Source organism: Vigna unguiculata, chromosome 10 (assembly GCF_037176805.1).
Source record: "Vigna unguiculata cultivar grain cowpea cultivar isolate G323 ecotype 2 chromosome 10, ASM3717680v1, whole genome shotgun sequence".
NCBI lineage: Eukaryota > Viridiplantae > Streptophyta > Magnoliopsida > Fabales > Fabaceae > Vigna > Vigna unguiculata.
In genome coordinates, this window is record NC_140801.1 from 50692583 (window position 1) to 50763731 (window position 71149).

At 31.1% G+C, this 71149-nt stretch overlaps 8 protein-coding genes across 10 annotated transcripts; 2 read left to right on the forward strand and 6 right to left on the reverse strand.

The window, feature by feature from the left end:
• Positions 1-3324: 3324 nt before the first annotated feature.
• LOC114166652 (Leucine-rich repeat protein kinase family protein) lies at positions 3325-6160 on the forward strand. The gene is made up of 2 exons (XM_028051411.2): positions 3325-4957; positions 5062-6160. The coding sequence occupies exons 1-2, from the start codon at positions 3460-3462 to the stop codon at positions 5772-5774; spliced, it is 2211 nt and encodes a 736-aa protein (XP_027907212.2). The 5' UTR covers positions 3325-3459; the 3' UTR covers positions 5775-6160.
• Positions 6161-12117: 5957 nt separating this feature from the next.
• EXO70D1 (exocyst subunit exo70 family protein D1) lies at positions 12118-14595 on the forward strand. The gene has a single exon (XM_028051475.2). The coding sequence runs from the start codon at positions 12310-12312 to the stop codon at positions 14122-14124; it is 1815 nt and encodes a 604-aa protein (XP_027907276.2). The 5' UTR covers positions 12118-12309; the 3' UTR covers positions 14125-14595.
• Positions 14596-16407: 1812 nt separating this feature from the next.
• Positions 16408-19966, reverse strand: LOC114167364 (Lung seven transmembrane receptor family protein). Its single transcript, XM_028052437.2, has 5 exons — positions 19609-19966; positions 18151-19069; positions 17333-17428; positions 16934-17070; positions 16408-16794 (listed from the first exon to the last, which is right to left on the reverse strand). The coding sequence occupies exons 1-5, from the start codon at positions 19803-19805 to the stop codon at positions 16617-16619; spliced, it is 1527 nt and encodes a 508-aa protein (XP_027908238.2). The 5' UTR covers positions 19806-19966; the 3' UTR covers positions 16408-16616.
• A 1816-nt stretch (positions 19967-21782) lies between these two features.
• LOC114165928 (sm-like protein LSM1B) lies at positions 21783-24490 on the reverse strand. Its single transcript, XM_028050553.2, has 5 exons — positions 24099-24490; positions 23216-23284; positions 23020-23135; positions 22870-22932; positions 21783-22056 (listed from the first exon to the last, which is right to left on the reverse strand). The coding sequence occupies exons 1-5, from the start codon at positions 24157-24159 to the stop codon at positions 21979-21981; spliced, it is 387 nt and encodes a 128-aa protein (XP_027906354.1). The 5' UTR covers positions 24160-24490; the 3' UTR covers positions 21783-21978.
• Positions 24491-26568: 2078 nt separating this feature from the next.
• LOC114165080 (sm-like protein LSM1B) lies at positions 26569-29629 on the reverse strand. The gene is made up of 5 exons (XM_028049733.2): positions 29219-29629; positions 28435-28503; positions 28239-28354; positions 28089-28151; positions 26569-26810 (listed from the first exon to the last, which is right to left on the reverse strand). Exons 1-5 carry the CDS (start codon positions 29277-29279, stop codon positions 26733-26735), a joined length of 387 nt encoding a protein of 128 aa, XP_027905534.1. The 5' UTR covers positions 29280-29629; the 3' UTR covers positions 26569-26732.
• Positions 29630-31117: 1488 nt separating this feature from the next.
• Positions 31118-34278, reverse strand: LOC114167648 (protein NEGATIVE GRAVITROPIC RESPONSE OF ROOTS-like). Its single transcript, XM_028052763.2, has 6 exons — positions 33160-34278; positions 32979-33054; positions 32022-32539; positions 31683-31848; positions 31541-31601; positions 31118-31457 (listed from the first exon to the last, which is right to left on the reverse strand). Exons 1-5 carry the CDS (start codon positions 33163-33165, stop codon positions 31582-31584), a joined length of 786 nt encoding a protein of 261 aa, XP_027908564.1. The 5' UTR covers positions 33166-34278; the 3' UTR covers positions 31118-31457; positions 31541-31581.
• Positions 34279-40039: 5761 nt separating this feature from the next.
• Positions 40040-42662, reverse strand: LOC114166433 (Nucleoside diphosphate kinase family protein). Its single transcript, XM_028051168.2, has 6 exons — positions 42510-42662; positions 42357-42434; positions 41354-41578; positions 40974-41081; positions 40689-40798; positions 40040-40326 (listed from the first exon to the last, which is right to left on the reverse strand). The coding sequence occupies exons 2-6, from the start codon at positions 42419-42421 to the stop codon at positions 40298-40300; spliced, it is 537 nt and encodes a 178-aa protein (XP_027906969.1). The 5' UTR covers positions 42422-42434; positions 42510-42662; the 3' UTR covers positions 40040-40297.
• An 851-nt stretch (positions 42663-43513) lies between these two features.
• LOC114166867 (inter alpha-trypsin inhibitor, heavy chain-like protein) lies at positions 43514-52735 on the reverse strand. 3 transcript variants are annotated; one of them, XR_014985338.1, is made up of 13 exons: positions 52144-52735; positions 48973-49125; positions 48682-48894; positions 48512-48601; positions 48225-48341; positions 47732-48001; positions 46913-47072; positions 46089-46166; positions 45572-45672; positions 45276-45446; positions 44673-44760; positions 44072-44185; positions 43514-43961 (listed from the first exon to the last, which is right to left on the reverse strand). XR_014985338.1 is itself a non-coding variant. In XM_028051742.2 (13 exons), the coding sequence occupies exons 1-13, from the start codon at positions 52522-52524 to the stop codon at positions 43626-43628; spliced, it is 2259 nt and encodes a 752-aa protein (XP_027907543.2). In that variant the 5' UTR covers positions 52525-52728; the 3' UTR covers positions 43514-43625. The 3 variants fall into 3 exon arrangements, 2 of the variants coding, with proteins under 2 accessions (XP_027907543.2, XP_085524156.1); XM_028051742.2 differs by having other exon boundaries at positions 44686-44760; positions 52144-52728; XM_085668030.1 differs by lacking the exon at positions 43514-43961 and having other exon boundaries at positions 44066-44185.
• Positions 52736-71149: the final 18414 nt, after the last annotated feature.

Here is a 71149-nt window from a genome sequence, read left to right on the forward strand (position 1 = left end):
TAATTTTTAGTAAAAGTTGAAATTATTATACTTTTTAAATTTTTGCATAGTTCGATCTCCAAATTTTAGAATTGTATGAATTTAATTATTTTATAAATTTTTGTTAAGTTTATTTGATGTTTCAAATACATTTCATGGTAATTTTTGAGTTATTTATATCGTTTGATACATTTTTGTTTCAATGTTAGTTGAGAAATACGTTTTAAATGTCAACAAAATTTGATTAAAATGAGTAAATTCACATATTTTTAAAGATAGAGAACTAAATTCGTCTAAAGTTTTGAAAATAGACTAATTCCAATTTTTACTAAGAAAAAGAAAACATATTTAATCCTATTTTGAATTTATTTGAACAAATCATGTTATCTTTTTTCTTTTCACGTCTTAAATTAATTCGAACAAACTTGTTCTAACTTAATTTACCGGTTTACTTGAAATCTTCTTTTAAGATTGTATTGTTTTTTTAATTAGAATAATACTTTAAAAAAATATAATTTTGAGAAAAGAAAATCTTTAAAATTTTAATCCAATTCAAACGATAATAAAAATAAGTCAATTTTTTTCTACCGAACTTTTATTGTCTTTTGTTATGTTTTTAAAATAAACTACTTTGATATATTATTAATAATTTTAAAACATCAAAATACATTAATATATTTTAAAAACATAATAATAAAGGATAATTAAAAAAATCAAGAAATAATTCAAAAATTATAAAAGCTCAACGCAATGCCTTTTAGTAAATATAATAATATACTTACTTAAATCCTACCCAACCTAACTAGCGAATATCTTGAGTGCAGATAAATAGAAATTTTAAATAACTTAAATATTTATTAATAGGTAAGAGTATCAATAGCACGTGCTTTAATTCTTTTAAAAATTTACGGGGATTTTTTTTTTTTGTTTGACCCTTTTGAGATTTAGTAGTGGTTGAGGAAGAGATTTGCGGAGGAAAAAATAAAGAAAAAGAAGAAGGAACAATAATGTGAGACAGCAATGTCTTAAATTTCCACCAACTTTGAATAGTCTTAGGAAAAAGCCAAACATGCAACAAAATTGACTTTAATTTATACCAATCAATGAGAGCCACCTACTTAAATCCACCCTTGAAATCCTGGTCAACTACAAACGTGTTCATTTAATGACTTTTACTTTTCTTACCATAAACCTAAAACCTAAATAAAAATCTTCATAACAGTATCCCTACTTTCATCCACTCTTAAATTCAACTATTATAAATGAAAAAACAAAACTAAAATCAGAGACTCTATTTAAGATAACCAGTTAAGATTCTAATAAGCATTCATTAGTAGTAATAAAGTAAATAGATATTTAATATCAATAACTTAATTATAAAATAATACATTAGAAGCTATTGTATTAAATTTTTATGAGAGAAGAGTTTACCAATAAAAGATTTAATATATATATATATATATATATAATTACATTTAATAAAAAACATATTTCAATGCATATTTTCAAAATTTAATAAAAACTGACAAGAGAGATCTTATCACTCATTCGTACTTTCATTATGAACTCCATTTCATTTGTTGATATAAATATAATCTTTGGTCTTCAAGTGTCAAAATTTTCTTTAATAAATATATACTAATTTGAAGAAATTAAAATATAAAATTTGGAGAAAATTATTTTTTATTTATATATTAATTTTTCTTTGTATAAAAACTTTTGGGGGTTTTTAATGCATAAAAAATCCCGTTCCGTTCTCAATATAATCATAAAGGCAATCAATAACATAATAAGTTAATTAATTAAGTTTAAATTAGTCTACAACTAAACCATAATCAATCAAACATTAATCTTATTTATTGTGATTATGATGTATTTCAACATAATTTATTTTATATTCAATATATCATATCACATTTATTACATATTTATAACAAATACAAAGATAATTACCAAACTTATGTTAAATTAAGTATGGTCTCTTAGATATTAATACCTGACCTAATAATTTATTCTTTTATAATCATTCAATCCTAAAATTCAAAGATTATGAAGAGTTTACTCAACCAATATCAATGGGATCTAATAATATTGTATAAGAAATAATAAATTATTTTAATAAAACTTAAACTTAAAATTCATTTCTTAAAAATTACGAGAGATGAACACATCATCCCTATTAATTACCAATACAATTCAACAACATGGTATTAGTTTTTATTTCGATCAAACCCTCCCCTTTTTTTTTTCTAATCATACATATATCAATTATCATTACTCAACCAAATTTGTTATTTACACATACAAAAAAAAACAAAAACAAAGAAAAGAGTGATTTTCGTTTGAGCTAAAACTACGTAAAAAAAAATACAATCCACTTGTCAAGATTTACACTTGAGTGAAAATCATATCGAAAAGAGGATCTTATCTCACCCTAATTTTTTTGGAGCAGGAGAATTCATAACTTGAGCAAAATCATGCTGGTGAATAGACTTGCCTCACTTTAATTTTCAATTGAGAAAAACCACCCCTGATTTTCAACATAACACAAAACCAATGCAAAATGTAACCAATTATTTGCTAAATAACGGCTATACACAATAATATTTATATTATCCCATCTTGTGAACCAATTATACTACAGAATTTATTTAAAAAATATAAAATCTGTATCTAATTAATAAATAATTGTAATACAATATTACTTAAAAATATTAAAATTTATAGGAGTAGCAAAGTGCAAAAAACACGGTGGAACTTCATGCTACCCAAGAAGATGCAGAGCAGGAAGAAGCATAAACGCAAGGTGTATGGTGATAAGACAGACATCCGAGGATGACACGGGGACACATTTTGGAGGCCGAGGAAACCATGAACAATGAAAACAAAGTTGTTTAAAGGATAACCTACGTGCGTATGAAGAGCATAAGGCAAAGTACCCCAAAATCCCTCTTTCAGATGAATTCTTGCGTTGTTGGGCATGTCAACATTATCGACTTCCCCATTGATTTTTTCTTGGTTAACTGTTGGAATTTTATTCAGTGATATTGAGCTACAAGAAAGATTTCATTCAGTTGACATGGAATTGCCTCACCTCTGTTAAAATCTGGGTTCTTTGGAACAGAGAAACTTCGGAAAAATTTGTGCAGCAACGTCATGAAGGTGACTTTGAAGCTCTTTTGTGGTAGCTCTGGCATCAAGGTGAACATAGAAAAGACTCATTTTCTTCTAGAAGAATGTAAATTTTCTTCTATTTTTGGTAGTTCCGATTAAATAGCGAAATATGTTGATTTACACCAATAGAAAGATGAAAACATGCGATAGTAGTAACATACTATAATTATCACAGAAGGATATGATTATAATGGTTTTAAACAGCTATTGACTTGTTCAACAAACTCTACAATTTTCCCAAGAGGGCCCTCTCATTGTGAGGTTCTCTTTGCACTCTTCCAAAGGAGACCCCCTCACCATGCATGCATGCAGGGGTCAGAAGAAAAAACAAGGGAAAGACGAAAAATTAGCAGAAGCAATGACCCGAAAAAAATCACAATCACATTCCTTAGTTTCGGATACGCCCTGAGGCGCCAGATTTTGAGCAGAGTAATGGCCATAGCTCCGGCAACAATTCTCCGGCCAACTCTCATGATCATCGTCACTTTGCCCGTCATATATTCCATGACAGAAGCTGAAGCTTTGGTAAGTCTCAAAAGCACTTTCTCCAACGCTCAAATTTTAAACGGTTGGGTGGCTGGTTCTGCACCTTGCAGTGTAGAAGATCAATGGGAAGGTGTTGTTTGCAACAATGGCCTTGTCACGGGGCTTCGCCTTGGAGGAATAGGGTTAGTCGGAGAAATACACGTTGATCCATTGCTTGAACTCAAGGGTCTTCGAACTATTAGCCTTAACAACAACTCTTTCACAGGTTCCATGCCGGAGTTCAACCGAATAGGCTTCCTGAAAGCCTTGTATTTGCAGGGAAACAAGTTTTCTGGGGATATTCCTCAGGAATACTTCCAGAGAATGAGGTCTTTGAAGAAAGTGTGGCTTTCTGATAACCAATTCACGGGGAGCATTCCACATTCATTGACCGAGATTTCTAATCTTATGGAGTTGCACCTTGAAAACAACCAGTTTAGTGGAACCATTCCTGATTTCAAAAACCCGACCCTGGAGCACATTAATCTTTCCAACAACAAATTGGAAGGTGAAGTTCCAGCTAGTTTGTTGAGATTCAGCGAGAGCATGTTTTCTGGGAATTCTGGTCTTTGTGGTGAGAAGATCGGAAAATCATGTGAAAAGCCGGTGGAGGCGCCAAGTCCTGCTCCCATTGATGCACCGCAAGCAGTAAGTGTTGGTGGTGGTGGTGGTGGTGGTGCGCCTGTGCCACATAGTAATACCCCATGGGAGGTTGCAGCCATTATAATAGTGAGTGTAGTGCTTGTTTCAATTGTTGTATTTTTCATTGTGAGAACAAGACAAAAGAAGGAGGAGGCGCGGCTTGATATGCTTGGAAATGATGCTCATGGCGGTGGTGGTTCGGTGGAAGTTCAAGTGGCTACCACATCGGCGAAAAGGGATGTGGATGCAAGTTCATGTACATCAATTAAAAAATCATCGTCCAAAAGAGGATCTGCAGGCTCTCAAAATAAAGGCGTTGGAGAACTTGTGATAGTGAATGACGAGAAGGGTGTGTTTGGGTTGCCAGATTTGATGAGAGCAGCAGCAGAAGTTCTGGGAAATGGAAGCTTTGGATCTTCTTACAAAGCCGTCATGGCTAATGGAGTGTCAGTGGTGGTGAAAAGGACCAGAGAGATGAATGTTCTGGAAAAAGATGCTTTTGATGCAGAGATGAGGAAGCTCTCATCGCTTAAACACTGGAACATATTGACCCCTTTAGCTTACCATTTCAGAAAGGATGAGAAACTAGTGATCTCAGAGTATGTTCCCAAAAGCAGTCTCCTCTTTTCACTGCATGGTAAGGCTTCTTCTCCTTACTGATCATGAACTGATCATGAACTGAAGTCGTCATGATTGATGACAACTTGAGTACGAAATATTTACATATTGTGTTATTTGCAGGTGATAGAGGACCAACGCATACGGAGCTGGATTGGCCTGCACGTATGAAAGTTATAGGTGGAATTGCCGAAGGGATGAACTATCTTCACAAAGAACTTGGTTCTTCAGATCTCCCACATGGCAATCTCAAATCCAGCAACGTTCTTCTGGGACCAGACAACGAAGCACTACTTGCAGATTACGGGTTCAGCCGCATGGTTAACCCTTCAAGTGCAGCACAGACACTATTTGCTTACAAGGCACCAGAGGCAGCAGAACACGGCGAAATTTCACATAGCTGTGATGTTTACTGTCTCGGGATTGTGATACTCGAAATACTCACTGGGAAATTTCCTTCGCAATATCTCAGCACTGGCAAAGGTGGAACCGATGTGGTGCAATGGGTTGAAACAGCAATCACTGAGGGTAGGTTGGCCGAAGTGGTTGATCCTGAAATCGCAGCTTCTAGAAAATCGGTAGGTGAAATGGAGCAACTCCTGCTCATTGGTTCTGCTTGCACCAGAAGCAGCCCTCTGCAACGGTTAGGCATGGAGGAAGCGTTTAGAAGAATAGATAAGGTACGATCCGAGAGTGGGGTTGGCAAAGAATCAAGAACAATAGAGGTGCTGCCAGCTTTCGGAGATGACTATGAAGCTGCAGAGCAATTTGAGAACCAATCACATAGGAGACATGGAACAGATAGTTTCGGAAGTGCGGATAGTATTGAACTTTGATGAACCTCCTAGGTAACAGATTTAGAATGTCTTCATGCATGTGTGTGGAATTGTGGAAGTGTGTTATTTGGTACATACCTTAGAATTTTTGAGTTATAGATCAGGGACATGTATAAATTTTTATGATACTTTTAACTTACTCATGTTTCAGTTATAGGATTCAGCTTTCTGTTCATTTTGTAAAATTTTTTAGTTACTGAGACAGAAATATCCACTCCCTCTCTCACAACTATCTTTGCTTACATTGGCTGATTAAGACTATTGATAGCAATTTTATGTGTCTAGTGTATCGGGATAATGAGAGATCAATGGAGATAAAAAAGTAAGGTTTAGATATGCTTTTTGTATCTTAATTTTCAGTAAAATTTAGAATTAGTTCATTTTCAAAATTTTAGACCAATTTAGTATTTTAGAGTGAATTTAGTTATTTCAATCAAATTTTCTTAAATTTATTTGATGTTTCAAATACATTTCATGGTTGTATTTGAATTGTTTATATCATTTGATATATTTTCGCTTTAATGTTAACTCAAATAATATCATGAAACACGTTTAAATGTAAAATAAACTTAATAAAATTTGATTAAAAAGACTAAATTCACACATATCTAAAGTTAGGAAACTAGATTGGGTTAAAGTGTCAAAGAGGGACTAATTCCAATTTTTATCGAAAGTTAAAGAACCAGAAACATATTTAACCCAAAAAATAATGAAATTTAACGGTAGTTCTTGTGATAATTTTTGTTGTTTCGAGAATTAGCATTAAATTTGATAGTTTAAAAAAATAAAAAATATATAAGAGGTAACAAAGGATATTTCCTTTGTAAGACCATGAGTGGATAAAGGCATAGTTAATGTTACCTGAAAAAGGATTAATGAGAAATTTGGGTCGAAAGAAATTCCACAATTTTTCACTTCCATGTTTTTTTTTACTACACTTGTTGAAATTTTAAAATCGTGACGCTTAAAAAACTAAAATTTATAATATATATAATCCAAAATGTCATTCATGAGGTGTTTCACAAAATTAATAATCCAGAATACCTAAAAAATTATTTTAGATTACAGTACTACATTTTGGAATTATCGTTTCAAAACATGTTCCTTTAAACCGATTTGAAATGCGTAATTTAAATTTCTTTAATGCATTCTAGATACTATTTTTCAGAAGGTATAAGAATTTTTGAAAAGTTATTTTCCCCATTTCGCTAATATGGAGATATGCAAAACGCAGTTTGCAATAGTAGAGAAGTGCAATAAAATGAAGTTTGTGTAAATTTTATGGTCCTCAAATAAAAAAAGCTAGCCTGTGGAAAACGGGCCACCAAAAAGTATCAACCGGCGTGTGTTAGTTCAATAACTTGGGGAACTTCTTCCTGCATCCCCCTATTTTCTTCCCGCACCTCATATTTTAAATTTCCATTTATACCCTCTTGTAATTATAGTACCAGATTGTGTAATTTGTACATAGAATAATGATATTTTAACCAATTTTTTTTACCCACTTTTAATTTACCACTCTAATCACTCCTACTCTAATCACTCCTAGATCATCATATCATACCACACACAAATTAAAAATAAATGATTGAAGGATGATTGAAATAGTGAGTTAAAAATTAGTCAAAGAAAATGAATAAAAATATCATTATTTCTGTAAATGTTTCAGATTATATAATTCGTAATGCATATTTACATTCTAGAAATTCGTAATATAAATTTGTTTTACGAATTGTATAATCTGGAATGTGAATTTACATTATAAAATGTATAATCTAAAATGTAATTTTGCATTATAAATTGCACAATCCAAAATGCACAAAAATTATGATATTCAAAATTTAAAATCCACGTCTTTCATTAATTCCTAATTTTATTTTACGCTTCATGTTATTATGATCTTTCATTGTTGATTCCTAATTTTATTTTACCCTTCATTATTGCATATTTGTTTTATTGGGTGAAAATGAAGATGGAGATGGAGAGGTGGGAGAATATAGGGTGGAGGTGGAGGTGGAAGAAGAAGATGGAGTGGTGGCGAAGGAAAGTATGAAGGTGTTGAGGGAAGATAAGGAAATAATCTGAAATACTTGATGAAAAAAAATTCCCATCGTGAAATATATTTTTAAATACTTTATAACCTGTTAGAAGAAAATAAATTTACAAATAAAAACAGAGAAGAGGACAAAAGTTGATATTTAATAATAATAATGTTGCTTAAGTCAACCATATGCTAATGCTCACAGCATACTACAGCTGGAAGTTCATTGAAATGCATAATTAATTTATATAACTGCTAATTAATTATTAATTAATTAACGACTTAATTATGAGTGTGAGCATGCATCTCCTGGCATACAACACTCACTCACTCCTCCATTCTGCAAATTTGGATATTCCTTATTATCTGTCATAGAATTTTTAGGTTTCATAACCATAATTACAATTTCATCATAATCCTATTTCTTAATTCTTTTTTTTTTTCTAAAACTTGCACACTCCCCAAAACCATTTTCACACCTTTCTTTTTTTTCCTCTTTCAATCACACTTTTCTTTTTTCATATTAGATCAATTAGAACACCACCTTAAATCTAAAAGATTTTAAAAATTTAAAAGTAATAAATCTATGAATTATTAATTTACCTTATTTTCTGTTAGACTTTTAATTCATTTTAAATTCTTAAATATTTTTCTTTTTTAACAAATAACATTAATAATAATAAGATTAAATATGTTTTTGGTCCTTCAAGTTTCAGTAGAATTTAGAATTAGTCCCTCATCGAAATTTTTGACTAATTTAGTCTTTTATCTATATAAATTTGTGAATTTAGTCATTTTAATCAAATTTTTTTAAGTTTATTTGAAGTTTCAAACGCGTTTTATGATGATATTTGAGTTAGCATTTAAATGAAAACGAGTCAAATGATGTAAATAATTCAAATACTATTATAAAATACACTCGAAACGTTAAATAAACTTAACAAACTCTAGTTAAAAGGACTGAATCCATATATTTTCAAAGATAAAAGATTAAATTGATAAAAAAATTTGAAAAAATACCAATTTCAATTTTTACTGAACTTAAGGAAAAAAACATATTTATTCCATAATAATAACAACTATTAAAGATATAATTTGTATTTTGTGGGCATACTGACATGTTGTGGTTCTAGAAGTTTCGTCCAAATTAGTAAAATTTGATTAGGAAAAATTTGATTGCAATATCTTGAAATGATTTGGTTGCACCAGCACTCGTGCAACTCTAAATTCTCAACCTTTTTGTCATTTTGTTAGTAAAAAAGAATTTGTTGGAGGATTAGAAGGCCTTGAGGTTTGCAAGATTCCTCAAACAAGTATTTTAAGAAAAAAAGAGTAATTATTTTTTGGTAAAATTGTAAGAAAATCTCTTTGCTCCCTCTGATGGCAATGGTAGTGATTATTAAAATGTGTGAATATTCCTTTTACATGAAAATGCACATGTTCTTAAATTTGAATATGTTATGATTCTAACATGGGGAATAGGGACAACCCTAAGCCCAAGACGTGCTTAGCTAGCTTGCAATCTGCATTTCTGTAATACACACATTCTACAAAACATCACTAATTTATTCAACTAACCCTTTCTTCCACCCAATTCAAATTTAGGATTATAACAATGCTCATTTGAAACAATTTTCAAACATGAATCGGTTCATGTAACAATGTTTTGTTGAAGAATATATAAGTATATGTAAATTTTGTTTATGTTTAATCATACTCAATAATTTTATGTCGTTTAAATAACTTAAATATCCATTATTTTTTTTGTTTAAAATATCTTTTAAAGATAAAATTGTGATAAAATACATATTTTAAAACAGTTTGTGAGGTTTATCATGTTATATAATATAATTTACAAATATCTAATTTGTTGTTTTTTGAAAATTAATATGATTTACGTCATACAATTGGATAAATCAATTTTATAAAATTGATTTAACGTATTTCTATTAAGACGATAACAAAACTATTTAGTATTTATATCATAAATGTTTATCATTTCATTTACTACCAGATTACAGATAAATACCTAATATCATAATGTATTTATCTTGACACGAAAGAATGTGTAAAAAATATCATATTCACTATCTATAAGACAAATTATCATAATACATACATTTCTTACAAATATTTATCCTCTTTCGCACATACATTTTTAATATTTATTTTTCAAAAATTAGTGTATTTTACATTGATTAAAATAAAATTAATTTATTGAACATAAATAGATATAAATTTTATTTTACAAAATAAATATAGTTAAATTAAACTAGTTTTATATAATTAAATTATATTTAAACTCTAATTTTTAATATATGTCAATTATTTGGAGTCTATTTTATTATTTATTAAACTTATTATCTTATGGCTATTGAATTATTTACAAAAATATAGTATCACATTTCTCGATATAAAATAATATAAAAAACTTACAAAATATGTCAAAAATATCATATATTAAAAATATTATTACAATTAAAGATAAATTAATAAATAATTTTTCATCAATTAAAAATAAAATCAATTTTCTTTCTATGAATAAAAACACTTTTTTTATATCGTATGTAATGAGAAGGCACATCCTTCAAAATACAACTTTTCTCATATTTGAGTGTATGACAAAACTGACCTCGGAATAAAACTTTATTTTATTGTATGTATGACATGTATGGCCACATGTATGCGATGGAGATAGAAGTTTTGTCGTATCTTGATAATCATGCAAACATATTTATTATTGTATATATGCAGGCTGTGTTGTTATTAATTAATTAATTTTTTTCTGGTGTTTAAATTATAGAGAAAGAAAAAGGATAAGAAGGTAATGCCGTAACGGAGATTCGTGGGAACAGGACGTGACTCAATTTAATTCCTCTTATAACCCATCGGCTTGCAAATCAATGATTTTGATAAAGACCCTCTTCTATTCTATCATTCATATATATATATATATATATATATATATATATATATATATATATATATATATATATATATATATATATATATATATATATATATATATATATATATATATTACAAATTTTCCGTTACAATTGTTACAAATATGTTTTTATTCCTCTAAATTTTGACTTAAAATTAAAATTTGTCTCTGCATGAAACTTTGATACATTTTGGTTTCTAAACTTTAAAAATGATGACTGAATATAATTCTTTAAACTCGATTACGTTAATTATTTTAGACGTGTTGAACGTGTTTCATGTTAATATTGAAATTGTTTACATTGTTTGACACATTATAAATTCATATTTGCTGAAAAATGCGTTCAACACATAAAAAAAACGTAATTGAATTAAAAGAACTATATTTACTCATTCTTAAAATTTAGGAGTCAAAATATATCAAAAACGAATTCTAATTTTAAATCAAATTTAAGACTAAATCAGTAATTAACCCATCATAAGAAGATTAGTTTCACGTTATAATTATTTTATCTAAATGTATTTAATGATTCGCATGTATTAATTATTTTGTACTTTCCTTTCAAAAGACGGTTTCACAAATAAATTTTTCATATATATATATATATATACCATAGTTCTAGTCTAAAACCAAGAGTTGTGTGGTACTTAAATTTAACAATATTTAATGTTAACTAAATTTAACATTTAAAAATTTTCAGAAAAGGACAGTAGGTATGAATATTGAAAACGAATCGTAATATGAGTTTTGAAACAACATAAATGGATACAATGTCCTATAACCTTGTAAGAAAACTTCGTACAACATTAAATCCTTAAGCTAAAACATATTTGTCTCACAGAAGGTGATGATTGTTGGTTTAAAGATCTTAACTTCAATTTCAATATCCTACTAACATTAACTTATCTCCAACCAATGCAAATGGAAAAAAAGTCTTTGAAGCAATTAATACACTGACTCACCTTGCAACTGTGTGTGTATAAATCGGAAGCAGAAGCTTTTCAAAGCAATTTCAGTTCCACCATTGTTGCGCTCAATGTGTTTTCTGGTGTCAGTCTAGAAAAGGAAAAGGAATAACAAGAGTCAAAAGTGGGAAACTTAGGTGACAGTGAAAAGCATCTGATATAAGAACAGAAAGAAACGCAGAAGGGAAAAATTAGAATCCAAGTTGATTTAGAAAGTGAGAAAATTTAGATGAATGGTGAGTGAAAAAGAAAAGATGATGATGATATTACTGTGTATAAGAAGCATAGCAAAAGGTCAAAAGCAGAAAAGGAGAACACCAAAATTGGCCAGAAGGAACGGCGGCATTTAAAAAGTCAAATGAGTAATGCAATGATATGAGTGTTACACAACACAAGTCTCTTCTCTTCATTTCTTCATTTCATTTTTCCACATATCGCATTTTTCTTTTACCCCAAAAGCCCACTTTTTTCCACACCTCTCTCTTTCTCCATTATTCGGACAAAAGCTATCTCTTTTATTCTCTCTCTTTCTCTCTCTCTTTCTCTGTCTCTGTCTGTCTCCGCCGCTTGATTCCGTTCATCATGGAGAGCCTCCCGCTCGAGACGGCGGAGAAGATCATTCTGCGGTGGGACTCCACGGCGTCGGAGGATGCCAGGGACAAGATGATATTCTCCGGCGACCGGGACGAGGCGGATCTCTACCTGCAGGCGGTGGACGAAATCCAGAGGTCCCTCTCCTCCGTTTCGGTGTCGGAGAAAGTCAACTCGGCCATCCAGATCGCCATGGCCCGCTTAGAAGACGAGTTCCGGAACATCCTCATCTCCCACACCAACCCCTTCGACCCCACCACAGAAGACGAAGCCTCACAAACCCTTGACCCTCCTTCTTCTTCATCCTCTCCCAAACACCCTGACAACGACGAAAGCGACGAAGTTACCCAAACTTCTCTCCTCCGTTTCAACAGCGACGGCGCTGCTTCCTCCGTCACGGGAAGCTACCGCTCAACCAGCAGCATCCGCGAGATCGATCTCATCCCCTCCGACGCCGTCTACGACCTCCGCTGCATCGCCGAACGCATGGTCTCCTCCGGCTACTTGCGCGAGTGCATCCAGGTGTACGGCAGCGTCAGGAAATCCTCCGTCGACGCCAGCTTTCGCAAGCTCGGAATCGAGAAGCTCAGCATCGGCGACGTGCAGCGCCTCCAGTGGGAGCAGCTCGAGAACAAAATCAGACGCTGGATACGAGCCGCGAAAGTCTGCGTCAGGACGCTCTTTGCCAGTGAGAAGAAGCTCTGCGAGCAAATCTTCGATGGAGTTGGAACCTCCATCGATGACGCTTGCTTCATGGAGACTGTCAAGGGCCCGGCGATTCAGCTCTTCAACTTCGCCGAGGCGATTAGTATTAGCCGGAGGTCGCCGGAGAAGTTGTTCAAGATTCTGGATTTGCACGATGCGTTGACGGAGTTGATGCCGGATATTGATGTCGTGTTTGATTCCAAGTCCTCGGAGACGATTAGGGTTCAGGCAGCGGAGATTTTGTCGAGGTTGGGGGAGGCTGCGAGGGGGATTTTGTCGGAGTTTGAGAACGCTGTGCTCAAGGAACCCTCTAGGGTTCCTGTTCCCGGTGGGACGATTCACCCTTTGACTCGGTATGTGATGAACTACATAAGTTTGATCTCCGATTACAAGGTTACTCTGAACGAGCTTATAGTGTCTAAGCCCTCCACGGGGTCTAGGTATTCGGGTGATCCTGGGATACCCGATTTGGATTTGAGTGAGTTTGAGGAGAAGACCCCTTTGGATGTGCACTTGATTTGGATTATTGTGATATTACAATTCAACTTGGATGGGAAGAGTAAGCACTACAAGGACGCGTCTTTGGCTCATTTGTTTGTGATGAACAATGTGCACTACATTGTGCAGAAGGTGAGGGGTAGTCCAGAGTTGAGGGAGATGATCGGGGATGACTATTTGAAGAAGCTCACCGGAAAGTTCAGGCAGGCAGCGACGAGCTACCAGAGAGCAACGTGGGTGAGGGTGTTGTATTGTTTGAGGGATGAGGGGTTGCATGTGAGTGGAGGGTTTTCTTCTGGGGTGTCCAAGAGTGCTCTCAGGGAGAGGTTTAAGGCTTTTAACGCCATGTTTGAAGAGGTTCACAGGACTCAGGCGGTGTGGTTGATACCGGATTCGCAACTAAGGGAGGAGCTGAGGATATCGATATCGGAGAAGCTGATTCCGGCGTATAGGTCGTTTCTTGGAAGGTTCAGGAGCCACATAGAGAGTGGTAGGCATCCGGAGAATTACATAAAGTACTCTGTTGAGGACCTGGAAGATGCTGTTTTGGACTTTTTTGAAGGTGTTCCTGTTTCCCAGCAATTGAGGAGGAGATCTGAATGATGGAATGGACTAGTGAAGTGCAGTGAAGTGAAGTGAAGAAGTGAAATGGAGTTTTGCAACTTAGAAGCTAGGACATATTCTTTTAATTTTTTCCCTGGAGCGTTCAGGTAATTGAGTGCTGGCCAATCTGAGGTTGCTCAAGCTCTCTCTCTCTCGGGTGGGTGCTCCAACAAGATTTACAACCATGATCCACGGTTATCGGGAAAGAAAGATTAGGATTCCCTAATCTGGTGTTGAAGATTGGTGTGGCTTGTGAAAAGCCATGTAGCTACCTCACCACCCTGAATGCTGCTGCCTGTAAGCACGTTATTTGATTTCTCACCACATTCTAGATTTTGTTTCATTTGTTTATATTGGAATTTGTTGTACGTGTGTTTTTCTTTTTTTCTATTTATTCTCTCTAAGGTCGAAAAAGGGCGGTTTCTTTTGTAGCTTCAAATGACTTCTATACAATGTGATAGTTTTGCACTATATGCTCTGTCTTAAATCTTAGTCCTAGGTACACCTCTGTTCTTTCTTATATCTGAGAGATTCTTATGGAAAAACAGAAGAGTATTAGATATATAGCACACACACACACACACCATAACAGAAGAGTATGCTGCTTCAGTAAAGAATAATAAGTGCATCTTTTGTGTTGGCTGGATTCTAGGACGCTTTATTATTTGTAATTGGATAATGATGGACCAGATAGTTACTAATCACCTACTGTTTACAAGTGTGAACAGTTTTATTAAAAGGTTGTGTTAGGTTCATTCTGAAAGAAGGCCAAGTTTCTGTATTTGAATGTTAACCCTGCAAGCACATTCTTATACCTTTTACAGGAAGTAGGCCACAATTTTGTTTTGTTAAGCATTCCATTACAGTTCAGGAATAAGAAGAATCAATGATAGGGTATTTAAGTAAACATTAAATGTTACATTTTTGTTGGAGAAGTTGTAGAATACCAGTTGGCATTCTTGAATGAGTAAAGAATAAAGGATATGATGTGAAGGATAATTTATTGTAGATCTAAGGAGAGAAGGTAGAAGTTGATGCGGTTCCGTGACCACAAGGCTAAAATGGCTGTGATTGGATCACCTAAGTTTTTGTTGCCATCTAATTTTAGCTGGTAGCCATTAACCTACCTTCGTGATCTTCTCATGTTCAATTCAACATCATGAACAGCAAACATTTCAGACCCTGCCAACAAAGCTGGATCCATCACTGTTTTTTATTCCATATTTGCGTAAATATGATGGTGATGCCTGAAAACGAAAGCAACTGGTTGTATTACACAGTTTGGTTGTAGATGGGTTTCTCTATTTCCTATTTAAGAAAATAATGAGGCAAAAAATGCTTTTATGTTTTTTTTTTTTCATACAATGTCCTTTAGAAAAAAAAAATTCACTAGTATTTTGAAGTATTATTTTTGTTCCAATTGTATTCTCAAACTAATTAGTCCCTATCTATTAAAATAATATATTTATTAATAGAGCGAGCCTTTTTTGAAAAGATAAAATTGTTTACAAAATATGCTTATTGCTGTTATTAGTTTAAAGAACTTTAAATTCCAATAAGAATTTGGAATGATATCAAGGAGTGTATATATATAATATTATTTATTAAAAAATTAACTTTAAGTTCAATTTTATCTTATAAAATCAGTTTTTAAAGCAAATTTTGCTTTTATTTATATATAGTAATTTGGTCGTACACATGCATCAATCATTTAAGTAACCAGTGACAAATTTAATCAAATTGGAGTGCATTGAAGTAACGAACCATGGTTTGGCAAATTTAAAAAAATATCCTAAAACAGTTTACATCGCATATGGATTAGCTAGTGATAAATTAATTTTGAAAAGGCAAAGTTAATGTAGAAAATGCCCATCTAAACATGGACTTTGACAGAAACTGTTCTATACTTTTCTTCTTCATTATAGGTCAATAATTGAATTCTTTGAGTCCTAAAAGTAAAATTACTATTAATATTTAAATACAAGTCTGGATTCATCGTAAAAGATAACAAAAAGTTTTGATTATTCAATTCGTGTTGATAGCTTTTCATTGATAAATCGTTTTTATTGACCAGTAACAGCTCAACGCTATCCTTGAACTTTAGTGAAAGAATATACACAGAGAAAAAAATCTCATGGATTCAAAATATCATTCATCAATACGAAATGGTAAAATACTAATATAATGCTATACAGCTGGAAACTTAAAAACTAAAAATTCCATCAAGTGTCCCCACACGTATGCATGCATGCACATGGATAATAATATACATAACATATGGCATAATATGAAAAAGGCTCCTTTGTATCAGTAAAAAGTGACTAAATTATATTCTTGTGCATTGGCATCACAGGAACACACAGGACTCTGTCATGTAATCCAATCTCGTAAGGAAGTAAAAGAGTAAAGGCTGCTACTAATGAGGGAGATAAAAGAATTAAAGAAAGAGTCATTGAGCTAATTTTCAAGAAGGGTACAATGCAAGCACATAATCATTCTCTCTTATCTTCTTCTAAATCATCATTTGAATTCCCGTTACTGCTTTGCACTGGTCTAGCATCTGGCACAACACTTCGAACATCTTTTGAAGAAATAGGTGATGGTTTTATTAGCGTTAAAGTAGTCTCATCCCTATCAAACTCCTCGCTCCCATCATCACGGTAAGCATATCTGTCAACAACAGGAACAACAGTGAGTTACAAATGATGATCATGGACAGAAAGCATACAAGAAAAGACTCATTTGGCTCTAACACAGGCATTAAAGAATATTGATAATGGAAGAACTTAGAGAGAGGTGGATTTTTTACCGTGTTGCACTTTGAGATGGTGCCCAAAGAATGCAGATAATACACAGGAGTGAGTAAGACAGAACTTGCCAGAAGGCTGGGATGATCCATGCATTCCGCCATTGCTCATTGTATACATCATTTGATTTGAAATAAAGCTGAAAAAATAGAAAGTAGAAAAATAATCATGAATTGATGTATCTAAAATTGACTGTGTAATAGATCAGTAAGCATGCAAATAACATCAGTTCTCTAACCATTTCATGCTCTAGTTTTGGTAAAAAAAAAATTACAGTTCATTTTAATTTGTTTACAGCACCAGAATACATTGATTGCATAGAAAACCTTGAGCCAACAATATAGTAACTAGGTATAGTTAACATGCTAAGCAAGTAAAATATGTTTGTGCCTGTGAATTACCTCATAACAAATCCAGCCCACGGATACAATCACAGCTGCTGCCAAAGCATTAGTGAACTTTCTGTAAATATCTAATTTTACCATCATCCTTCTGGCCTGTTTCAGTACATAAGCCATAAGAGTCTTAGATAGTTATACTAAAAGACACGACAAAGTGAATAATCAGTCGTCACATTACATGGTGCAGAAGCATAGCAAAAGTCTAAGATAATCATCCTAATTTGTGCACAAAAGCTTTAAAACAGAATAGGATTCGTGGAATATGATCATCAGGGTCTGATACTTCAATCTTGGAAAGAATATTTCATTAATTTACAATTAGAGAAATAAACTACAATTTGACCATTAATTCTTATTTTTCTACAGATATAACATAGCCACGAAACATCAAAGATGAAAAATACAAAGTACTGGCAAACCCGAGGGAGAATTGAGTAATGTCCTCCCCCATGTTACTTGATTACTTCAACCACATAACTTTATATAGCCCATCTGCCCTTATATCCTGATTTATTAGTTGCAATTGTAACAGTATTTTCTTATGGCAATTCACTCCCGGAGTTTCCTCCTGCTAGTTAATTCTATCAATAATACTGTCATGTCATATTTCTACAAAATTGAGAAAACATCCTACACATAACAGTACTCCTCCTGCCCATTGCTACCCACACAGTGCTTTAAATAAAGATTAAGGAAAATGGCAAGTTTACCAAAGAAAGTGAAAATTTTGCAGCCCTGTAGTCTGTCTCATTTACTAGAAAAGCTGACATGATGTTCAGGGAATAACGAACATAGGAACAATCTTAGAAGATGAATACCTGAAGCTTATTCAAAGTTGCAGAGAGTGAAGTGAAAATCCAAAGAATGAAGAACACATCCAACACTGCAGCCGGAAGAACTAAGAACAATTTTGCCTTTCCAGAAAGATCACTTACTGCACCAACATTCTCTACCAACTCAAGCACTTCAGATGCCAGAAAGAAGGTTCCTCCAAGCATAACCACCTTTGATGTAAGCCCTCCAAGGGAAGGTCTCACAACACCATAGCCCATTGAAACCATTAAAATGACCAAACGTGCCACTGTCCGCTTAACAGTTCCAAAAGTTACTGCCCAAATGGTTGTCCCGGTTGGCCTGATTCCAGACTCACTGAATTCAGCATAGTCGAAGTACCACAGAGCCATCTCAAACATGCCTAGGGTTATCACCAAGGTAATGCAGTTCTGCAGGGGAAATACTTCCCTCCAAAATCTAGCATATTGAGAGAACCAAAAGATCCCAAGCAATACATATGCAAAAGACATAAATTGGTAGAAAATTTTCATAGGCGCCATTCTACCAGGCAGATAACCAGAGGGATTTTTCCATACAGTTTTCCCTTCCACAACCAATTCTTTAAGCCTAGTATCACAATGGATGAAATACAAGTTATACATCCCAGTTTTTGTGATTTGTATAGATTTTAATGGCAGCACGGCCACTTCATCATCAATTTCAAAAGAGACACCAAAAACTTGAGGCCAATCAGGATTCTCTACAGAAGGGCGGTAAATCACTTGCCCTTCAGCACACACACCAAGTTTTGCTAGATCACCGGTGCAGCAGACAGCCCTTTGGCCCCCATAAGCTGAACCACCAATTGTCTCTCTATCTTCAACTTCAAAAAGAACAGCTTGAATCGGCCATGAGCTGAAATTAGAAAACTCCTTGTTTCTCCGAAATGTAATCCTTTCCAATCTGGTTACATTACAACATTTAAAACCAAATCAACAAAACATCGGCATAACTTTTATATAAGCTAAAAACTTTATTTATATCTGTTGTGGCTTGAATTGAGCATAAGCCCTGCTCAATTTAAACACCAGCATAACTAACATGAGTACTAAACACAAAAAGTCCTAAGTATAATCCTTTAGCACTCATCCACAAGAGAAACAGTTTTCCAACTTTTAACCAAGTAGTTGAAATCTATGATGAGTATCCTAACAAGTTCACTTTTCAAATCTGACAAGCAAAATCACACATTTTACTTACACATTGAAGTGAATTAAAAACATATACTACAATAACAAAAAACATATACTACAATAACACCGAAAGCTAAATGCAGCAATTCAACAAGCCCCTAACATTGTCAATTACATTTTTCACACAAATAACACGAAACAATTCTGAATCTGGCGGGTTACACAATAAAACTTAACAACCAAAGAAGACAAAACTTAAAGAGAAGTTCCTTGACAGGACAAAAAAATTGAAGGGAGAAGTGAAATGACCGTATGAAGGAATCAGGATTTGCCGGTGGGTAAGCGTCGGTGAGATTGGGGGCAGAAGCGTAAATTCCTTCGCTACCTCCATGGACTACAAAGGCGTTGCCTTTGGCCGCGAATTTCTCCCCTCTGTAATCGTGAACAGAAGCTTCGGCACTGAGGGACAGCAGAAGCAGAAGCGCCAGAACAGAGACCCCACACATTTCACACAGAGAAAGAGAATCTGGATCTATGGAGGGAAGAGAGAGAAGAAGAAAAAAAATATGTTGGGTTTGTGGAGATTGAGGTTTGAAATGTATACTAAGAGAAAAGGAGTGTGTCTGTGTGTGCTTGAGTTGGAACAAAAAGCTTAGTCATGGCGAGTGAGTTAATTATTAGTTTAACAGAGTGATTCAGATGTAGATCAGTGAAATGCAGTTTAATTGTTTTTTATTTGCTTTTACAATCACCACGAAATATAATAGAATAAATGTAGTTTTAATTAATTGGATGGTACCCATCTTTACTTAGATTTCTCAGTTTTGTATTTTTTCTTTTTAAATGTATTACTTGAGTTTTAATTTTGAAAAAGATATCTCAATTAAGTTCTTTCCAACAAAAAAATTATTAACACAGTTAATAGTATTAATATTTAAAATTACATACAAAATTAAGTATTGATATTTATATCAAAATTTAGTGATTAAAGTCATGAATTAAGTTGATAACTTTAGTAATTTTTGTCTGAAAGTGACTTGATTAAGACATTTTTTCAAAAATTGGGACTAGATTAATATATTTTTTAAAACGAGTACCAAACCTGAACGAAAATAAGTACGATTCGACTAATTAAACTATAAAAGAAATTTTATGTGAGAAATATGAAATCGGTGCCATGTTTACTAATTAAAATTTTCGATGTAAATTAGTCTAAGGCATGTGTTTTAATTTAATTTAATTGAATGAATAATTTATTTTATATATATTACTCTCTCACTGGATTCTCTCCGCAAATTTCTTGTTTTGTAGTTAGTGATGGAAGATAATCACAGAGGTGTCGGTGTCTTTGTATGAATAGTCAAAAAAAGAAAAAAGAAAAAATGGTCTATTCGTACTGGTTTTTAGGTAGTTGTTTTGACTTTAATTTCATTTTACCAGTGATATGGTCACTGTCAGAATTAAAATACATTACTCAAAAAACACAATATTATGGTTATTATTTTTATTGGACTATTGGACAATCTTTACCAACAATAAATCTCGAAGGCTAAACAACAATTTTTTTCTTAAAAAAGTAGGGGATGTTCTTGATCTCTAAAAAGATACAGAATTTATAAGGTAAAAAAATTATTATTATAAAAAGTATAATTATGTGTTGGAAGTTATACACTAAATAAAGATAAAAAAAAAGTTAACAAAAGAGAGTTTTTGTTTAAACGTGATGTTATAATCTTTTATATATTTACACAAAGTTCTTAATGTGAAATTTCCTAATCTCTTCGCTGTAAAAAGAAATTTCAATTATTGCACTAAATAAGCTAATTTTTTTCATAGGTGGAATTTATCCACTTAAATGTTAAATGAACATTTATCTCTTTTTTTATGTGGTATTTTATTGCACTCTTCATATTGGTAAAAACCAAATGAAACTTTAGAACACCAAAATTCCAATGACCAATTAGTTCTTCTGTATATTAAAAAAAAAAGGAAAAGAGAGACAGACAGACAGACTTTCTTTTAAGAAAAATTGTGGAAGGTTTTGTATCATTTCGATTTTCACTAATTTCTACTTTTTTTTTAATTATCAAGAACTTTATGTTTAAAAATTTAGAAGAAAGAGGATGACAAATATCATTATCTTTAGATTATTTAATACTACTCCAGTATGATTTTCATTTTGGTGTTTAAATGTGAAGGATAAATTATTTGAAGATAGTTGCACTGAATCAATATTTTCCAATACTAAAATTATGAAACCTCTTTAAGATGTTTATATAAGAATTTTTAAAAATATTTTAATATATAAAATATTTTCAATGAAAATTGAAAGCAAATTTATTAGAGTGACTAGGAACATTTTAGTGATTTAGGCAATCAGAGCACTTCACAGTGAACCATAGTCACGTTGAATTTTGCAATGCATTGAACTAGTAAAATACTAATTTTGCACAATTTGAAGCCTTTCAACCCAAATCAGAAAGTGGTGAGGAATTGAAATCATGCTCATATTAATTGAGAATTTTTTGAAAGCAAATGAATGATAGTAATGATTCCTGAGGCTAATAATACAGAACAAAAATCAAGAGTATTGAACCCTCCCATGAATAGCAGAGAAAAAGAAAGCAAAATATATGAAGAACAGCCGCTATAATATTTGCGGATGAATGAGGGTTGTGGCTAGTCAAAGTCAAGAAATTCCATTCTTTTCCTCATAGTCCCTTTCAGATCTGAGGCCTCCCTTTCTGCTTTCTGTGCCTACAATGTATAATCAAATTTCCATTCAAAAATACAAAACTGAATTATTTCTTAAATAACTGTAAATTACAGGACTACATCAGCAACTATTTCCCAACCATAACAGAAAACCAATGGACTCAAACATATAGTTTTAGGATTTTAATCCCATTTGGGTACTATGTCGGATTTATAGATAGATCATCAAACTTTTAGAACATCTTTCTGCATAACTATAGTATTGAGATTACTTTTGTTCACAGGGTATTTACTCTACCTATTAGCATACTATAGGCTCGTCAGTTAAAGTGCAAACATGAAGCGGGTAATAAGCAGAACTAAGAAATACTAAAATACATACAATAGTTAAATATGATTTTATGATTAAGGCTGGCTTCAAAATCAAACCCAGGATAAGGTTGATTGGGGCATGGAAGAGTATATCTAAATATACAGAGAAAAAAAAATGACAATGTCGAGGAATTTGTTATTAACTCAATGGGCTAGAATTAGGTAGGTAGGGTTCATAAGTATTTAATATAGGCCCATTCAAATGAGTACTTAGTATTCCACTTCTTCTTGCTCATCATCAAAATAGTTTGCCATTATTTCCCCAGCACACAGTTACTTATCAAATCATTAGAAGATGTTAGAAACAAAATATAACATCTGTTCATTCCTACACACTCTAGTATAATCCTGATGCAATGAAGCTTTGTAAAGAAATGTAGGAAAGCAATGAAACATTGACAGGGTCACAGCATATACTAAGGAGACAGAAACTACACACAAAGAACTTAAAGTAATTGAAGAAAAAATTTTAAGAATATTTACCCTCTTGATTTCTGCTGTAGAAACACGAGTCATGTGTTCGGGAAGTTCCTCCCTCTCCAAGTCCTAAATGTTGAAAGACATGTGATAGTAAATAAGATTGAAAATTATAAAATATTTTTAGATGCAAAAGGAAGCAATTAGTAACCTTACCAGCTCACCGATTAGAACAACATTTTCTCCACGGATTACATAGAGACCCAAAGGGATGTCACAATACAGATCACCAACAATAACCCTCTCACAGGCACCCTCAAGAACTGCATTAGCTGCAATTATTGATGTGAAATTTTACTAAGTCAACCTATTGCCTGTCAAAACTTTACATAATTTAAGGTGAAGTTGGTACCAAATTGATCAAAAGAGCGAAGTATCCCCATGAGTTTTCTACCATCTCTCAGTAATACAAGAAGTTTCTCTACAACAACAATTATTGTCAGACCATACAAATTAGTACACAATACAAAATCAGACTCATCTACAAGGAAAACCAAGATTAATTTACCACATTGCTTTTGAACAATATCTAGCCAAAATACCTTTCAGAAAGCCTAATATGCTAAATATGTCAAAAGCAATGCGACATCAAAACTATTCAATCGCACAAGTTACAATTCAAAAGCAATGTGACATCAAAACTATTCAATTACACAAACTGCAATTCAAAAGCAACACTATTCACATCAATAGGTGATCATAAAATAGCATATTCTCATGCGCTCACTTTTACATGGGCGACTATGGCTTGAAATAGGAGGTATAACAACTATAGAGGACAAACATAGAACCAATTTAATTTGCAGTACCTGAAATTCCTTCTTCCCTAACAACATTTTGGAAGAATGGTTTTTTTTTCTTGCTTTGGTATACATAGCTCGTAACAAACATGCACAATAGGAATCTATCAGTCAAAATCGCGACCCTTCCCTTTCCCCTGCAGCCTCGTAATGTCTAAAACAATAGTCAAGCCCAAAATTGAACCCTCACTTTCCACAAAAATACAAGACAAAGGCGAACACTAAAAAAGAACACCCCCTCCATAAACTACTCGTTTCAAACCAAGTCCACAACTTTTTGCCATTAAAAAATTACCCTTTACACATTACACGATGAAAGCAAGAACCAAAAAGAAAGGCTGGGTATAACTATGTCAAGAGTGCAATCTTTCACATAAATTATTAAATTTGAAGTGTGTATCAACATGAGAAAAAAAGAAAAAAGAGAGTGCTCACTGTCAAGATAGCTCGCAAGTGAAGTAGAAAGGTAAATATCCTCAGGGCCTGCCCAAGACATTTTGCGTTTTCGGTATCTCAAAAATCACCGAATAGCTCCTCACTAACCACAACAATGGCATTGCCAGCGCCAACTCAACTCTTTACACCCCCAATCACTTCAATCTGAATTCACAATTCCAAAGCCTCGAGTTTAATAAGATCGAAATCGCTGAAAGAACGAAACCCCAGAGATCCAATCGCCGAGTAGGAGTGGAAAGGGAGCCTTTTTGAAAGGGAAATGAGAGAAAGAAAAAGGGGGAGCTTAATCTTCTAGGGTTTCGAGACTGTGATTTTGGGATGGATTCGGAAGGGTTTGTTCAATCAAAACAATACTGCGTTTTCGTTAAAATTCATTACTATTGAAATTATGGGAAGAAAAAATATCACTTAAAATGTAATCGAAAATGGGTTTAATAAACAGTTTAGTAGGCATTTATTTACAATAAAATTTATTTTTATTTGTAAAAGATTTTAAATATTTATTTAAAATATATTTTTATTTACCTTTATATTATAAAAGTAAATCTACGCGGAAATAAAACTGTATATTATTTTCTGTGAAACGACTTTCTCTAACTTACCGCATCGTTTGTAGATGTAAGAAACTTTTAATTTAATTTCTACAAATTATCTTTTATGTTCTGTAATTTTATTGAAATAATTTCAATTATTTTACAATAAATATAAATAAGATAAAGTCGCTCTCATCAGAATTATAGGAAATGATTGACAGAAACCAGTTAGTTGATCAGGTGATAAATAATCATGATGCAATAGTCTTCGGAAAATTTTTAAAAGTAAATTTAATTAGTGGTGCTAAAATGGATCACTTCGTCATTGGCCCATTGGCCAATCGAAAATTGGATGAGACGGGCCGGCCCGTTATCAGCGGAAAATCCTGAGTCGTTTCGTCAAGATGACACGCTATCAGATTAAACTTCCCATTTTATTTATTTATTTTTTCAATTTTTTTTATTTTTAAAATATTTTGGGTTAAATATATTTTTGGAATTAGTCCATTTCAAAATTTTGGATCAATCTAGTAATTCATCTTTCGAAATACGTAAATTTAGTTTTCTCATTTAAATTTTGTTGAGTTTATTTGATATTTTAAACGTATTTTATAATAATATTTGATTTAATATTAAAATAAAGATGTGTCGAACAGTAAGAATAATTATGAAGATTTCAAAACAATTTTCAAACGATGGTTTGGATATTTAATGTGATAAGAAAACCCATACCTTTTTCCACAGTGTAAATTTATAATTCCAACAATTAAAGTATTTAATGCAAAGTCCTCCAGCTTTTGATAAATTTTTACTAATTGAAAAAAAAAATCTACACCCAAACTTCTATTTTTGGGAGAAGAGATGTCATTTTCCTGTGCTTTTGTAGGAAAATCTAGGTCTTTCAGACGAGGAAAACACATTTTTCAATTATGAACATTCTCAAATTTTTTATCTTTCTCTAAAATCGTTTTAATTAATTAATTTATTTATGTTTTATGTTAAATTATCTTTCTCGGTTTAAATTTGAGTCGCTCAACCCTTGAGATTAAAAAAAACATTTTCTATTAAACTATTTTCTTTTACCTTTCTATAAAATCGTTTTAAAATTCCTGATTCATGTTCTATATTAATATGACTTTTTAATACTCATTTTCTCTCATTTCCTTATTTTTCATAATTTTAAAAACTTTTTTTTTTAATTTTATGTTTTACAATAAGTTTTACTTGTGTTTACCTATTCTAACCTCCTCAACTGAGATATGGTTCTTTAAGTTTGTATAAAAACAATTGTTAAGAAGACAGTTTCCGCCAAAAACTAACTGGATTTTAAAGACTACGTGATTTTAATTCTTTTAATATTTTCTTATATTACTTTTTAAGACTTTATTCTTTTGTAATTTTATTTTGATTTAAAAATCATATAAAGCTTTTACCTTTTTATTCAAGTTTTATTTACTCATTACCATTAATATATATTTTTAAGACAAAATATCCTTATTCAGGATCTTATTTAAGATTTTGATTCTTATTTTTTAAATGTAATCATACTTCAATAAAGATATTTTTATAAATCTCATTAATTTTAGGCAGTTTATAACGTCCACCAGAGAGATGCTATCAAGAAATATCAAATACTCATCACCCTTAAATTCCATCTTATTTTAAATGACCTTCAACATGTTACATTCTTTTTAAATTCCAGCTATGTTTACATTTGTTAACATTAACTAGTAAATATTATGTTAATATTGGTATTTTAAAGACATTAATGATATTAAAAAATAACTTTGCATTTGTTTTGTGTGCCTAAAATAACTGAGTATATTTTTAATGTTGTAATTAGTGATTGTAAATGTATTTATATTTTAATATTTTAATTTTAATATGCATCCTCTCATTAGAGGAACCAATATTAATTTGAAAGCAAACGAATGATATAGTATTGATTCCTGAGGCTAATAATACAGAAAAAAAATCAAGAGTTTTGAACCCTCCCATAAAAGGCAACAATAGCAGAGAAAAAGAAAGCAAAATATGTGAAGAACAGCCGCTATAATATTTGCGGATGAATGAGGGTTGACTAGTCAAAGTCAAGGAATTCCATTCTTTTCCTCATAGTCCCTTTCAGATCTGAGGCCTCCCTTTCTGCTTTCTGTGCCTACAATGCATAATCAAATTTCCATTCAGAAGTACAAAATTTCATGAGTCTGCATAATTGAATTATTGCTTAAACAAATGCAAACAATAGTAGTACACCAGCAACTATTTCCAATTCATAACATAACCAATGGACCCAAATATATAACAAGTGAGGAGTGTGCTATGTTTTTTATGTAGTGATAGGTCTTGGATTTCAATTTTCAAATCAGGGATTTTGATTTGAAATTAGTTGTTACTTAGAGAATTCTATATTGTAAGGGTGTCTGGTTATGTTGGGTATGTAAATAGAGAATCAAACATTTGAGGCATTTTTCTGCATAATTATAATACTGAGATTTGCTTTTCTTACTTCTATTTATCAGATAAACTGCAAAATATGAAGCTGTTTACTAAAAATCAGAACAAATAAACATTACAATAGATACAATAGCTAGCCTAAACACCATCCTCTCATTGAGATCAGTTTCAAAATCAGACCCAGGACAAGGAATACATGGCCTGGAAGAGAAGGATACGGAAAGGCTTATCTGAATCAAGCTATTATGCCACAACCATCAACAGAAAGAAAACAACTTCAAGGATCACTTTACCAAAACACAATGAGCTAGAATTTGGTACACAGAATTCAATAATATTAATTATAGACCAATCCAATTATATCCCTTACTAGTTGATATGGGAGACATATCATGAACAGAAAGCCTATTGTTTGAATTGAGAATAATAAGATTCATGATCAACAATAAAACATGATACACACACACATATATATACAATCAATAAGTAACTAAAAAACATATCTTTAGGATCTGCAGCCCAGTTACCTATTTATAATAAACAAAATAAAATAGAACAAACATAAGAGGGTTTTAAGCTGGATTCAAGGTTTGCAACTCATACAGAACACCCTTGACTAGGATGCAGGCCAAACCTGCACCACATAAGGCAACGTGATTGCCTTGATGACAGACTCCACAACATCATTGTGAGAGATTTGCGTTTCTAATGAACCCCGGAACACATGTTAGCACCATTATGCTAGAATAATGGGATTCACTTTGATATCGCGATTTGTAATATACTTGAGCAAGAGCAATTCATGTGATACAGTGAGCAACTCAATCAAAAAAACGATACCCATTGTGATTTGCATCGTCGAGCTTCTGAATCGTGTTGAATCAGTAGTATTGTAAAGTGAATTGTGTGATACTAACTACCATGGAAAATACACATAAAGAGCATCAATTTAAAAAAGAAACGATTATGGAATATCTACCCTCTTGATTTCTGCTGTAGAAACACGAGTCATGCGTTCAGGAAGTTCCTCCCTCTCCAAGTCCTAAAAGTTGAAATATATGTGATTGCAAATAAGGATGTTTAATGGAAAATACTTACAGATGCAAGGGGAAATAGTTAGTAATCATACCAGCTCACCGATTAGAACAACATTTTCCCCACGGATCACATAGAGACCCAAAGGGATGTCACAATACAGATCACCAACAATAACCCTCTCACAGGCACCCTCAAGAACTGCATTCGCTGCAATTATTATGGAGACATTTTAGGAAGTCAACTTATTTCATGTCAAAACTTTACACGATTTAAGGACAAGTTGGTACCAAATTGATCAAAAGAGCGAAGCGTTCCCATGAGCTTTCTACCATCTCTCAGCAATACAAGAAGTTTCTCTACAACAAAAATTAGTGAGGCCAAAAAAGTTTATGAGAAATACAAAATCAGCTTCACCTCCAAAGAAAACTCAAATTAATTTACCACAGCCAACAGGTTTTCACTGATATTGAACACTTTCTCAGAAAGACTGGTACGCTAAATACAAAAGGTAAGTAACATCAAAACTATTCAATCACAAATCACAATTCAAAAGCAATATCATTGGAATCTATAGTTCACCACAACAGCATATTCTTATGCCTTCAGTTTTACAGAAAAAAAACTACACTTTATGAGCATTTAGAGGTATAGAAATAATAGAGGAAAGTTTTAGGTCCAGAATAATCTGCAACACCAAAATATAACTGTTTCATAATTTATCTCGTACAATTGTATTATATCACATAAAACCATGGCTATATATTTCCATGTTCCCCGCTCACTATATTTATTTACAAGAGGCTCTTGAATATCAAGCCCATCTTAATTTATCTAGACTAGAGGCTCTTCAAAATTACATCACCAGCTACCACCAAAAATACAACACACACGTTGAACATTACAAAAAGAAAAACTACAACTTACTCGTTTCCAACCAAGTCCATAACATTTTGGCATTGAAAATTACCAATTACACAGTACACAGTGAAATCAAGTGTCCAATCTTCTATACAAATAAGTAAATTTGAAGTGCATACCGATATGAGGGTTAGAGAAAGAGAGAGTGCTCACTGTCAAGATAGCTGGCAAGTGAAGTGGAAAGGTAAATATCCTCAGGGCCTGCCCAAGACATATTGTATTTTCGGTACCACAAAAATCACCGAAAATTTCCTCACTGACCACACCAATGGCATTGCCAGCGCTAACGCAACTATCCTACTTCAACCCCACTAACTTCAATCTGAATTCCGATTTCCACAACCTCGGGTTTAAGATCGAAATCGCGGAAACGAAGAAAGCCCAGAAATCAAATCTGGGGAAAGAGTGGAAAGGAAGAATCTTGATAGGAATCGTGAGAGAAAGAAAAGGGGAAGAGTTTAATTTTTTAGGGTTTGGAGAGTGGGATTTGGGATAGATCCAGAAGAAGGTGGTGCTTCTGTGCCATCGGGTTTCGTTGTATGCGCGGTTCAATCAATGATACACTACTATATTTTTAACTAATTCTTTGTTATTGAAATGATTAAAAATGTTATATAAAGGATTAAATATATTTTAGTATTTAAATTTTTAGGTGAAATTAAAAACGAAATTAAAGTTTATCTATATATTAAATTTCAAGATATTTGGGTTTTTAAATTTTAAAAACAAATGATACAATCTTTTTGACGTAATGAAATTACAAGTTTTTAGTGTTAAACGTATTTTAATTTGACATTTAAACTATAACGTGTCAATTTTATATCAAAATTTTAGGACTAACATTATATTTATCTTTTATATAAATTATATAACTATCTTTTATATCAAATATTACTTAATAATTGAAAATTGCTACACCGAATGTTTCATAATCATTGTTGTACCTATAAATGGGTGGTTCAATTTATAGGGTAGAGTATCATTTTCAATTATGATTATAAATTGATATGGAAAATTATGATTAGAAAACAAAAATGTGAAAACACTTATACTAAAAAAAATAATTATGTTAATCGGTGTTGAGAATATTGAGAAGTGAATCGAATCCAATAAATAAAAAAAGGAATTGATAGGAGAAAATTAAAGGAGTGAGATGATAAAGTAAAAGAAAAATGCACCCATACACAAAATTAAGGAAGGAGATCGAAAAATAGTTATAAAGATAAAAGAGTAGCGTGATCAAAACATAAAAAACAATATAAAAAAAATGAGATCCAAACGACTAAAGTCGAATGAAAAAATGTTATATATAATATCAGTCACAAAATATGCCAAAAATAAGCAGAATGATATACGTAAGAAGTAAATTTTAAATTTAATTTAACCCTACAAAATCGTTTCGTAAGGTAAAGTTTACATTCCATTTATATATTATAAAATTGACTTCGTGAAGCTTCAACAGTTTTATCTTTGTAGTTAACCATAATTTTTTTTTCTTTGAAATTAACCTCAATTAGTTTCTTTTTTCTATATTTGTGAAAAATACCATATTAAAGCTTTATTATCTATGTTGGGTTTCAATGTATTCATATATATATATATATATATATATATATATATATATATATTATATGATGAATTTTTCAAGAAAAATTAATAGAATAGATACAATATAATGATATACAAGTCAAATTTATATAAGAAATTGAGTTTATATGTCTTCTAAAGTGTTTAATTTTTTTCAATTTCTATAAGATTTAGACTCATATTTTTCTTTTCAAAAATATACTAGAACTTAAATAACATTTGTTATTTATACAAAAGTGTTAAAAAATAAATTTTAAGTTTAATTCAACTTCACAAAATTAATAAGTCGATGTTCGTGTCTATTTATATATTTTAAATTAGTCTCATTTTGTGTAGACGTGGAACTTCTAACTAATTTTTTTTATGTTAAGTATGTTTTTGGATATTTTTGTAAAATGTTTCTCTACAAGTTTAACGAGTTGTAAGGTGGAAGAGAATGGGAAGAAAAGAAGGAGGAGAGTGAAATGGTATGTGTAATAATGAAAGTATTATTGATTAACTTAATTGGGAGATGTTACAAAAGAAGGGAAGGAGGTGACAGAGTGGAGTAAAAAAAGGGATGAGAAGTGTGCACACCATACAATTTGTCTAACTTTGCCTTACATATCATTTTCCACAACATGACTTGTTCTGCCTTTGCAGACACAACCATGAAAAAATCACTTCATCCATTATTATTAACATTCTCCTCTCTACCATGCACCATCTACACATCACACACAATCTTCATTTCAAAAAATCTTATCTCCACTCCATTGCCTCCATCATCATATACATACATATCCCTCTCTCTTTTTCATTCAATCTGAGATCAAAAAACAAAACTACTGTCAATTATTAACTGTTCTCAAACAGACACTTATATTATACACATGAAGTGATGTTTACCTGAACAGCTACTAATAGAGCTTGTAAAAATACACACACATTTATATCTCCAGCACAATATCTGCATCAAACAAAAGGACATTATTAATCATACAAACTTAAGTCAGAGACATCATTCACCAGATTTATATATATCACTTACATTCAGAATCAGTCTTCACCCATTTACTTCCCTCACCACTTCTTTCATCTGATTCATCATCACTCCTCTTCCTTGTCATCTTCTTGTCTTCTATGCACTTTGCCATCAATGATGTCCGAGAAGAATTTTGGTTGTAAATTTTCTTGTGAAGCATTGTCCTCAAAAGCTGTATATTTGATCACAGGTTAGAAAGTAATCAAAGATCTGAATGAATTAACCACCGTTTTTTTTATAATTCCAATGAATTTTTCTGTGTGATACATAACAAGGTTTTGTTAACTCTTTCGTTGAAAAACTTGTTTATGATGATATGAGATCATGTAAAAGGTTAAGGGTTACCTTCTCCATTCTTGACTCTTGAAGAGTATCTCTAAGGCTAGGCGTTGGAGCAAATCCACTTCTGCAAACAAATATCTTCTTCAGAAGGAAAGAAATAGATTTCTTCCCAATTGTTTTCTTTCTGTTATCTGCACATATGTCTTTGCATTTGTCGATTATCACGCTCAATGTCTTCTCAATATCTTCTTCTTTGTCATCTGATTCACTGCATAGCGCATTGCTGATTCTCCTATCGACCTCCAAGCTTGAAGGGCAGTTAAGAAATCTGTCCAGAGGAAGCTCAGAAATTTCCTTTTCCACGTTCGGTTTTCGTCTCAGGAGTTTGGTTAATTCCTTCTGTAGATTCCCGATTTCTTCAGGAGTGAAGTCTGCTATTTCCTCTGACGAGGATGGATCCTCTTGTGCATTTTGGTCATCCAAGTTTTCTTTGATTTCACTGTTATTTCCAAATGTTCCAATCGCTAGTAAACCATGAGGCCAATCACTGAATTCCTCTCGAGGTTCTTGTTTTGCATGATCTGTGCACAAAACCAGAAGAAACCATTATTTTAAGATTCCCAAGAAAACGATTAATGTTATTCTACTGAAAGTACTCTTCGCTGAGTTTTCCTCGGATCAAGTTACAACTATACTAGGATGCCAAGTTAGAACTACTGATGCCATTTTAACATTTTCAAGTGCCTAGTATCCCTACCTTTGATATAAATAACGTTATTTTGTATATGGTCTTTTGTTTGATTGGAAATGAACTTGAGAGAGAGAGAGAGAGAGAAAGAGAAGTATGAAAATACATTGAACATACAAACTTGTCTTCTCCCTGTCTCCCTCTATATGTTTCGAATCAAGTCACCCTTCCTTCAGATAGAAGCAAGTGTGTTTCTTTCATCTTATTGGTGCTAGAAACATCATGCATTGACGCAAGGAAAATCTAGTTATCAGAATAGTAAAAACACTTACATGTAGCAGTTGTGTGTGTATTTGGTTTTCTGTTGTCATGTTTCCCACCAAGTTTATTTTGCATCCAGCTGAGGAACTGTGACAAAAACATTCAGATTATGTAACATCAACATTTGACTAATACTAAACTGAGATAACCAATCTCACACAGTGGCAACACAAAGAGGAGACTTGTTATTACCTTCATTGTGGGAGAACTAAGGGTAAGGGTAAGAGTGAAGTTAAGGGAATGAATGAAGTTGAAAGTACTAGCTAGGTAGCAATAAATATATATAATGTGAGGAGAAAAAGGTGGTAATGATGGTTGGATGATACTGACAATGAGAGAGAGAGCCAGGTGCCAGGTGTTTTAATGGTAATGGAGTCACTTTTTAAGCAGTAAACTATTAAAGTTCCTTGAGAGAAGGTCTTGAAAACCAATGAGGGTTAAGCATTGGGATTACAAAAGTAGCTATGATGAGATTTTGATGAATTTCATGGCTTAATTGGGTGTAGCCTGATTTTTTTTTCTTCTGCATCAAGTTCCTGAACTTGACCAAACTCACTTGCTGTCTCACCACAATTTCCTACCCTATACGTGTCTCTCTTTCTCACCAAATACTTCCCCTCATTGGTTCATTCCATTGTTAAATTATCATTATTGTTACTATTTAGCTTATTGTTTTATACCCTTTATATTTATAGCATAAAAGACATTCATTCTCTCTTGTACATTCTTGTTATTACTTACTACTTCGGAATTCGTTTGAGTTCTCTTCCTTCATAAACAACACATGGTTTTGAATATTATTTCCGGTTATCACTCTGACTAGGATATGGCGTGTCATGCTTTTAACCATTAGATCACATAAATGCACTTTATAGGTTTGGAGAGTGTGAAAGGTGGAGCTAATCTCTACACAATCTTAAGAATAGATTCAGGATGACACATAAGCAGAACTTTTAAATTCTTAACCATATTATAAAGTGCCCTTCATTTAATGCAGAGGATTAAGAACCATAACAAAGCTCAAAAACTGCATAATGTTAAAATAAAGGTAAAGAAACATGTATATGAATATGAGCAAAATAGATATATGGAGTTTGTAGCTTAGTACAATAGCACTACAATTATATAGGTTTTTAAATTCCACTAGACTAGAATGCCACTTAATTTTCGTACCAAGAAGCTATAATTGCGCAAAGAGTGGTGTCGATCTGGTAGCAGATCAGAAATGCACAAGCAAAAGCGTTATATATGGTAAAATTTGTGCCTAAGCCAAATCTGAAAATTTCCATTAATAGATATTTTGGCAACTAGAAACGCAAGGGCATGTGTCTTGGAACTTGAAAGAGTAGTACTGTTTGAAGAGTGTGTAATTGTATAAAAGGAACTATTTTTTCCTTGGCAATTTAGTATTGTGGTGTGTGAGTGGTGAGAATAAAAACAAAAGGAAAAAGACTATTGTAGTTTTGTTGATGAAATGAGTGTAGGAAGTTGTGGCACACATGGAGAGTTGATTTAATCTTAGTGGAAACGAGGCATGGGCAGCGAAGAAAAACAACTCAGAGTGAGGAAGATCACCAACACTTGCATGGGAATGTCTCACACTTACCAGACCAATTCCTGGATTTCACCTGCCCCAATTAGCTTGTGCTAGAGCCTACAACCCTAAACTACTGCTTTTAGGTTTAGCACATTGAATGCATAACTACAATTACAAGATTGAAAGTAATGTACCACATCGATGCTTCCAAAGATATGGACCTGTGACATGTGAAAAGTGCTATAATATTCCTTCTGACAATCACAGTGTAATGTACAACACTGCTTCCTTTTAGTTGGATATATTTATATATATATATCTATGTGCAGTTTTTGCTCCTGTTTTTTTCTCTCTTGCTTAAATTAAAACTCAGTTCCTCTTATGTGTGGCACATAGTATTGGTTTTTAGTTTTAGACTCTAAAAAACCATCCAAACACACAACATTGATGTACATGTATATCTCGATGATGTAAGAACATTCATCAGTGTCACTAACTAGTGTAATATAAACATAACTTTTTTTAATGTAAGTAATAGCATGTATTCTCCTTTCTGAATATAAAATAGCTTACAGATTTTGTTGTGTGAAAAACAGCAGTATCCTTTGGACATATCTGGTTTAACTTTAGTTACTGGAGGAAAACTTTTGGTTGAACTTAAACAGGAAAATTGCCAAATATTATTAACGACAGAGGGCAAGGATTTCAAACTGCTGATAAGACAAGCACTAGAAAGTGTCCACATAACAGCACACATAACACGAATGGATTTTGCAGAGCAATTTAACTGTCATATGTCATACATGTGTCTTTAAAGTTTATCACAAATCCTTACTACAAATAAATAACCACTTTTCTGATTAATGTTGAAGCATGATTAATGTTATTGACTATATATATATATATATATATATATATATATATATATATATATATATATGTTTGTGTGTGTGTTAGGTTTATAAAGGAGGTTTCACCGGAGAGATATAATACCAATGAGACTCGAGCTCAATCAAATATGACATTGACACTACTTTCAACCAAAAATCTTAAGACAATGGGTTTATGGGTTTTTATTGGGACACGCTTACCTGAAACCCTTACCAGAAAGACTTTCAATTCAAGGACCATACTATACTCGTCTAAGCCGGTTTTAACCATTGGTTCTGATACCACTTATTAGATTTATAGAGGGAGTTTCACTAGGAAGATACAACACCAATAAGATTTGAGTTCATCACATAAGACATTGACACTACTTTTAACCCAAAACCTGAAGACAATGAATTTATGGGTCTTTATTTTTATAAGTATTTTACTTTCTCATTTCTAACTAATGTGAGACTTAAACTCATACTTAAATTTCTATTTATATGTAATGTAATAAGTAAGTGAGATTATAGATAAGTGATTGTGTGTAATAATTTGTGCATGGCAGCACCACCCTGGCATCACGGCTGAACGCTATTCCCATCAGCTTGTGTCGGATGAACGCGTGTACAAAAGGGGTCAGGTTGACTACTTGTATTGTACTTTTCTATTCCTCGTATCATTCACCAATTATTTTACTTTGTCCCTTCTTCTCATACTAAATACTAATCTCACACATTAATCCTACCCTAATTAACAGATACACTTTCTCTGCAACACTTTAAATTTTCTAACTTACTGCTGAATGAGTTTGGAATGTAAGGTTTACATAACGACTTTCATCGAGAAGATACAATATTAATGAGACTTCAATCCAATTATATAAAATATTGACATCATTCTCAACTCAAAATCTTAAAACAATGAGTTTAAGAATCTGTATGCTTATATACTACTCTCCTTTTTCTGCTTTACTTTTTCATTTCACATAAATCAGAAAGAAGAAGTAACATAGAACTTTTTCTTTCTATTCACCTTACTTAAAACATGAGATTTTACTTTGAAAATCTGAACTCAGTTATGATAAGAGTAACGTACTTTTGGTAAAATGTGCTGCTTCTTTCTAATCTCTCAAGAAATAAGAGTCTTTTAGGATAATTGATAAGACATACTCTGTACATACATGTATATTTTTATTGTTGAGTGATTGTATACTTTCCATTTTTTTTTTGTTTTTTACTTTTAAGTCATTTTCTTTTTATAGTAATAAACTAAATTCATTGTGTATGTTTACTTTAATTTTATATTTTTAATTTGTTTGATCTTTGTTCACTTTTTTTTTTTGTCATAATTTTTTGTACATATTATTTTTGTTTCATTCTAGTTAGTTTGAATACTACATTATTTATTATATTTTGAGTTTTTTTTTTTTTCTATTTTCTACCATTTTTAGAAGTCAAGTCAAATTTCCTTAAATTTTGTAAAGAAACATTGCGGATTAATTTTTATTTGTATTAATTTCAATCTTTATAATTGGACTTATGAGATTAGAATCCATGATTAGACACACGCTTGCTCCGGAGTTTATACGCTTAATTGTGCTAAAAAAAAGGGACAATTTTGTTTTCAAAATCGTTGAGGTTTCAGTTTTTCTCTTCTTCTTTTTTTTTTTCTTTTTCTCATTATTTTTGTTTTTTTTTCATATTCCTTTCATGTTATGTTTCTATTTTTCACCAATGGAGAACAATATGATGATCAATTTACAAAATCAAGATCAAATAAACCGTAATGAGTTTTGTATCGATTGTTCTTCACTTTAAAACCGTTATTTTCTTCTCTAATGTGATTTTACTATGTGATATCAAATTAAGTTTCTGACTTTAGAATACCCATTAAATAATTGGTTTCATAGTTAGCATTGCACATATTATTACCTAATGTTGCACAACACCATATGTCAATTTCATTTCTTCCTTAATTGAAACCCACAAAATAGGTAAAACAATTATAAAATAACATAAAATCTTAGATAAAGCAAAATCATATGAAAAATAAATAACTAAACAAAAGAACACAAAAAGAAAGATAAAGTAAACTCAAAGGTTCTGATTCAAAATAACCGAAGAGACAAAAGACAGCTCCAAAATAATTTCAACATCTTCAATCTCTCGGCCTGCGTGACTAGAGTGTCCATGTCTAGTCCCAAGGTTCTCGCAAAACTAAAATCATCTTCAATAACATCAAATTATTAAGATTTTAAATCTTAATTAAGTAAAAAAAAAAACTATAGAAAATGTTATAAATTCATATAATTTATAAAGATTATACATAAGAAGAATTGAGTGTTTACCAATGATAAATGTATCGATATTTACAATTCATACCTCTTGCACGTTACTCTCATTCGATTACGATATAGATAATTTGTTAACCAAACCATGGTGATCAAAAACGGAATTAGCACAATCTCCATGGTTAAAAATGTTGTGATGTGTTAAGATTAGAGAGGGGTGGTGCAAAAACCAAGTTGTTTTAGTTAATCTAAACCGTTTGATTGGTGAACACAACTCTTACATAATAACCAACATGTAAACATATATAGCTATGGCATCCATCCCTAACCACAAAACAAACCCCCATTAAAGCACATGCACTATGCTCAAGATCTTGTGAATTATTTAATAAACTTTGGTTTAGATTAACCCAAGGAAGATCATTATACTTGTCTCTTCAAAATATTTTTCTTAACACACGATTTATTCAACATTGTGAAGCATTTCATTGAATATACATGCGAAAAATGAAGGTGTGTAAAGTTGATGAATTGTGCATGGTTCACCAAACAATGGTTTGATTAAAATAATTAAGAAACTAAAATACGATTTGATTATTAAAAAGTAAAAGTATATATGTCACGAAGTACGTCACGAGAGATAAAAAAAAATGAGGGTAGAATGTAGAAAAATGAAGGAGTCCTCGAGATGCATGGAAGAAGGGACAAGATAAGACTTAAAAGAAGATGAAAAAGTCAGTTTACATGAACCAAGATGAACAGAGAAGAAGAAGAGGGAAAAGTGTAGGGTCCCCTAGAAGGAAGGGCACGTGAGGTATTGAATGTACTAGATGTATGGGAATTGGGAATGGATTCCAAGTAGAGTAACCTACAAGACGGCTTGCCAATTCTGGAAACTCTCCCTATAAAATAAGGGCAAGGAGTCCTAGTGTTGGAGTCGTGGACATGTATCCACCAGCCATGTAGTGATGATTATAGTTTGACTAAACTCATAAAGTTTGATAGATACATAGGTACATAATTGTGGAACAGTAAGCAAATGTTTATTCCCTGTGTTGCAATGTCCAAGCACGAATCCGCGAATTCTGAACATCAAAGTAATCAAACTCTCACTCCTTCTTCTCGAAAACAACCATACTTCCCACCCAATTACCACCTTCTTTGCCAATCCACATTCTCGTCTTTTCTCAACTTAAAACCTAAATACTTCCATTAATTCTTACATCTTCTACTTCAGTTTTTGACATTTAACAACGTTAAATAGATATAAAGTTAATTTGTAGTATTATTTTATAAGCTGATCTTATGAGAATAAGTTGAAATTTAAATTCGGATATTATCAAAAGTTATCTTAAATAATATAAGATCAGATTGTAATATGAGTTTTACGTCCATTTATATATTGTCTCAATACGAGATTAGATATTAATAAGTGGTATATGCAAATAATAAATTCAACAAATAACAAATTTTGTTAGGATAAACTCTAATTCATAACTCTTCAATATAATATTAAGAGATGAGTTTTAAGTTTAACTCAATTTAGAAAAGCTAACATGTAAGATGAGTTTTACATCTACTTATGTACTGTAAATTAATTTTATCTCTGGTTGATATAAAACTTTCAACAAAAGATAATTTTGTAACTTTATGAGAACCGTGGAATGTGAATGTCCCCACAAATCAAATTAAGATATAGATTTATTAAATAAATTTTAAAATAGTATTAGTTGTTGAAGTTAGACTTCCGTTATAAAATCTATTAAAATATAATGATGGAAAAAATATAAATTATATGGTGAAAAATTTAATCTAATAATTTTTATAATTTTAGCGGCAATTGTGACATTGTGCTACAAAGTCAATGATTGTGCAACCGTGGCGTGAAATGTTACTCTTGGACACGATAATGACTGAGATGTTAGAAAGAATTTGATGTTGTTATTAAGGGTTGAGAATGAATGGAACCAAATAAAAAAGAATGCCGTGAGTATTGTTACGTCAATATAAACCTAAATTAAGAAATGTTAGAATCAACGAATAACGAACAGATAAACAATAAAAAATAATTAAACCTGAATTTTGTTTGGTGTACTTTTGCATACAAGAATACATTTTTTTGAGTGTTTTACTGAATTTGAAATAAGCACACAAATCACATTATTCACACAAAATTAAATTTCGATTTATTTTAAATAAAAAATTAAATTAGTTTTATAATTCCATGAAGTGCAAGTTCAAATAAGAAGACGAAAGAGAGAAGATAAGAATAAATAAGTCATTTTACACACATGAGGTGCAAGTTGCCAAAAAAAAATATGCCAAACTTTAAGTGTTTGCTATAAATTTATTTTGAATTATTAAGCATGATGTAAAACGATTTCAATGACATATTTTATATTAAAATATGAGTTACAATAAATGAAATTGATTCTTGTACTTTGTCAAAGGATACAAGAACAGTAGGCAAACATGCTACCATACATTGGTCGGAGAAAATATACAATGTGATTGGATAAAAACCTATAATTTTTTTTCTCTCCCATTAACATACATTTCCGTTGTATAATTTTCATGCTACACAAAAAAAACTACAAACAAGTTGTGTTTATGCTTCAAACTTGTAGCAGCTACAATTCATCATGCTCTGCAACCACATCTGTCAAAGATTTGGAGAGGCAAAGTAAGTAAAGACCTTTGACGGCAATGATCACAAATTTTATGCAATAGAAATAAGATATGAATACCATAATTAATTTGGAACAGAAGCATCTTAGTAAGTTGCTTAAGATTTAAGAAAGATGTTTATACTACCAAGTTGATGCATAAATAATATGATATGTAAGATGTGAGGTTGATCTATAATATGAGTATATCTTAACATTGTTCTACCACTATTACTAATAATTTCAGCATAAATTCTTTATGAACTACGAATCTAAAAGGAAGTTTTTCTTCATGCATCCAAAAGTTTAATTACTTTATTTATTTTTGCTTAAAAACAGAATTAAAATTATTGACCTGCGGACAGCTCCTTAAAGAAGAATGAAATCTCTCTTTGTGCAGATTTAGGAGAGTCTGAACCATGAACACAATTCCTTTCTATATCCAATCCACATCTTGCTCTGATACTGCACAAAATAGTAACTATTTTCACTATGAAGCAAATTAACAGATATCATGTTCATCAAGAAGCTCGATAAAACTCCTCTGCAATGCCAGAATTTAGGGGCTCAACTTGACAAAAAATGAACGAGTTATAAAGTTCACATTTGTGATGTAATAAGATTAGTAACATTATATGACCTGTGAGGGTGAGTAATCTTAGCCTTGCTTGCATCAGTAGGACCCATTAAAGCACGCCAATCAGCAATAGCGTTATCCTTCTCCAAGATCATAGCCAACACTGGTCCACTGATAATCGTTTCAGAGAAGCACAAGAAAAAGATTTATAGTATAAAAAAAACTAGAAAGCACGCAGAAAGGGAAGTTAATGACCAAATTTATTACAATGATCAAATGTTAGGAGTTTTGACATTAACAAGCATATAAAACCATGTAAAAGTGGGTCTTACAGTTTAGGTAACACAACAAACATCGGTAGAGTGAGGTGGACATAACAGCTAAGGAAACATAATATACCATCGTCATACATCAAGAATTCATGGGAATGAGATACCTCATACCTTGTCATGTATTTTGTAAGTCTGGAAAAGAAACCTTTTGAAGAGTGCTCGGCATAAAACTTTTCTACAGTGGCTTGATCAAGTTGAACAATCTTTTCCTTAAAAATGGTGAAACCATATTCTACAATTGTTCTCTTGATATCATCGGTGTAGTTACCAATTAATCCGTCTGGTTTTATAATCGCCAAAGTTCTCTCCATTTCCATACTTCCATAGGTAGAAGAACTGCAATTTTGGAAAAGATCACAAAGTGAGTTTATTTTCATTACTTGTCCACTTTTAGGTACATCAACCACAAATTACACACACAGAAACATACACACGTACAGAGAATAGTTATTTATATTTATGATTATAGATCACAAATAGTTTATAATCACTTTATCCCCCAAAACACACTGTCTAATAGCCCAAAACTAGTACAATGTTAAAAGATTAAGCACTTAGCCGATACATGTTTCATCTCCCCAAGCCTTCTCTGGCTATCAGCGTTAAAAATATACCTCCACTGTTAAGAGATTAAGCACAAACTCACCCAAACTCGCAGTATAACTATACACGAGTGAGTCAAAAAACCAAACCAGCTAGCCTTTCATCTAATCCGCAATGCACATATAAAACATCAACAATTTGACGTATACAAAAACATGCATAACTCTCCGTCATCAAGATGAACTACAATGTAACAAACATTACATAATAAATTTCTGAAAGCTATTATATAATACAAACCGGGTAGAAGGGGAAAAAAGAATTTCAAAATTACTAAGTTACCCGAAGCAAAAAAACAAAAACATGCACAGTTATTCCTTTCCTAAATTCAGTGACCAAAAAGTTCAAATTATAGATATGAGGAGAAAAGGATACTCAACATAAAAATGTGATGTTTACTACAATTAGAGGAAGGAAATCCAATGCTGTATTTCTCATCTCCCCAAGTTCACTGGTTACCCAATTCAAATTATTTGAAACCCTAGGGCCTAGTACTGAAGTCGCAGCTTACCAGGAAGCAGAGGCGAAAGCAAGAAGCACAAGTATGCAGCTGAATCCGACAAAAGGGGTTCTCATTTTCAGAATGAAGCTGAAAGAAGCAGCAAAAATGAGGAAAATTACAATCTATTGGGAGAGGGGAGAATGGTTATGGAGTTCAGCATACTTCTAATTGTTGAATCCCATCATCCATAAGAGAGAATATGATCAATGATTAAGATTTATGCTGTAGAGAAATCCATGCTGCAGAGGCAAGAGGATTTGTCTTAGGTACAACTTCAACTCAAAGAAACACGGTTTACTTACATGGAAACTAATTCATTTTAATTAGAAACAACTTTGCAGAAAAAAAAAAGTGTTTATTACCTTACCTGTAAATATTTTTTTCAATTTTAATAAAACAGTTACCACGGTTTTATCTTGTCTATATTTTTTAAAGTCGAACAAAACACATATGTAGGTTGATTAAGAATGAGATGAGAGGCAAGCGTAAAAAAAAATCTTTAAAATTCTCACATTAAAAAAAAATAGAACAAATCTTCATCTTGAATATAAATAACTTTTTAGCAATTTAAGAACATTGTGAAAATAAATAATAGTTAGGACAGGATAGCTTCATTTTAATCGATTGTAATTTAAATTCAAAAATAATTAGATTAAATAGACAATTATAATCGATTGTAAATATTTAATTCTAACATAAATATATATATATATATATATATATATAAGCGTAAATACAGATAAATAAATAAGTTAATATATAAAGTAAATTTATATTAATTAAAAATAAAGAAAAAAAAAACTGTTTGAATAGTTTTACAAAAATCATAAAATAATAATTAATGAAAAAGCAATTATGGACAAAAGAAATCCCCATAAAAGATAAAATAGAAATAAATAATTGTGTCGCACGGCCATCGCCGAACAAGAAATAAAGATTGCAGCGGAAGAACCCGTAAAAAACTCAGTTTTATTTCCGGGTTTACTTTTGAAGCACAGTTGTATTCATTCCATTTTCTTTTTTTCAGATTTGTAGTAATAAAGAAACTCAGTTTTACTTCTGGGGTCTTCTTGGTTTACTTTTGAAGCTCGGTTGTGATGTAATAAGATTAGTAACATTTGTGATGTTCATTTCTCGTAGCATAGACGAGATTGAGAGAATATAAGGAAGTATAAGCTGTAAACATTTTATTCATAGAAGAGCTCATATAATACATATATATACAAGGCAACAATTATTAAACAGTTTCTCTATGCTTGACTTAGCATATATATAATTTCACTGCAAACAATCACACTCGCAGAGCTCAACACAGCATTTGATTAACTCAAAACAGGCCAGGGCTGCACAAAGTTGAGTGCAAACAATGGTGCACTGGTCATTCACAAAAGTGCAAGACTGCAGCAGACACATGCCACAACAGGTATCGGCCAATCGACCACAACAGGTGGAAGCAGCCTTCCCCAGTAGTCCTTCAGGTGGTTTTGCTTCCTTTATAGCTGGTGCCAAATTCTCAGCAGTTGCTTTTGAGTCACCAAATCCAACACTTAGTCCGCCAAGGAATAACTTCTGCTTGTTTAACTCCACCCTCTGGAAGCTAAGTTTGCTGTATGCCTGTTTATTAGGACTTAGAGATTCAGATACATGGCGCAAAGGGTAAATCAAACTATTCTCATATTTTGCCAAGAAGATGAAGGTAAAATTTGTCCAATGCAAAGGTCTACCTTTTGTAACAGAAATTGCTCCGGTGCTTTCTTCCCTTCTTCGCTCTCTACAAGAACCATGCTCATGCAGGTATACTCTGACGGGACTTTATTTTGAATGCTCATTTTTGTAACCTATTAGACAACAGTTGCCATTTTTTATAGATGAATGGTGCAGCAAAACACAAAATATCAATATTTTCGAATTTGGTTCCAAGTTATAATTAAGGACAAAAGTTTGTCAACATAGCAAAATCTAATACTGTTATAACTTCAGCAATCAATATGGATCTATTTGCAAACATTTTTCGAATCTAGGAACTAAAATATAGATTATTTTCATGCAGGGTCCAAAAGGAATAACAATATCAAAGATTAAATTTTTATTTTAACATTAACAATATATCACAGCCAGATGGCAGACACTTTTTTTCCAAAACATTTTTCAGTCCTGCACTCTCCAGCTCCTATCCAGCAACTCTTTGTGTAAACGTTAGTGCATGAGACCAGTGTGACATTGTTTGAAATAAATGTCTTGATATAAACTGGCCTCCCTATATTTTCCATTTTCACCTTTTTCAGTTTCCTTCTTCAAAAAGAAATTTTATACCCACAAACATACATAATTGACAAACCTTCTCCTCCAGCTCTTCACTTTTCAATAACCAGGCCTGTGCAGTGACCATGTCTACATGTCTCTTTGCAAGGACCTAGAGAGAATACAAAAGATTTATCAAAAGGCATTCAGCGCATAGTCGAGCATGCATTCGGCAATCACCCTATTCAAAGGATCTAGATTCCAAATGGTTCTTTGTGTAACCTGGAGAACTTTCATTTTCAACGATATGAAATGCATATCACATGTGTCCAAGGAAGAAACCGATAATACAGGACCAGTATAAGTTTCAACTAATAGATGATTCAAGGCATTAAGAACTGAAATTCATATTTAGATGCGAAACAGATCAATAAAAGATGACTAAAAATCAATCCACTTTTCATGCACTAACTGCCTACCCAACCCAAATAAAGTGTCGAGTGAAACAATGGAACTAAAGAGTGAAGGCAACGTAATAGCAGCACAGCATTACATATGGTGATACAATGTAGGAGAAGCTATGCATGAGTTGCATGGTAATATTCACTTCCCATTTGCTAAGATGGGAAAAATCACAATCAGATATGAAGAATAAGAGTAAGTTATGCCTTAGGAGTGAGATATTACGTTACTGAGTTGTATATCCTTCTCTCTTTTCACTTTAAGGTCTACAGCGAAGTTAGTCATATCTGCCAAAGTACCAGAGACTTTAACTAATTCAGGGAAAGTTCCACTGTATCTGCCTGATAGGATCAACGGACTTCCAGATGATATATCTTGTATATGAGACGGGAATAACTGCAATATATAATCAGAATACAGTTTCAACATCAGATGGATGTAACACGTAAATTAAGCAAACTATAAATCAATAGAGCACGTTTCTAGTGATAATTGAAGTTAATACTTTATTGGATATGTACCTCATGTGAATCAAGACCTTCTAAACTTTCGATTGTTACATCAGCAACTATAACCGACGAAGCTGTACTGAAAAGCCTTTGCATTCTAAATTCAATTGAATCTGGAAAAGATGAAAAAAAGGGAGATGAATAAAGCTTCATATATGTATGGATTAAGCCTTGCTCAATCGCTCGAACTAGTTTTGAAAAATGAGTTACGGCAATTCCTTTTCTAATATCAATATGGTATTACAATCTATCTAGTTTTAATGTTAGCTAAGATGTCCCGTGCTAGCTAAAAATATAGTCAAAATGCTCCTTCTGACTTTGGACGATCCTATTCTCTTGAGCAAGTTTTGCCAGTGAATCAGCCCCAATTCGTCTCCAATATTTTGTGGTTCATCTGTCTATACACAATCATTAGCATTTTTGGTGACTTCACCATGATAAAAACATTTATTTTTTTTCAAATTTACACCTCAGATTTGCGCAAACTTCAAGTAGCAATGAGGTTGACAGGGCAAGGAAAGCAACTGACCCAAATCATGAGCACAATCATAGTGGCCCCTCCCAATTTGTGCAAGCAATTGCAGGAAGTAGTGATTGCAATATAAACCTGAACTTTCAAATAGCGAAACAGAGGAATATTACTCAACAGGAAAAGTCTAGTAATAAATAAAGAGATTAATAACAAAAAAAAATCTAAGCTGAATAGCATGCCAATTGGAAATGTTGATAAATAGAAGATTCTATATTCTCGCACACTGACATCATAATAGTCACAAGCTCAATAATTGGTAATTGAAAAAAGAAAATGGTGGATGGGAGGTAATCCCATTCCAAGGTCAGCGCTTTGCCGAACAGTCAAAATGGCTATGAACTCCGCATAAAAGTCCACCCGTTGGTCAAAACCAAGACCTTGTCAATATCGACCAACCCAAATTTGCACTACCCTTTTTATGGGTACGTACCTTGATTAATTTTATAACACACTCATCTCGACAAATTAAGCAGCATGTCAAAGCATTGGATTCTTGAGTTTAAAACATGCCTAAGAGCCTCTTTGGATGCAAAGCAAGAAGTATTTGTGAAAGTTTCTTGGCTGAATAACAAAATGGTACATTTCTAGCGGACAAGTTCTAAAAATCACTTTTAACTTACATCCAAAACAGATACAAAATTAGGTTTCAAAACAGTTTCTTCTTCACGTAGAAAAAAAGAAACATTTTTGGCTACTTAAAACATCAGCTAAAGTAACAAACTTATCATAGATTGAAGTGTCTGATGAACATTGCCAATTAATGATATACCAGATACTGTTTTCTGAAGAGCATATATAGAAGCGGAAGCTAGAAATCTTGCCTATGCCAAAGGTACATATGCGCGGTGTTGGAACTGATTGCCCACTTGAGACATAGCTTTCCACAAAATTGCATATCTCTCTCTCATCCTCAACGGCCCCATCAGTAACGAGAAAAATAAGAGGGACCGAATCAGTGGATTTCTCAAGTAGCTTCATTGCCTAAGATAGACCAGATTCCATATTTAGGATTCAACATGGAAACGTTTTGCATGGGATATAAGTGATCAAACACCGCCTAGAATATGGTTATTAAAAAGCAAATATACCATAACAGCAACAGATCAACCTCGTATCTTTACGTTTAACATTACAAGCAAATCAAACACAGATACCAAGTCTTGAAGTTAGATAAGGAATATGATCTGTTAATCCCAGAAAATTCGTAGACTCAAAGTGCAACTACTGAAGATAAAGTTGTAGACTTTTAGCCATAAAAAAAACAGGTAAATTTCCAAGAAAAATGGGAGAATGCAAAGTAAATAAGAGGTCATTTTTGTCACACAAGTAAATTTATACACATTTCAAAATCTAACAATATTAGATGACTTCTTCCTACTTATATATTACTCGATATTTTCCTGTTCGATGTGAGACTTGTACTTGTGTTTAGTCATTCCAACAAATTTGGTGTATAAATAAAAGAGATAAACAAGTAATAATACAGTAGCCTTATGTTTTACATCTCTTCTTATTAATAATACTTTCATGAGTGCAGTTGAATTGACAAAACAAAGATAATTGAAAAGTCTTAATTAACAAGCCTTGAAAAAAGAGAACAATGTTTTGCACATCTCAATGAAAATGACAACAAGAATTACCTGTGTTAAGGGAAGCATAATATTAGTGTCACCATTAGCAATAAAATTAGTGTCAACCCACTTCGTAGCATTTAAAATTGCTTCCTCAGTAGCTGATTCCATTGATGACGAAAATAAGTAGAGCGCTCCATTGAAAGCTATAATGTTAAATGTATCTTGTGCATTTAGTTGGGAGAGTGATGTTAGTAGGGCATTCTTTGTGTTATCGAGAGGCGTTCCCTTCATGCTTGCGCTTATATCTACTATAAACACCACATCCTTTTTAAAAACCTATCAAGTGACAGAACGCTCTATTATAAATACGCTTGAAAAGAAAAGGCAGCATGATATGAAGTTTGAAACCGGCATGCACCTGTGAATGCTAGCTATGATATTTCTATATTCCTTTTGTACTAGTTTTGTACCTGACATTTTTCCAAGCGCAATATGCTTCTAATTACTGCTAGAAAAATAAATTACCTTTCTATAACAACAAATTAATATTGCAACTAACCTTTCTGCCCTGTCCGTTTCCCGGGTAAAGATACAAACAAAATATCTCTCTTTCGTCAAAATCACGCAGGAATGGAGATTGCAGAAGAACAGCTCCAGATATGTCATTTGAAGAAACCTGTGTAAAAACACCAGACCAGACCATTAAGTCAATAACTTTTTTTTTATTATGGCACAGATAATATTCATTTCTGATTCTGACTATCTATGGTTCAAAAACCACTCATTGCGGCTTTTATGGAATTGAATTAAATAACTTTAATGAAATTATATGCTTCTAGGTCTTACAGAGTACGAGAAACTGAAGTCTGTACTGGACCATACTGGCACTTCTGCTTCATATGATAAATTTAATTTGCCAGCTTGGCGCAGTAGTTCCTGGAAAGTCGCAAGGATAATGTTGGTTAAGTCTATTAAAGGTGGCCAAACTGAAATTTGTAATGCGCGATAAATTTTACCTTAAGGGGATGACTGGTGGTTTTGCACAACACTTCCGTTGCAGAACCAGAATTCACTTTCAAAAATATCTTCTCCTTTTTAGAAATTCTTTTTCCGGCTGGGTTGACGTATGACGGAAAGCTGAAAGGGACACAGACAGATAACTGGCCATCATGAAATAATATTTTCTGGGACCATCTAATCTTAGTTGAGAACACGGAGCCTCCCCTAAACTGCAAGACATGAATAATTTTTCAAATAAATAGGTTGTGGACAATAATAACTATCAATATTGAAGTTAATGTAATAACCTGTGGAATCTTAACGGTGTATATATGGCTTTTCAAGAAGTATCCATCTTTAGCTTTGGCCACTTTATCCTTATCATTTTCATCTTTCAGGGAGATCAATTCAGTATGATAAGTTCTACCAGAATCATCAACTTCCAGACCTAGAAGTGAACCCTGTTAGCCACATCGTATTAACTTGAGAATTCATGATACAAACTACATATCAAGTTGCACAAAATGTTGGTATTCAATTTCATAAATCTAGGAAACATCAAAACATTTCATGTTGTCCACGCTGGACTAAATATATCTTTAAAAACACTGATCCATCCATAAAAGGATACCATCAGTCGTCTTCTGCTCGTGTGGAAATTGCTAGTCTGAACGAATGTATGCAAAAACGCAAAACCTTTTAAATTCTAACAGGAATTTCTCCATCCTCAGCTGACTTTTCTCCACCAAATTGATCTTATGCGTAATATTGTTCTTTAAAACGTTGCAATTTGTAGTCAATGTTTTCATTGGTAATAACATTTTCCTAAAACATTGTTCTTTAGCAATTTATAGTCAATGTTTCATTGGTAATAACATTGTTCTTTCAAACATTTTTTGCTGAACTGAAAACATTTTGATAGAAAGCTGTCCACCGAAAATGTTGATAATTGACCATGATATGTTTGACAACTAAATTTTAACAACTCAGGTTAAGAGAATTGAAAAAATGAAGAATCACTTAAAATATGACACCTCAGAAAAGCTGTCAAAAATTAGTTATTAAAAATAATTTTCCTTTAATAATACACGCATGAAAAATAAATTGTCATTTATATTATATATCAGTATCATTCATCACATCAAATATAATTGATGCTTATGGTAATTATCATATTAATGATAATTTCTGGATAATTAGTTTAAAAAGAAAAAGTACGATCACATTAAACTCTTTGAAAATAATTGATTGATTTATTTAGTTTGTTTTACATTCTTAACTTCGGGCTGCAATAACCGATCAGAAAACACTATTACTTGAATGTCAATAGACATAATTTTTTCTAGAAAAATATGCTTTCATTTAATAAAAATTACATATGTAAAAACATTTTCACACCAAATACTAAATAGTGCAAAATAGTATCAGGATAGCTATACCAATATTCCTAAAAATTAACATTAATTATACTTACACTTTTCTTAACTAAAAGTTATACCTAATTTTCATGCATTTCCCGTATTTTATTGTTTTTAAAATACTAAGTGCATCGTTCATACCGAAAATAAAAACATCGTGTAATTTTTCCAAAAATCATGTTTCAATATCATTGTGTAATATGATTGTTTCTTTATTTAATATATATTGCCAAAGCCTAAATTATAGGTTACCTAAAAGATATGATCCCTCGAAAAGATGAAATGACTTATATAACGTACATGGCTAACCGATTAAGTTGAATCTGATCCGCTTAGGATACTTTAGATGTGTTTGGTTTGCAGTTAAAAATTTTCGTTTGTTAAATGAAACAAAAATCTTATTCGGCCGGAAAGTTTTATGGTGTTCTTTTAAAAACAACCCATGCTCAATAAAACAGAGAAAAAAAAAATAAAACAAACATGCACAAAGAAAAAATTATTGTAGTCTTTCATTCTGCTGAAGTTTGAGAGAGTTTTACATCTTAACTAGATACGAAAGAAAAAGAAAAAGAAAAGTCAAATATATTCAAACAATTTTCAATAAAAAATAAAATTGGCTTAACTTTTCTAACTCACCAAATACACCATTAATCATCCAAGTATTTGAGTTTAACTTTTTTACTTCTATTTTTTTATTACAAAGACAACATTTTTTTTTTGTATTTCATTATTTTTACTTTTATTTTATGTATTTTTTAGAGTTTTACATCTGTACACCGTAAATAATAAAAGAAATCCTTAACCAGCTTTTAAAAACTAAAATAATTTGACATGACAATGTTCTAACAGAAAAAAGTCGCATTAAATTATTTTTTTTTATTTTTTTTTTTAAGAAAATGGCAAATGAACTGACTCTTTTCCAAAAATTCAGATTTCAAAACAATAAATAAAATATAATTGTATAATTATTAAAATATTAAACATATTTAACTAAAAAACCATACTCTCTCGTATTACTCCCTTCGTTCTTACCTTTGTTAGGCGCATACACCCAAACGTTTCTTACATTTTCAGTATCCTACGTGTTTTATTTTTGGATTAAACAATTAAAAGAAAAGAAAATGGATTATTGTTTATATGAGACTGCAGGAAGAAACTATGGAGGTCCAGTAAGAAACTGTTCACTTTCAAACAGATAATCTGTTTGGGCCTTAGCACTCTTTAATCGTTAATTTTCTTCGCCAATATAAAATCATTTTTTACCAAACCTCTCAGAAGTAACAAATAAACACATGCACACAATCTTCTTTTACGCTGTTTGCATTAAGGATTTTAATGATGATGAGGAGTGAAACAAAAGGATTTGTGAGAATTGTGTAAGTTTGAAGGAGAAGTCGTATGGATCCATGGTTTACATAAAATCATACTAGTAACTGCAATTTCTCTCCACTACCCCTTTAATATGCATTTGTTATACTATTCATAAACAACAAACTTAGCAGAAAAAGTCTAACCACTTTCAATCTCTCGTCCCTCTATTCTATTCAGTTATGCAACTTGTCAAATAGAAAAATGGATTGTATGAGATTTTTTACTTAATTATTAGGACATAATCCAATAAAAATAAATTATAACTAATTAAGCAACTTTTCATTTTTTTTATTTCTTATTTTTCTTCCCTTTAATTTATATAATCTCGCTTTCGTTTTTCGTTTTTTAATCTTCTACTCTCCTTTTTTCACATCATCCAATTATAGCATTACTCTTTATATTATGCATCACACATAACTTTTACCGCGGTACTGTAACATGCGATTCGACTACAACTTTTTTTTTACTTTATCACTGTCATGTCAAATGAAAGGAAAAAAAAGAGAGAAACATTTGTCGATTTTTACGTAATCTGACTTAAAAATTAAAAAAAGTACTCTTGATTTCTGATTTTGCAGTGGAACTATCCAGAGAATAAATTCAGATTATTTTTTATTAAGAAAATTATTTTAAAATTGAAAGAATAGAGAAAATGGAAAAATATGCATTAATTGTTGAGTATATATGTACCTGTTCACCCATGGGTATAGCAACCTGGCAATCACACGTACTACTTCCGGTCACGCAATGCACGCGCCACTTTTCGGAAACCGTTACAAACGCCGTGTCCAAGGAGCACTCTACTTCCATGGTGACGCCGTGAAGCTCAAGCGGTATCAGCGCCGGAGGCTCGCACTGGCCGTGCACGTAGGGCTGGTAACTTCGAATGTCCGGATTCTCGACCTTTTCCGGATCGGATATCACCGCGTAGCACATCGGAGCCGTCGGGAGGAATCCCTCCGACGACCGTGACATCGACCGAACAAGCGAAGGAGCTGATCCTTTCCCGTAGTAAACTCGCTTTGATAGGTTGAGTCCGAATTCGACGGAGCTTGAGAAATAGTCAGCCATCGCCGCCGCCGCCGGGGAGATTTTCCGGTGATTTGTGAAATAAATTAAAATGAGCGAGAGAGGGAGCGATTGGAGGTTTCGAAGGGAAGAAAGTGAGGATTTGGAAATGCAATTAAAAAAAAAAAAAAACTTATGTGAGGTTTTGAGAAACAGAGGAAGAAGAAGAGAAAAGAGAAAAAGAAACGAAGAAGAAGAAAGAAAGCAAGTGAGGAAGGCACTGGACCCGAGGAAATTTGTCTTTATGGATATTTTTTATTTTTCTCAATACTAATATTAAAAATAATTAATTTAATAGCAGTAACTTAGCCATGTATCATGAAAGAATAAAGTTAGTCATCTGTGACATTCATAATGGATTTTCCGGTTTAACTATTTTAATTATTTGTTTTTATATAAATTCTTCTTATCATTTTATCTCTAGCTACCTTTTTTATAAAATTCAATTAATTACTTATGACTAAAAAAATACAAACCATTTATTTTATATTAATAATATTTTTAATTTTACTAATTTCATCATGGGTATTTTCTTATCTTAATAATTATTATTATTATTATAAAAAAAAGTATACACAAAAACATACGCGCTTCTGTTTCCTTTCGTCAATAATACAGAGGTTAATAGTGCCAGAAACACCTTTTTCTTTTGTGATAAGATGAGTTTTTTCTTATTTTATAATAAGATAAGGCCCTGACTCGTGGGAGTTAAATTACTTATAAAATTCCTTTTGTTATATAGTGTAAATAAATAGATAAATTAAATTGTATATACTTTCGCTACAAACGCTAAAGCACACTTATCTAATTAAATAAAATAAGAATTAAATATATTTTTATTTCTAAAAAAACATCGTTAATTTTTTTATTTATTAAACTGATGTTAACATGAGTTGAAATATATTAAATAATATAAACAACTGACATACTTATTATTTGACATGTTAAAAAGTTTTATATTAGAGAGATTTTATATATTTGTTTTTGAAATTTAAGACTAAATTACATGAGAATTTGGAACATAACAATTTTTTTATTTTTTATTAAAATTTAAAAATTAAAAACATATTTAACTCATATAATAATTAAGTAATATAGAAAAAATAAATAAATAAATCTAAGTGTTTGTCAAACGGTATTGCAATTAGGATTTATATTAATTAAATTTGTAAACATTAGTTTACAAATAATTATTAAGAAAGGCTTTCAAATTTGACAGTGTGGTATTGGTTAAAATTTAAAGATAAATCTTTGGAGAAAGTACTCATACTTGGGAAAGAAATCTTTGAATGTGTTTGATTGTAGGATAGAGCATGATGCAACGTTTCAATAGAAGGAAAATTAATTGACAAAGAAGGTACTACTGATATGATATGATATGGGTGTTTGTATTCGTATATACTTTGCTTTATGACTTTTATACTTGTTTTTTAATTTTTTTCTACAGTATATTGTTTTTCATTTCATGTTAATCTTTCCCAGCTATTTTGATTATTAGTCCATATTGATTACGTTATCAGAAGAATATTTCACAATGCATTTATAAGATTTATCAAACTTTTTTTCTAATCGGAAAAGCTTATATTATCAATATTAATATTAGAATTAAATATTCTTTATCCCTTAACTTTCAATGAATTTTTGAATTAGTTAATCTTAAAATTTTAGACCAATCTGGTCCTTCATCTTTCGAAATACGTAGATTTAGTCATTTTAATCAAAATTTGATAGGTTTATTTGATTTTTCGTATATATTTCAATATTGTATTTGAGTTATTTATCATATTTGACACATTTTTTATTTAATGTTAAGTCACATATTATTATGAAACACGTTTGAAATGTCAAATAAACTTAACAAAATTTAATTAAAATAACTAAATTCAAAATGATTAATGACTAAATTGGTCCAAAATTTCGAAATGGACTAATTCCAAAATTTACTAAAAGTTAAGGACCAAAAACATATTTAACCCTTAATACTTAACCCTTAATACTATGTGGAATAAGTTTGTAAAATGTTTATTAGTTCAACCAATTATTTGTTTGTAAACTCATCAACATTAATACTATTAACAATAATGTGAAATAAGTTTAACCAAGATACAATATAATATCTATATTGTTAAACATATTTTTCATACACATATATGAAAAATATTTTTCTCCAACATCCGAATCAATTGCTCATGGTTAAATCAACAAATCAATTTTGTGCTTAATTGACAAATCTAAAAACTAATCATACCATATTCATATTGTACAATTTTGAAGAAAAACATTACATACAAGATGCTAATTAATTTTAATATATAACATGGAATATTTCCTATTCAAAAATTCAAGTAAATACATTCAATTCGTACTTCATTTATCCATTTCTCTCTCATATACTCCTAATTTCAATGTGTTGAATTAATCCAACTATGGTTCATATTTATGTGAATTATATGTGATTGATTAAACGGTGTCACTATGCATATATAATCTCCATTTTTCAACCAAATGTGTATTTTATCCTATTTAAAAAGTATATTTTATATAATTGGTTGATACATAAATTTTTTTATTAATACCTCTTATATTTTACAAAATTTCGATATCATTTTGCATTAGTTTAGTTTTATGATAAAAATCAACCACGATGAAATATATATTTAAAAAATAATATAAAATACAATAAACTATTAAAAGTGGCTGACATTCTCAAATTGTCTAATCAAATAATTCAAAATTCAACCAGTATTTTCTCCTTTTTGTTTCTATATCAAATAAATAATATAATCATTTTAAATTAGAATTACTACTTAACATTAGTTCAATGTTAATCCGAAAACTAAGCTTCACTCAGTATAATATATTACATAATTTTAAAGAAATTTTATCATCTTAACACTTTATTATTAAACTAAATTTATACTTTCAAACTATAGCTATAATCATTAAAAAAAAAACTATATTCATACACATTGTTATGAAAGTTGAAATTGAGAAATAGAAAAAAGAAAGAAGAAAACGTGAAATAAAAATTCTATGTTGATCTATTTTAATGTATCCTCTTTTTCCTATAAATTAAATATTTTTTATAAAATTTAAAAAAATATATAAAATATTAACTACTTGCATCACGCTCTTCATCCTCTTCACTAATCCACTACCGTATTTTTTTTCTATAACTATCTCTATGTAAAACTCCACTAAACATAAACATTTATTTTAATAACAATGTAAAGTTAAATTATTATGTTATGAAAAACTAATTACTTTATTTTTATTAATTTATTTTATTGTGAGACTAAAATGTTAAATGATTATGTTATTTATGAATATTTGAGTGAACTTTTTAATATAAAATAAACTCTTAAGATATTACAACCTGAACCAAATAGAATAAAAATACATTTAAAAGCTAGATAACACAATGTCATCTGAATATTTTAATTTATATATTCTAATTTCTTAATCACTGTTATGCAGGTTAAAGCTTCATAATGAAAGCATCGCAATAACAAACATGAAAGTGAAATGGCTACCACGTGCACCATGTTTTAAATTGACATAATATTAAAGATAAATACGAACATAATAAAATAAAATAAAATAAAAAAGACGAGAATCTGTAATTTGCTTCTTTTACAGGAAGTTCACCAGAGTCATTGTCCTTTTCTTTATCTTAGATTATTATATTTGAACAAGTTACTATCTAAATACACATTTAGTCAATAAATTATTTAAATAGTGGTCCCATTTGTCCTTTTTTTTTTGTATGGTCAGTCACATGAAGCCAAGCATAATCATATACCAAACTTTTATTAAAAGATAAGCTAAGGATCACAAATTGATTATCTTCAACTTATGCTTAATTCATTATTTTGCTTTTAGGTGGAAACAAAGGGGTCCATGCTGTAAATGTAGACTATTGCTGATTGAAAGCCCTATATGTGGAAAACCCTAAATTCAAATTCAATGTGAAAATTTGGAATAGATTTTTTTAAAATTTTTTGAATCAATTTAATCTCTTAATCTTTTAAATACATGAATTTAATTATTTTAATCAAATTTTATTAAGTTTATTTTACGTTTCAAATATATTTCGTTATGATATTTTTGTTTGTTTATACTTATTTAACACATTTTTGTTTTAATATTAATTGAAAAACATGTTTGAAACATAAATATAATAAAAGTTAGTTTAAAATTGATTTAAAATTTTTATGAGAGACTAATTTCAATTTTTACTGAAAATTGAAAAATAAAAAATATATTTAATCTTTCATGACTAATAATTCATTAACATATCAAAGAGTTAAAAAACAGAAATGTTAAGATAAATTAAAACTTTCTATAAATAAATATTTTCTAGTTGAAAGTCAATAGATCGGAAACAGAAAAGACTTTTGTTGGTGAACTTTAAAATGTAATTAATGATATTTGTGCTTCATTTTATTGAGTGGGGAAAAAATAGAAGTGGAAAGAAAGAAATAAAAAAATAGTGAAAATAAATATTAGTTTATTAAAGATAAAAATATAAATAAACAGAAACTACAAAGTTAAAATATTATTTTTAATTTTTTGTTGTATATTTATTATAACTTTATTTTCTTATAAAAAAATGGAGAAAATAATATCACTAAAAACGCTATAAAATCAAATGTCATGTTACCAAATTGATTTTGGTTTGGTTAGGTTTGCAATGTTTTCTTCCCTTACTCACGTTTTGCTCAATCCTCTTCTCTCTTTTTCTTTTCTATTTCTTCAACTTTTCTTTGTACTAAAAACTTTGTAGTGTTTAGGAGTTAAATCATGGAAAGATTCGACTCATGTATAAAAAGAATGGAGAACAAATAATGGTTTAGATAACTGAACGTATAAAAAAAAATAACATGTGCGAAAAAAACGTTCATAATTTAATCAATTATATTATTAAGATAGGAGGGAGAATTTTAGTTTTTTTCTTTTCTTTTAATGATCATAATCAACTACATTAGAACTGTCAAAACGGATAACTCGGTCTGATCCGACTCAACTCACCAGGATTGATTAGTTAGTGAGTCAACTCAACCCGACTCACTTATTAGTGAGCCAAAAAAAATTCAAACCTAGCCTGACCCACCACGGGTTCGTGGGTTAAACGGGTTGACTTACAAGCTCACTTAATTAAAAAAAATACAATTTCTTTATTTTTTTCCAGTTAAAACTAGATTATAATTTTAATTAAAATGTAAATTAACTTTAATACCATCCAAATACAAACCAAAATCACAAAAATACAAATTATCTATATGTTGGTTAAAAAAATAACCTAACATGACCCAAATGCAAAACTCAACTTAACAAAAAACACTTGTGTGATCTTTTATTTGCAAGTTGGTAAGTCAGTTGGGCTCACCATGGATCTAACCCGGGTGAGCCAGATTCTTAGTGAATCGAGTCAAAAATCAATCCGTAAAAAAATTTCAACTAAACCAAGCCTAAACTCGTGATGAGCCGGGTTGACTTACGAGTTTTTAACAGCTCTAACTGCAATTGTATTTTGTAGCATCTTTATTATAAAATATCAACATTAATAAATAAAAATAATTTTTTTAATCTATTTCTTTCTAACAGGTCAACATGTTTTTGTAGTTAGGGGATTGATTAGAGCATAGTGGGAACATTTGCATTTAAGTGTAGACATTATAATTTTGTTAGGGGTGTGAAGTGAAGTTATGTTTACATAAGATGCATTGTTTCTGGTATTAGAAGGAATGTGAAAGTGATGGAATAGAGTGGTCCCTGATATATTATTATGGTCTGTGCATGGAAGAGAAGAGTATCTGTCATCATCCTATAATGTCCAGGCACAAAGAAACATATATACATATATTCAAGATAAAGACATATTTTTTGTTAGTTTTTTACATTGTCATTCAAACCACTTCTGTCTGTAATTTCATAAGTCATGATCAATGTTAAACAATGATAATAACAAGTGATTTAAAAGTAATACCTTAAAATCACAATTGATCCAAATCTAAGTACAATTTGTCAGTATCGGTAACAAACATTATTTTTATGTCTAATTCTAAGTCGGACGAGAAAATTATTGTCAATTATCATATGTTTAAAGTATTATCTATATTTTAGAACGTGTGTTTCATTACAGTTTGTTGGAAATAGTCTAAGTGTGAGTTAAAAATCTCACATTGGATAAAATCGACAAAATTAAACACATATATAAGATCAAAGACTTATAACATCATTGTTTTAAGATTTTTTGGTTAAAGTAGTGTCAAATATCTCATATATGTAATACTAATGTCATATAACCATATATAAAACCACAATCTCTTAATGACTATAATTATAATCCATATATAACCAAAACATATAAAAGAATATATAACTCAACTCGGTTTTATTCTTAAAAAATTATCAAAAAATGAAAGAAATAAGATATATTTAAATTATCTGAGACCTGAACTACTAAATGATATTAGACTATTAGACGTGATACTTGGAATTGGAATAACTAATATTTACAATTTTTCTTCTTTTGTTAAATTGTGAATGAGTTGGGGGAAGATATTTTATTTTGAGAATTAGAGATGGAGACTGTTTAGAAAACAGTAGCCGTGTGAATAGGTAGAGCTACAAATAACATTATTCATTCATTGCATGTAAATGCGGTTCCTATATATCCATTCATAAAACAAAAGACAAGGAAAATAAATTTAAATTATACGATCATGCATTAATTGTCACAAATCAATATTTATTAGTTCTTAATTTTCACTAGTCATATTATATAGTAACAAGTCATTCACTCTATCCCCACATCCTCTCTCACTCTATATCATATCACATTGTTGCTTTTAGCAAGTTACAATTTGTTTATATTTTAAGTTTTAATTATATATTTTCAAATAATCTTTCAAAGAAAAAAGGTATGTATGTGAATAATTCGAAATGAAGGTACTAGCAGAACAAAAAAACTCTCAAAACTGTACCAAAAAAAAGACGTGACAAAAGAAAAAACATAAATACTCAACACTGTAGAAGAAAAGGGAAAGTAAGAAAAATAGTGGCAATAGCAGTGCCCTAACTTGGAGGAATTCTTGGAGAAACACCTTTCATCGGTATCGGACAAAACAGCAAGGTGTCAATCACGAGACACGAGAGAAAGGTGGGATTTGGTTTTCTATTTTTTTTTCTTCAAATAAAATATTAATTACTATGAAAAAATCACCACGATAATAATGAGGTAGTTTTCTTAATTAAAATAGAGAAAAAAACTTTTTAAAAGAGTGAAAGGAAGAAGTTTACACCACTACTAGAGAAAAAAGTGTGAAAGCATGGCATGATAGAAGCACTTTTTGTTCTTTATTGAAAAAGATCCTTAGTGGGTTGAAACTAAATCACCAACCCTTCTTAGAGTTGTTTTTTTCTGTCACAAAAGCTGGTCCTCCATCGGATTTTCTTCGCACCAAAATCAGTTGAATACAGAACTAAAAATGCACACCAAGGTCCACAACATATCCTAACCCTCCTTCTGTGTGAACTTCATTTTTTCTCGAATAGAAAAAAATTGTATCTATTTATTTGTAATTAATATAAAATCTTCATCACATCTTCAAAATTAAACATTAATAATAGTCCATGACGATAATGAGTAGTATAATAGATCAAATAACAACAAATTTTTCGTATTACAATAATTTTTTTTTATTAGTGATCAAATTTTGTGACAAAAAATAATTAGCTATTATATCAATCTATAAACTAAAGAATAGTAGTAATGAGGTATAATTATTAATTTGGTTCTCTAATTTATTGAGTTTGTTCAATTTGGTATCCTTATTTTGTATACCTGATCAGGTAAGATACTAAACTGAATCATTCTATCAAATAAAAGTATCCAATTGAACATTCCAAAAATTCGGAGACCAAATTGAACCTTCCAAAAGTGTGAAAAATAAATTGAACCAATTAAAAAATTGGGAGACCAAATAAATAATTATTCATAATAACTAATATAGTTTCTAAATTGCTCTTTATAGTTAATTAATATCTAAATTACTCACTAACATTATCTATCTAGGTTTTAGTTACCAAAAAATTAATTTTTAAATTTATATACAAATTTAGAAACTAATTTTTTTATATTTAAAATCTTGATAACTAATATTTGTGACAAATTTAAAAAATATTTAACTATAATGTTCACTATATTAATTATTAATAATTTTTAATTTACAAATTAGTATATAAATTTATCATTATAATTTTATATCTAAAATTAATCATTAACAAAAAATAATAATAATAATAATAAATTCAAAAAATAAATTTCACTAAAATAAATTTTAAATAACTAATATTATATTAAAAAATAACTTGAAACTTAACAAAATCTTTACAAACCGTAAAGTTTGAATTCAATTATATACTAAAATCTGGACTTTAATTTTGGCACTTCAAATTAAATTTTGATTGAGGGTTAAAGGAAGATAAAGAAAGAAATATAATTGTCCAAGGAGGGACCCATTATTAAGGGCAGCAAATAAATGTAGCTGACCACGTTTTCAAGAGTTTTGAGCATTAAAGTCACTCTGGTCCCTGCACTGTCATGGTGTGTCCCATTCCATTGATGTAAAGTTCTATCTACCCTCTTTCATTTCATTATGATACAAGAAGGATGAGAGAGAAAATAAAAGTAATGTCACCTCGTGTATATGTGTCCATTTTTTTTTTATATCATTATTAGCTTTCTTTTTACTCCCTTTATGATTTCTTTTTTTCAATTTTATTTATTACTTTTAACAGTTTCAATTTATTTTTTTAAATTAGTCGATATAAGTTTTACAGGAAACTAATAACAACAACGTTACAATGATAATATTAAATAGAATTAAATATGATTTTGGTAAATGAAATTTGGAACTAATTTTTTTAGAAAATTTTAATTAAATTTAGTTTTTTTAATAAAATTTTATCAAATTTATTTAACGTTTCAAGCGTATTTTATGAAAATATTTAAATTATTTATATTTTTAATATATTTTTGTTTTAATATTAACTTAAATATTATTATAAAATATATTTAAAATATTAAATAAATTTAATAAAATTTAATAAAAAAAATTAAATTCACACATTTCTAAATATAAAAGATTAAATTAATATAAAATTTTAAAAAAAATTAATTTTAAAATGAGAACGATATAACTTTAAAATAAAAAAATAGTATTAATGAGAACCCATGTCTTTGAGGGGCCTACATGGCTTTCGGGCGATATATGATGAAGGTGATTATATATATGATGAAGGTAATATAATCAACTCTTTCACATTACAAAATCAGATAGAGATGGCCATGGTTGTGCTGTGCAGTGTTTCTATTTTTTTATATATATATAAAACTGAAAAAATATATATATGAAAAAAAATGTAAAGTGGATACTATATCGAAATTCAATTCAATGATAAATATATTGAATGATGAATCAAATTTATCTTTATAAAACATGTGTTTTTACATTATTTTTTTTCTCTTTATGCTAAATATTTGACAAAATCTGCCTAATTATGGTTATAATTCTCTCTATTTGTAGCATTCAGGTGTGGGTGAGACACAATGATGTCACAAAGACATAATCATGAAGCCATTTTAATATAAATTGTGTTGTTTAATGATTGAACATAGTATGAAGCTCTAGGGTAGGCAATAATCTGAAGCCCAACATTAATCAAAGAAATGGATAAATAATTTAAGAAATTGGTTTGAAATTAAATTTATTTTTCACATTTAGTTTTAGTTAAAAATAAAGTTTTAAAGCGATATAATTTGTCTTTGAGGTTTTTTTTTATTCTAAAATTGATTTACTAGTAAATAAATATTGATTCAACATACAAGTTACTATAAGGTTACTTTAATTAAGAATTAACTAATTAATCTGTTAATTCTGTGTCTCCTTTTACATGTGTTTATTTTGTACATATAAAAGAAATAATATATGTGGTCTCAAATTTATGGTAATGGGTATATTAAGTTGATTTTTTGGGATATTAATTAATGAGGACTTATAAAGATGACCTAAATGGTAGATGGTTTAATTAACGGTGCCTTCTCTGTTCCCCTAAATTAAAGTTGTCAACTACTAAATAGGAAAAGAAAAAAAAAAAAAAAAAGAGATGAACAAAGTATATCGGGAACAATATTAATTGAACCAGCAAAATATTAGGTTGGTCTTATTAAAAACTCCTATCTTCGTAGTGGAATAATTCTTGTAATATGATATTTGAATTTTCCCTTTTGTACAAATTTCTTAAATTAAAAATAATTATATTATTAATAAAAGTAAACTAAATTTTTAAATATCTCATCAATTAATTTGAATATTTCAAATTAAAATGTTATTAAAAATTATTTTGTTAAATAATTAAAATATTTTTTATTTTTATATAAGTATCATTTAACATTTGTTCCATCATTCTTCATTTTTATTTCTTTTTTTTCATCGATAAATTAATTTATCTTTTTCTTTCACTTTTTATACTCACTTAAAGAATGCAAATTAAAACTAGGAATGCATAAAAATGAAAATAATAATCAAGTCATCTAATCAACTATAAAATTAAATGATACAATATAAATACAAAAAAAATGAAAACTTAGTATAACTATTTTTTCAATTAATTAAAAATATTAAATTTATAAAGTATTTAAAACTTAATCAATGATGTCAATGTTTAACAACTGTTAGAATTTAAGAAAATAAATTCAAAACCCATCCGAATTTTGGTTAATGAAGATGAAAGCATCTTAAATTTGAATATTTTGTTAGAAATTTCATTTGATGGTACATAATATTTATAGCATTTGTATTAGTTATTTATAATTAATTAGTTCAATCAAAGTAATATAATTTTAGTAGGTTTTTTTAGTTAACAGTGATGAAACTATTATGGGTTTGAATAAGTAAAAATCATATTTGACCTGTTATAGGTTAATGAAAATCTTGATAGGTTTAAAATTTTAAAATTAGAAGGATACTCATGTTTCTCAACATGTCAAATTAGAAATATATGTCCCTCTCCTCTGTCTCTCCATCAGCATATGAATATTAATTTGGCTAAAAAAGACTATTCTTCCACATCTATATAACCTGTATTCAATATCAAGATGGAAACATGTATGTTTTATAACACAAAGATATTGATAAAACGATGCTCTCTTTTATTGATATATTAAGAAAGATTGATTATGAGATTATTTAAAAAAAGTTTGTGCAAAATAAAATTGTGTACAAAATCATAAAGTTTATTCTAGCATATTTTTGTTTTGAAGTAGCAAATTAATTATCACTTTTTAGGTAAAAACATAAAATAACATTTTGATCAAGGTATCTGTAAAATCAAAATTAGCTTTTAGTTTTTATAAACTATCGCGTTAATGTGTTTGATTTGATTTGTAGCTCCTCATCTAATAATATAAAAGTACTAAATAAAATATTTAATATTGATAAAATAAAACAAATAGTTAAAAACATATATAAGATATTCATAGAGTTATCTAAAATAATAACTATAACAATATAAAATATATACAGAACCACAAAAGATATCTAAGAGTTTCTAAGACAACTATACTTCTATACAACTACAAGAAACCTATCCACTATTCTATGGCCTCACTATTATCCTCTAGAGGAACATCCTTACTTATGCTCTTATGTGCTCACATAGTTAAGTGATTGTTGCAACAGAAACAAACAAAACATAAGCCAGACAAAGCATGCAACGGGGTAAGTTAGTATGCAAAAAAATATTCATATATAATTAAATCATGCCAGAAACCCAAAAAACATGGTATAATATATCTATGCTTATAGTCACGCAAGCAATTGACACTAAACTCAATTATTCAGATACATGTACTTAACATTGAACTCACTGGTGGTGTGCACCTATGGTGATTCTCAAACTCTGCAAAGCTTGGCATCAAGGGGTTATCACCCAACTACACACAAGGTAAATCCTCTTTGTGCCTATGAACAAACAAATTCAATGACTAGGACATCTTGTGACTCTCACCACATAACCTATTCTACTCTACTTGAGTGTGAATAGTTATTAAAGTACATGATACCTCCATATTAAATCTATATGTCAATGCATACACTACAATTATCACTACACATAATTTATCCTTGAAATTCCTTCAACACCATCATACATGCTCATGGTACCATATTCACTTTAATTTATCGTAATGAAAACCATAAAATAAGCTTTGCATCAAACATAAAACATAAAAAAACAACCAAACAAGAAAAACAAGGTATGTGGCGCTCAACGCCATTTGCCTTGCAAAGACTAACGCTCAGCGCCCTGGGACCAAACTGCTCTTAGACATGCAGATGACCTAGTGCTCAACACTGCTTGGACGACACTTAATGCCCATCAGCTTGCAAAAAGTGGGGCTTAGCAATGGAGAATGTCGCTCAATGCCATATTCGATGACATCAATTTCATTTTTGTGTTTTTTAGGCGATCTATACTTGTTTCATAGCTCAATTTGGTACTCCTCTTTTAAGTATTGATCTAAAATTGTTTTTAAAACACATTAGCAGGTACCAATTTAATCAATGACTCATATTCCAAATATACAATAATTAATCAAGCTATCCAAAATACTAAAAATCATCCATACCAACAAGATTCATTATACAACTCAATTTCATCACCAAATTAAAATCAACGCCAGATATGCAAAAATATCAATTTATATCAAATGCACACACAAAGACAATAACTAGTTTCCCTTACTAGGTGAAATTGTTCGACTGGACCAAAACATCTCTCAAGCCACAGGATACTCTATCTACACATAGACGATCACATTATACCCTCATGGTCATTTTTCTATAGAGAACCAAAAAGAAGATTGAAAAACACATGCGACCTCAAATGGAGGAATTGATCCATTACACTTGAATATCTCGCCGTGAGGATCACGCAGGCGGTCTACGATCTTCAAACAGATGAACTAGGAGTCAGATGAGTCAAATAGCTCAAAGAGAGGGGAGAGATCTTTTAGAAAAAGTTTTTAGAGGGATGAAGTGTTAAGTAATGAGATCCCTTTATGAGATTTCTATTTATATTTAAACGTTTTATTATTAAAATAATAGGGTCTCATTATTTTAAATCATTGTCACTCCTAAAATATGCATTTATTATTCCACATATTTTTTTTCTTATATTTAAAAGTAAAGTTTATTTTAATTTCATTCTACTTTAAAGTTATAATATTTTTTAAAAAAATTATTTGAGTTTACTTAACATGATTTTACAACTTAAATTGAAATACATATTAATGGGAAGAAGAGAAATGTTTTTTGTTTATATTTAATTTTTTTTATTGAGTCAATTAGACAGACATTTTGAATTGAGAAAATAAAGTGATCTGTAATTGTAGTACAAGTTTAATGGTAGCCCTAATATCACACCTCATGTTTCAACGTACAAGTTTAATTGAGGCCCACCGTGATTATAAGTTTGTATTAATTGGGGGCAACAAAAACCGTAATACTAGGCCCAGTAGCCCAACCTTGCAAACAAATAAAAAATATTAGATCTTAGTCGTACATGTTTAAAGATTCTTTGTTATCTGTTTTTGAGAATTATTTTGTAGAAAAAAGGAAAAGAAAAATAAATTAATAAAAAAGTTTTTATTTTTATTTTTGTAAAAAATTAATAGAGTAAAAACCAGAAAGAGAAAACAAAACATTTTGTTGCTTCCGTTTTCTATTTTAGTTTTTTTATTACTTCTTTTAGTATTTTTGTGTTTTTCATCAATAATATTATCAATAAATCAAATTATAAAAAAAATTAAACATATACTCAATCTACTATAGATACCAATGTTGCTTTACACAAAACTTAACGATAGGTAGATATAAGCTATTTTTTATAAATAAAAATGATCACAAATTATATAAAAATATTTAAGCTTAATTTATAGTTCACTGAGTGAATAAATTGAATTTAATTTTTTTTATGTTTGATATTAGAAGGTTTCAATAACTTGTGTGTATAAAAGGAGACATACCTAAAAAATATAGTTTATCTGTAAAACTTGTCATAACACGTAATTTTTATATTCAAACATTTTCCGTTCTTGTTGTTTTTATTTTAGTTTTTCTTAAATATTTATTAATTGATAAACTTAAAATATACTTAAATAAAAAATTTGAGTTGTTCCCCTTCTATACATAATCCTCAATCTTGATCAAATGGGCCCATCATTGTTTTTCTAATTAGGTCTTTCTTTCTGCACCCCAGGTTTTACTTATGTACCCCAAATTTTACTTCCCTGCAGATTATATATATTTCATGGATTTCAAAATCCAGTTCCGAAAATTCTTGGATTTCGAAATTCAATTTCAAAATTTTACAAATTTCAAAATGCAGTTTTAGATTTTTTTTTCTTTCGAATTTTCAGTTCTGGATTTTTTCGAATTTTAAAATTCGGTTCTAAATTTCCTGAATTTTAATATCCTATTCTAGATTGGTTCTGGATTTTAGGAAACCTTATTTTGAAATTCAGATTTGAATTTTCTCGAATTCCGAAATCGGATTCTGAAATTTTTCGAATTCTGAAATCTGATTCTGAATTTTCAGAAATCCAATTTCAAAACTAATTTAGTGTGTTTTAGAAATTAAAATCCGGTTTGATGGGTGCATGAAGAAATTCGGCGAGAAAAACACCCTTATAAGAGTTAAATGTATTCTTTTTTTATATTTAATCAAACATTAAATACACATTTCTTTAAAAGGATTCTATTTGCATTTTTTTTCTTTCTCTCAGCCCCTTTCAGCATTTTTATTTATTTTACCAAATATATTCTCTCAAGAAATTAATTTTGGTTTTTAATACACTTTTTTAATCCAAATATATTGCACCTTTGATTCCTATAAAATGTTTTGGAAAATAAAAATAATTATAAGTTATCGTAAGTTTTTAATTTTAATTAATGTGAAACTTTGTTTTAGTCTACGGAAAGCATCAATTTTTTATTTCTAAAGAGCAAAAGGTAAATAATGACCATGTTTATCAATTATTCCATTTATATTCATATGAAATATATTTTTTTAGTGTAATACCCTTTAAATTGTCATATTTTATTTTTTTTATCTTTGCATTGAATATCAATAAAAGGAAATTTCCAATAATTGAAAATAATCGTTATATGATAGTTTAAATTATTTAGTTCTTGAAAATCTAGAACATGGTTTATATATTAAAATTATCTCCAAACCCAAAAATTTTCGTTTCAAAAACTCCATCCAAAAAAGAAATATTTATTATTAATTTTAGTTATCTAAAATACTCGTTTGTCTTATATAATGTACAGACTAAAATACGAGCTTTACTTGTATTTTCTTTCCCTTTTTTCGATAATTTTTCTTTTTCTCCTAGCTTATTATTTTATACTTTTTGGTGGTGTATTTTCTATTTTTGCAGTGGTGTATTTATTTTTATACAAGTTGTTATTTGATCACAAATAATTACCTAGAACTATAACTTTGAATAGAAACATAGTATAATACAATTTGTTTGACATTTTTGGTGTTCAACTAAATTTTATTTGTTGTTTACTTTTAATCATGTAACATTCACAAATCACGTAAATACCTTTTAACTGACTTTTTCTTTTCTATCGTTTCCCCACTTTTTCTTCATCCCATAAACACTACCCTAATTCTAAAACTACCATGTAAGTAGTAATTATATATATATATATATAAAGTAATTTCGTCACAATTATTAAAAAAAAAATAGACACGCCTTTCTTATTTCATTGGTATTCGTGATAATTTGTCAATTACGATAATAATGAATTTAAAATTATATTTATAAAGCTTTAAACTTTGTCCTAAAAAGATATTTGGGTCTAGCTTTTTCGAAGGTCCAAGATCCGTTCACTTGGGATCCCCAAGATCCCTCACAGCCACTCACTTTTCATTTTTGCTTCCTTTTCCACAAGATAGTCTCTCCCTTACTCCCTTTTTTTTGTTTCTAACAGAGAGCTCCGCCAGGGTTTGATCAAGACTCTTCTCAAAGCTAACATAACGTCATCCCTCCATCTTCTTAAGCTACGATTGTGTTGTGGTGAGCCTTTGTTAGAGCTTTCTTACGCTGCAATCCTCTCTTTTCAGGTAAGGGAAGCTAGGGTTTGCATGATTTTACAATATTCTGCTTGTTTTGAATTTGTTTCATGTTTATATGGCTTGTTTGTTGTTGTGGTTGCCTGGAAGGTGTTAAAACGTTGTTTGGTTACGAATGTCTGGTTGTTGCATGCGTGAACAGTGGCGAGAGCTGGTGTTTTCGCCCAAGCGAGCACGTCTCTCCTAGGCGAGAGTAGTAGAAGCTCGCTCTGGTTTTTGCTCGAACTCTCGCTCAGGCGAAGAGCTTCCATTTTGAGCGATGAGTTATCTCACTCAGGTGAGGAGGTCTCGCTTAAACGAGAACTCGCAAAAACCTGTTTGCAATCTCGCTTAAGCAAGAATTTTAAGCTTAATCGAGATCAGTTTAGCTTAAGCGAGATCAGTTTAGCTTAAGCGAGAAATTTTAGCTTAAGCGAGACCTAGTTGTTGGATGTTGTTTGATTGCGGGAAAACCGCTTTGTGTGTTATATGATTCTAGAGCGATACACTCTTTTGTGTCAGATTCTTGTGTGCAAGAGTTGTGTCTGTCGGTTTGTGAGCTACAATTTGATCTTGTGGTATCTACGCCGACATCTGGGTTGGTCAACACATCGTCCGTGTGTGCTAGGTGTCCAATGGAGGTAGATGGGCACATGTTTAAAGTCAATCTGATATGCCTACCTCTACAAGGCTTGGATGTGATCTTGTGAATGGATTAGCTCTCCGCCAATCGCTTTCTCATAGATTGTCGGGAGAAGAAATTGTTGTTCTCCAACTCAGAGGAGCCTGAGTTGTTGTCTTCTCACGATGTTATGAAGGAAATCAAGGACAGTGCGCAATGCTTCATGATCTTTGCTTAGTTGGAGGTTGAGAAAGAGGAATGGATAACAGTGATACCCGTGGTGCGGGAGTTTGAGGATGTGTGAAGTACCAGGGTTGTCTCCGAGGAGAGAAGTTGAGTTCTCCATAGATCTGATACCAGGAGCGGGTCCAGTGTCGATAGCTCTTTACCGCATGGCTCCAGCAGAGTTGGTGGAGTTAAAGAAACATGTAGAAGAGTTGTTTGAGAAACAATTTATACGACCTAGTGCTTCGCTGTGGAGAGCTCTAGTGCTATTGGTCAAGAAGAAGGATGGTGGCACGAGACTGTGTGAACTACCGACAATTGAACAAGCTGACTATCAAGAACAAGTACCCCTTCCGAGGATAGATCATCTGATGGATCAGTTGTATGGGGCATCAGTGTTCTCTAAGATTGATCTACGGTCGGAATATCACTAGATTTTGGTGAAGGTGGAGGATATCCAAAAGACTACCTTTAGATCCAAACATGGGCATTATGAGTATGTCGTTATGCCTTTCGGTGTGACTAATGCTTCAACCTTGTTCATGGATTACATGAACATGATCTTTAGGCCATTTTTAGATAAGTTTGTCGTGATCTTCATAGACGACATACTCATTTATTCCAAGACTCATGAGGAGCACGCCGAACACCTGAGGATAGTGTTTGGGATCCTGAGGGAGAAGCAGTTATATGCCAAGCTGTCTAAATGTGATTTCTGGATGAAGAAAGTACAGTTTTTGGGGCATGTTATATCGGCTTAGGGCATAACAGTGGATCCAGCTAAGGTGGAAACGATGATAGAGTGAGAATGTCCCAAGTCAGTGACGGAGGTCAAAAGCTTCGTGGGTTTGGCTGGCTACTATAGGAGATTCATAGAGGGATTCTCCAAGATAATGACGCCTCTAACCCAGCTTACCAGGAAGGTCAACATTTTGCTTGGACTGACAGGTGTGAAGAAAGCGTTCGAGAGCTTAAGCAAAGGTTGACTAGTGCCCCAGTTTTGGTCATCCCCGATGTTAATAAGTCCTTTGAGGGTTACTGTGATGCTTTTCACCAGGGATTGAGTTGTGTGTTGATGCAAGAAAGGAAGGTAGTAACACACACTTTAATGCAACTAAAAATTCATGAGAAGAACTATCCCACCCATGATATAGAGTTGGAAACAGTGGTGTTTGCTTTCAAAATCTGGAGACACTACTTGTATGGTGCACAGTTTTATGTGTTCAGTGATCACAAAAGCCTCAAGTATCTTTTTTATCAGAAGGAGTTGAACATGAGGTAGAGGATATTGATAGAGTTTTTGAAGGACTATGACTTCGAGCTTCTATACCACCCGGAGAAAGCAAATGTAGTAGTTGACGCTTTGAGTAGGAAGACAGGGCATGTGGCTCACCTCATGATTAAGGAGTTGGAGTTGATTGAAAAGTTCAGGGATATGAAGTTGCAAGTGGAGTTGGAGCCATAATTTATTAGATGTAGTACCCTGACTACATCTAGCTACTTTCGGAGCCTGATCAAAGAAAAACATTTGATGGATGTTAGTTTGCAAAAGGTAAAAAGGTTGCTTGGATCAGACGAAGCAAAGGAGTT

What these genes read in the sequence shown, in the direction of transcription:
- LOC114166867 (XM_028051742.2), bottom strand. Translation starts at nt 52,524, where the DNA reads ATGGCTGACTATTTCTCAAGCTCCGTCGAATTCGGACTCAACCTATCA. An exon ending in CCACCAGTCATCCCCTTAAG is followed by an intron (nt 48,602 to 48,681) that starts GTAAAATTTATC and finishes GCGACTTTCCAG; the next exon opens with GAACTACTGCGCCAAGCTGG. An exon ending in GTGAAGAGCTGGAGGAGAAG is followed by an intron (nt 44,186 to 44,685) that starts GTTTGTCAATTA and finishes GTTGTCTAATAG; the next exon opens with GTTACAAAAATGAGCATTCA.
- LOC114167364 (XM_028052437.2), bottom strand. Translation starts at nt 19,805, where the DNA reads ATGTGTGGGGTCTCTGTTCTGGCGCTTCTGCTTCTGCTGTCCCTCAGT. An exon ending in AATCCTGATTCCTTCATACG is followed by an intron (nt 19,070 to 19,608) that starts GTCATTTCACTT and finishes TAATGTAACCAG; the next exon opens with ATTGGAAAGGATTACATTTC. An exon ending in CAACTTTGAATAAGCTTCAG is followed by an intron (nt 17,429 to 18,150) that starts GTATTCATCTTC and finishes GTACTGAAACAG; the next exon opens with GCCAGAAGGATGATGGTAAA.
- LOC114166433 (XM_028051168.2), bottom strand. Translation starts at nt 42,421, where the DNA reads ATGAGAACCCCTTTTGTCGGATTCAGCTGCATACTTGTGCTTCTTGCT. An exon ending in CTTACAAAATACATGACAAG is followed by an intron (nt 41,082 to 41,353) that starts GTATGAGGTATC and finishes AACGATTATCAG; the next exon opens with TGGACCAGTGTTGGCTATGA. An exon ending in CTTTAAGGAGCTGTCCGCAG is followed by an intron (nt 40,327 to 40,688) that starts GTCAATAATTTT and finishes AATCTTTGACAG; the next exon opens with ATGTGGTTGCAGAGCATGAT.
- EXO70D1 (XM_028051475.2), top strand. Translation starts at nt 12,310, where the DNA reads ATGGAGAGCCTCCCGCTCGAGACGGCGGAGAAGATCATTCTGCGGTGG.
- LOC114166652 (XM_028051411.2), top strand. Translation starts at nt 3,460, where the DNA reads ATGCAGGGGTCAGAAGAAAAAACAAGGGAAAGACGAAAAATTAGCAGA. An exon ending in TCTCCTCTTTTCACTGCATG is followed by an intron (nt 4,958 to 5,061) that starts GTAAGGCTTCTT and finishes TGTTATTTGCAG; the next exon opens with GTGATAGAGGACCAACGCAT.
- LOC114165080 (XM_028049733.2), bottom strand. Translation starts at nt 29,279, where the DNA reads ATGTCTTGGGCAGGCCCTGAGGATATTTACCTTTCCACTTCACTTGCC. An exon ending in ACTTGCCAGCTATCTTGACA is followed by an intron (nt 28,504 to 29,218) that starts GTGAGCACTCTC and finishes TTTTTGTTGTAG; the next exon opens with AGAAACTTCTTGTATTGCTG. An exon ending in TTGTTCTAATCGGTGAGCTG is followed by an intron (nt 28,152 to 28,238) that starts GTATGATTACTA and finishes TTCAACTTTTAG; the next exon opens with GACTTGGAGAGGGAGGAACT.
- LOC114165928 (XM_028050553.2), bottom strand. Translation starts at nt 24,159, where the DNA reads ATGTCTTGGGCAGGCCCTGAGGATATTTACCTTTCTACTTCACTTGCG. An exon ending in TCGCTCTTTTGATCAATTTG is followed by an intron (nt 23,136 to 23,215) that starts GTACCAACTTCA and finishes CAATAATTGCAG; the next exon opens with CTAATGCAGTTCTTGAGGGT. An exon ending in CTACAGCAGAAATCAAGAGG is followed by an intron (nt 22,057 to 22,869) that starts GTAAATATTCTT and finishes TATACATTGTAG; the next exon opens with GCACAGAAAGCAGAAAGGGA.
- LOC114167648 (XM_028052763.2), bottom strand. An exon ending in TACACACACAACTGCTACAT is followed by an intron (nt 32,540 to 32,978) that starts GTAAGTGTTTTT and finishes TTTTGTGCACAG; the next exon opens with ATCATGCAAAACAAGAACCT. An exon ending in AAGAGTCAAGAATGGAGAAG is followed by an intron (nt 31,849 to 32,021) that starts GTAACCCTTAAC and finishes TCAAATATACAG; the next exon opens with CTTTTGAGGACAATGCTTCA.